General features: G+C 48.5%; 2 non-coding genes across 2 annotated transcripts; both read right to left on the bottom strand.

Annotated features, from left to right (window-relative positions):
- Window positions 1-28,428: 28,428 nt before the first annotated feature.
- TRNAS-ACU (transfer RNA serine (anticodon ACU)) lies at window positions 28,429-28,500 on the bottom strand. Its single transcript has one exon. It is a non-coding gene; the product is annotated as a tRNA-Ser (tRNA).
- A 22,042-nt stretch (window positions 28,501-50,542) lies between these two features.
- Window positions 50,543-50,614, bottom strand: TRNAS-ACU (transfer RNA serine (anticodon ACU)). The gene has a single exon. It is a non-coding gene; the product is annotated as a tRNA-Ser (tRNA).
- Between the last annotated feature and the right edge of the window lie 21,475 nt (window positions 50,615-72,089).

Genomic DNA, 72,089 nt, shown 5'->3' with positions numbered 1-72,089 from the left:
TGGCCCCCCCTGCCTCCGGCGCCTCGGGGGTCTGCCGGACTGCATTTGACTGAGGCGACGCTCCGGATGCTGGATCTGCTGCTGTACTGGGGGGGTCAACCTGACTTTATGTCTGTTTATGCGGGGTGCCCAGGGTGGGGGTTCCTCCTCCCCTGCCTTGGGGGGGAGCTGCCCTCCTGGGGGGAGGCCATCCGTGGTCTCCCCTCCTCCTGGGTGGGGTGGCTGCCCCCCCCCCCCCCGGCTGGTGGGGGACGAGGATACTTAGGTGAAGGTGCTCCCCTGGTCGCATAGTTGTTGGAGATACATGCCTAATGTTATAATGTTTTCTTTTCTGTTTTAATTCTGTTTTACATAAGTTTCTGCTGGGTTCTGGTTCCATATGCTTATACACCTGGAGCTTGCTGGATACTGATCCGTGTACGGTTGAGAGGGGTTGTCATCAAGCGGTATACCCAATTGAATGGGGTGGCGGGTGTAAATACAGGTGCGTTGCGCCTGATACCCACCACGCTCCTACAAGTCGCCTGCCTCCCCTGCCCGCTGGGGGACCGAGAGGGGGCCTCTCGCTTGATGGGACGGGATTTTTAATTGGGGGGGCTGGTGGTAGGGAACCTGCTGTGACCCTCTGTTACCGGGGACATAACCTCGGTTAGCCCCGATGCTGCTCACCCCGCTGCCACGTGCCCCCTTCCTTTGGGGGCGGGATTGGTCGTTTCTGGGGTGTAGGCCTTGGGGCGGCTCCTGACGTTTGCCCTCCCCTCCCCCCCTGCCACCTCCTCTTGGGGTCAGGGGGGCGAGATGGGGGGATCGTGCGGATACTAGCAACCCGTGCCCATACAGCTCCACAGGTTCCGACGGGTCGGGGGGAGTCGGGGGCTTCCACTCCTTGGCTGTTCCAGGTCGCTTCCCCACATAGGCCGGCACGCTTTCGGCCAATTCTGGTAGAGGCGTGCCAAACAAGCATTTTGCTTGTCATTAGTTCCTACCCTCCCCTTATACCCTATTATTCCGACCCTACCTTCCAATAACTCTCCTGGTAGCATTTTTGATTTTGAGCTTCGGGGGACACCCTGCTGTGAGGATAGTTAGGGCCCCCATTGGCGGTTAAGTTTGACTCCACCCCGCTGCCTCTCCCCCCCTACTTTTCCCCACTGTGTCCTAACCCCTCCCTATCCCACTCTTAGCCCCCCCTTTCTTCTCCCTTTCCTCCCCCCCTTTCCCCCCCCCTTTTTTTTTTCTCTCTCTCCTCCCCTTCTGGTTGAAGATGGACAGCCTGACACTATACTCCTTAAATGCGAAAGGTCTTAACACCCCAGAGAAACACCGTATGTTGATGCACGACTTAAAAAGAGCAAAAATTGATATAGCCTATATCCAGGAAACTCACTTTAAAGAGGATAGGTTGCCAGTCTTCAGGAACAGATTCTTTCCTCTGACGTACCACTCCACTAATAAAACCAAATCCCGAGGAGTCTCCATCCTCATCTCTTGTAACGTACCCTGGACTCTTAGGGATTCCAAGATAGACCCGGAAGGACGTTATGTCTTTCTTAAAGGACTAGTGGGAGATGTGCAGTTGACACTAGCGAATGTCTACGCCCCTAACGAAGGTCAGGACGCGTTTGTGCGACGTCTTTTGACCAAATTGACTGACTTTCAGGAGGGCCAACTGATACTGGGAGGGGACTGGAATGTGCCTCTGGCCCCCCACGTGGACACTTCGGTGGGCTCGTCCTCCCTACCTATTAGTGCCCGTAAACGCATCACCACCTATCTCCATGAGTCACAATTGGTCGATATCTGGCGCTTGCAACACCCGGGTGAAAGGGATTATACCTTCTACTCCCCTCCCCACAAAATTTACACAAGAATTGATTACTTTCTAATACCCCATAGCCAACTACATGCGGTCCAGGCCTCCTCTATAGGTCAAAAGACATGGTCAGATCATGCCCCCACTATGCTGACTTACAAGCTATCTGCCAATCCTTCCCGAAGGACACGCTTCTGGCGTCTTAATGACAGCTTGCTGCAGAAACCTGAGATACTGGAAGAGGTGACTAGGGAACTTACTCTTTACTTTCAGACGAACACAATGGCTGACTCCTCCCCGGGGGCGGTGTGGGAAGCACACAAAACGGTTATTAGGGGTGTCCTGATTAAACATGGCTCGCGCATCAAAAAGGAGACTGGGAAACAATTGGACTCGCTTCTGGCCAAACTCCAGGTTTTGGAGTCGAAACACAAAGCCTCCCTGGACCCATCCGTGGAGGCTGAACTTTCCTCTCTTTGGAGTCAAGTCAATGACCTCCTTGGCTACAAAGCCAAGGCAGCGTTACAAAAATGCAGACTCGTAGCCTATGAATCAGATCAGATCAGATCGGAAATAAATGCGGGCGTATTCTGGCGCGGGCGGTCAGAGACATTAAGACACAGACCTATGTCCCTCGAATTAGGTCAGAGACGAACGTGGATGTCGGCCTTCCACATCAGATAGCGGCTGCATTCAAACACTTTTACAATACCCTCTACAATCTACCATCCCCACCGGGAGGGCGACCTCTGATGGAGACGTATGTAACTTCCAGTCAGATCCCTACATTGTCACCTGACAGCGTAGCTGAATTTGAAGCCCCGATAACTCCAGAGGAGTTGGAGTTGGCGCTTAATACGGATAAACCTGGGAGGGCACCTGGACCAGATGGCTTTACTCTCCCGTATTATAAGACACTATTCCCCACCCTTAGCCCTCATATGGTGACCTTTTTTAATGACATAGGGAATACAGCCACCTTCGCCACTGATACCACCCGGGCCCATATTACGGTCACCCCCAAGGAAGGCAAGGACCCCATGGCCTGTAGTAGCTACAGACCGATCTCGTTGTTGAACACTGATCTTAAACTATTCACCAAAATACTAGCAACCCGGTTGGCCGGACACGTACAATCCCTAGTCCATCAAAATCAGGTGGGTTTCATCCCCACAAGAGAGGCCAGAGACAGCACAACCAAGGTATTGAATTTGATCCACATTGCGAACCAGACCCCCACCCCTTCCGTTTTCCTAAATACAGATGCAGAAAAAGCCTTTGACAGGGTTAACTGGATGTATATGTTCACTGTCCTGATTGATTAGGTGGATAGCCCAATTATATGCTGCTCCAACGGCACAGATTAAAGTGAATGGGATCCTGTCGGAGCCCCTGTTGATTAAAAATGGAACCAGGCAGGGCTGCCCATTGTCGCTCCTTCTTTTTGCCCTTTCCTTAGAACCCTTTCTATGTAAAGTTCGGAATAACCCCGATATCCAAGGCATTGTTGCGGGTGATGCCCAATTCAAGGTCTCTGCATACGCGGACGACCTGCTGTTCTTCCTCTCCAATCCAGTGATATCCCTCCCGAATCTCCTACGGGAATTCGAGGAATACGGGCAGGTCTCTAATCTAAAAATTAACTACACTAAATCGGAGGCCATGGGAGTAGCACTGCCGCAAGCGACCATGCGAGGGCTGCGTTCCAGCTTTAATTTTAAATGGACGTCCACGGCTCTGTCGTACCTGGGGACTTTTGTCCCTGCAAATCTAAATCACGTCTTTAAACTTAATTTCCCTCCCCTGCTGGCCAGAACCAGGGCCCTATTGGAATCCTGGAATAAGGGCCTCCACTCCTGGTTTGGCAGGTGCAATCTTCTTAAGATCTGCATCTTGCCAAAATTTTTATATCTGCTGCAAACACTTCCTATTCTGGTCCCTACGATCTATTTTAGATTTTTATCTGGGCATATAGAAAACCGAGATTGGCCCGAACTTTACTCTTCATGCCCAAGTTCTTCGGCGGCCTTGCCGTTCCGGATGTAAAGAAATACTATCAAGCGGTGCACCTCGGTAGAATTATAGACTGGTGCCGACACCAAGATCTGAAGCTGTGGATCCGTCTGGAACAGGCCCAGATGCAGGTGCCGTTACCAGGGGCTGCCTGGTGTTATCAACATCTCCCAGCCCACATGAAGAGGCATCCCCTGATAGGGACGACAGTCCGGGTGGGGTCACAGATTTGCTCCAAGGAGTCATTATCCACGCCTAATTCTCCGCTATTTCCTATTATGGGGAACCCGCAATTCTCCCCTGGACTGGACCCCCAACTTCTGAAGGCCATGTCCAGTAGCAAGTGCACACAAGCACGACATTTCCGGACAAATGGGGACTGGCCGTCCATAGAGGCGCTCTGTGACGCATCGGGACCCTATAAACTAGCTTTTTGGACTGCTGTCCAACTTAGACACTTTCTTCGAGCTCTCCCATCCCCCCTCCGATTTGACGAACCGTTGTCCACCTTTGAGGAATACTGCTCCGGTAACGGGGCGCTTCCGAGAACGCTGTCCACAATGTACAACCTTCTTATCACACCCGGGGATGATGCTCATTTGACCTTCCTGACAAAATGGGAGAGGGAATTGAAGTGTACATTTACTCCGAGCCAGACTCAAAGTATTGTAACATTAGCCCTAAAATCTACCATCTGTACGAACATACAGGAAACAAACTACAAACTTCTGATGAGATGGTACTTAACCCCTCAGTCTCTACATTCCTTCTACCCGACCACCTCTGTGCTTTGCTGGAGATGCGGACTAGTACAGGGCACCTTGTTGCATATATTTTGGTCATGTTTCATAGTTGTCTCACTTTTGGTCCACAGTTAGGACCGTTATTCAAAAATTTACGGAGTACAATGTCCCCAATGACCCGGCCTTCTTCCTGCACGTAAATACCATGTCCACTAAAAAGTACAAAAAATCCATTCTATGTCACCTAGTAAATGCTGCTAGAGCATGTATCCCGCTCCACTGGAAAAGCCAGGCCCCTCCATCAGTGGCGTCCTGGATTCGTAGGGTGGAGGACGTTAGTAAACTGGAGGACCTGGTGCTTACGGGGAGGCAACAGCAGGAAAAATTTACAAAAACATGGGCGCTTTGGCACCAGTTCATATTCTCGCCTGAAGGAATATCTCTGAGGACCTTGTAACATGGTTGGCATTATAGACTACATGTGGGTTAGGGCAGTCCTGAATCAACCAGAATCCCTACCACCCCCCCCCTTCCCCCCCCTCCTTCTCCCCTCATCTTCCCCCTTCAGTGTCCCTCCCCCCCGATGATCTTTGCCCTTGGTGCTGGGTTTTTGCCGGGGTGGTGAGGTTCTGACGAGAGCTGGAGATAGGGGGAACCGAACGGACCTAGGCTCTCGAATACACTTCTGGCTTCTTAACGAAGGTTTTATGCTTAGACAAGAGGTTATCTCCAGATGGCAGATTGACTTAGGTTTTTCATAGAGTTATAAATGGGATGCCATGTACAGTGTCTTCTATGTACCTACCTCTCCCTTGTTCTCGGCAATATGTTCGATATGTGCTCCCCTTTTCCTCCCTCCCCTTTATGTATCCCACTTCTATGTTGTACGATATGTCCATGCCCATGTTGGGCATTGTTTGAAATTAATAAAAATTTATATTTGAAAAAAAAAAAACTTATTTATTTTACAAGGAATATAAACATCCCTCATAATAGAAAAAAATCATGACAGGACCTCTTGAATATGTGATTTGGGGTCAAAAAGACCTCCGATCTCATATTTACACAAAAATGCAATGTTAAAAAAAAAGAAATTGTCATTTAAAAAAAATGATTTAAAAAACACAAAACGTCCCTTTAAGAGCTATGGGTGGAAGTGACGTTTTGACGTCGCTTCCACCTTGCTATGGTATGGAGAGGGATGGGGGCCATCTTGCCCTCACTCGCCTCCATACCCAGCAAAAAGAAGGACCCAATCACCTCCGCTGCTGCCGGCGACTCCGATAAGCGGCATAGGGCACCGGATCCTGGTGGGAGGGGGGGCCCTCTCCCACCGCCGATAAAAGTAATCTCGCAAATCCGCCGCAGAGACCACTTTTATCTTGTAACAGACCACCGGCTGAACTCGGGGATACTGGGGTTATGGCAGCTCGTTGCTGCCATAACAAGGATATCTGTCCCCAAAGTAGGGACGTACATCAGCGTGCGGCAAGTGGTTAATGACCAGGCCATGTTCTGCGATGAAGCACTGCACTACTTTAACTGACAACTGCGCGGCCGTGCGACGCTGTACCCAAATAAAATTGATGTCATTTTTTTCCCACAAATGGAGCTTTCTTTTGATGGTATTTTATCACCTCTGCGTTTTTTCTCTTTTGCACTATAAACAAAAAAGACAACAGTTAAAAAAAAGAAAAAAAAATGTACTTTCTGCTGTAAAACATCCAATAATTTTTTATTTATTTTTTTAAATCGAACTCTGGGGACCCTGATATAAGGCGAGGCTCTCTGGGGACCCTGATATAAGGCGAGGCTCTCTGGGGACCCTGATGCCATGAGGGGGGCTCTGGGGACCCTGATGTAAGGGGGGATCCGCACTAAGGCCGCGTACACACGGGCGGACTGTTCGCCCAACTTTGTTCTTCAAACAATCCGACAAACAGTCCGCTCAAAATTTGCATGAACGGACTTGACCACACACGATGAACGAACAGTCCGCTGAAAGCGTGCGCGATGACGTGAACGGCACGTACGACGGGACTAGAAAAACAACGTCCTATACGCTGCAATGCAACCTTCGGCCGTGTAAACCCTTTCTGAGTATGCGCGATACTTAGTCCGTCCAACTTGCCTACACACGAGCGGACTGTCCGCTGAAACCAAGTTTGGACGGACAAAACCAAGTTTCAGCGGACTGTCTTACGGAAATTCCGAAAAACTTTGTTCGTCAGACTGTCCGCTGAAACTGTCCGCTGAAGCCCACACACGAGCGGACTGTCCGCTGAAACACTGTTCAGCGGACAAAGTTGGGCGAACAGTCCGCCCGTGTGTACGCGGCCTTCGATATGTAACGATTTATATATATATATTGTGGTAGTTCGGAATCTCCAATCCTGGGACCGGGTTTTGGGAACAGCCAGCAGTCTGGCTGGATGATTGCACAGGTGGGTCTTGGGCTTAAAACAAAGCCAACACCATGGTTCTGGGCTCCACCCTCCCGAGGAGTCCGGGCGTGTAAGGGAGAAGAAGTGTGCATGTCTGCACAGGTCGGTCTGTCAGAGCAGACAGAGGGTCCAAGCTTGTGGGCTGAAAGAGAAGCTGTTAAAGAGTGCTGAGGTACTGGGTGTACGGGAACTCTGTTAACGAGCCAAGAAGGCTGCAGCAGAAGTCTGAGCAGCAGTGCTTCTAAAGAGAGCCAGGTGGCTTGGTATTTTTGGTTCTACATACATTACTGCTGTGGAAAGCTGAAACCCCTGTGTGGGCAACTATTTTGTTATCTGACTTTTCTTTCTTTAATAAAAGTGGGCCTACGAGCCCTTAAACGACATCTGGTGTGGATCCAGCTCACTGGTAAGCTCTGCCTTTAAGCTAAAATAACCCCCAAATATTACAAGTGGTGGAGAATGCGGGCACAAGACGGTGGAATCCGGGTCCTTGCTCTACAGTAAGTCGCATCAGGAACTATTGGCTGTGTGTGGAAGTGCAGCCAGGCAAAAGGCATTGCGTGTTGCAGGTGGTGTACCTGTGAATGAAAAGTCAAATTTTTTTTTTTTTTTCTCTTGCTATGAACTGTGTTTGTGTGCATGAGACAGCACAATCAGTGTGTGCAATGTGCAGGTGAGGAAAGCTTGCATGAAGAGAAAAGCAACTTGCTTTAAATGAGAGACAGAGCTCTGTGGTTGGAGGGGTTGTTACCACCCAAACGAGCCCCATACATACCTGATCAGAGTGTATCCAGGAGAAAAAGGGCTGGGGTTGTCCCTAGCAACCCTGGTGCAATGAGTGCACAGGTGACTGCTATTATGGAGAGTCCACCAGCATTTGAATCTGCAGTGGATTGGTGCAAGCGGCATTTAGCAGCACTGGACCAAGCTACAGAGGAAAGGAAGCCAACCCTCAGTGCAAGGGGAAAGCCGCTGGATGTCCATAACTGGAAGAGGGCTGTTGTTGCCCCTGGCAAAGCTGATGCAGTTAAAACAGCTAATGTGAAAGATGTGAATGTGTCACAGCATGAGATGGGATCCAGCAGAGAGAAGCCCATGCGATATGCAAGGAGAGAGGCTGATCAAAGGCTGAGGATGAGAGTGGTTGCCCATAGCAACGCAAAAGAAGCCAGTCGGGCTGTCTCTGTACCATGGGCTATGTCTAATAAGGATCGTGGAAAGTGGCTTAAGGAGGAGCCAGTTTATTATGTTGGAGAGAGCCAGCAAAGTTCTGCTGGGAGAGTGCGGTCTCCCATGGCAACCGGAGTGAAATTTATGCCTGAAAGGAGCTGCAGTAGAGGTTTGGTTCAGCGTCCCCACAAAGAGGCCTGTGCATTCCGGCCAGCTGGGAATCACCAGGAGAGAATCGCTTTGGGAAAAAGTCGTCCAGTAACATGCCTGGAATGTGGCCAGCTGGGGCATGGCATGTTTTCTTGCCCTAGGTTGTGGAATACGGCTGGAGATAATGTTGCTGAGAAAGTTTTGTCTGTAGGCCCAGATTCCGGTGAAAATATGTTTGCAGTCACCCCTAGCAACAAGAAGTTTCCTGTTGTGCCTGCAGGGGGTGCTAAACGGTGGGAGATGCCTGCTGTAGTTTCATCCCATGGCCCCCAGGAGGAGTTGGCCAGTAAAAGTGCAGCAGAGGACTGGTGCATAAGACGACGTACTCAAATGAAGATGGTGACCCCAACTACTGCGGTGGGTAAGACTGTCTTTAATGAAATGATGGCTGGAACTGCTGATTTCATGTATAAAAGGACTGGTTACGAGACTGTCCATGATGATGTGAGAGTGACCCCAGTTAGTGGGGCCACTGAATGTGCACTTGAGAATTTTTCCCTATATAGTGGGAATGCAAGGGTTAAAGTCCAAATAGAACCTGTGTTGATGTCTAAAAGTGTTGTGTCTAATGACTATCAGGCTCAAGTTGACCATGGGCTAGGACAGCCTACAAATGCTAAAAATGCTATAAGTGTTACTGTTAATGAAAAGTTTGCTGCTGTTGGGAAAACTTTTGCTCTGAAAGAACCTGGGGTTATCAAAAATGGGCCGTTGCCTGTAGCAACTGGTGGTAAGCCGGCACAGTTGTCCACAGGAATCTCCAGGGAACTTCATGTATTGGAGTCAGAGGTTGCCCTGGACAACTGCGATGTCACTCTGGTGGGACAGAATGGAACTGTACCGTGTAATAGTAATGTGTTGGTGCAAACTGCTAGTACTAAAAATGTGGAGGTAAATGGTGGATTAACACAACCTGTGAAAAATGCAAACGTGTGTGAGGCTTATGAAATGCAAGCAGAGAAAGGTGGTGAATATGGTGTATTGCAACCTGTGCTACCACAGTCTGACATGATTTACAATGACTGGTGTAATGAGTCTGCAGCTGAGCCAGTCTGTTCTTATGTGTCTCCTTGGGCAGATGGATCGGTGCTGAGGAGTACCGCAGAAGGGAGCGCACATACAACAGATTGGGATAGTTGGAGCAAAAATCTTATCTCCCTGATAGATGAGGCTTTTATGCACAAAGATAAGGTGGACACGGTTTCTGCTGGGCCAGCAGGAGGGGCTGCAGAACAGCTTGTACCTGAGGGCGCGGTGGCTGCTGCAGGGGTTAACCCTGGTGAGCAGGATGAACCAAATAAGGGCACAGCAGAGACATTGTCTGTGACCCACAAAACTGAGGTTGACATGGAGTGTCAACGTGACGTCACTGGTAATGTTCTGGAGCAGTTCACTGATGCTGAGCCTGAGAAGTTGGGTATGAGTCCAGCAATTGGCAGCGCTCTGGTGGAGCACCAGGCTGTGTTTACCTCCAGCCGGGAGGAGGTTCCGTTAACCATTGCAACTTTTCAAGTCTCAGCAAGTGAGTCTCTCTGCATCCCCAGTGTCATGAAAATCCCCAGGAAGGACTTAGGTCTGGAGTCAAGGGCCTGGTTATTTACCAAAGCATTAAAAGAGATGCTTGAACTTTGGGATGTACAGCCAATCTATACTAGTGTGTCTCCTCCACAGTCTGATGGGCTGGTACTGCGCAGTACCACTAGGTGGAGCACTGTATGGCAGGCTGTACAGAGCAAAGTAAAACGGGACAGGAATGGTTTATTCCTAAATTTGCTAATTTTGTTAAAAGTTGCTGCTATGTATGCTGCTGGACTACGTGCAGAAGAAATATTTGAGACAGACCGACCTGTGCAGACATGCACACTTCTTCTCCCTTACACGCCCGGACTCCTCGGGAGGGTGGAGCCCAGAACCATGGTGTTGGCTTTGTTTTAAGCCCAAGACCCACCTGTGCAATCATCCAGCCAGACTGCTGGCTGTTCCCAAAACCCGGTCCCAGGATTGGAGATTCCGAACTACCACAATATATATATATATATATATATATATATATATATATATACGTGTGTGTGTATATATATATATATATATATATATATATATATAAACACACACACACACACACACACTCGCGTATATTATATATATGTGTATGCCCGCCCAAGCGTATGACCTTCTTTACTTCACTGCTATGGGCTCCAGCCCCAGATCTTTTGTAGACTTAGCAATGCCCCTGGTAGGGGCCCTTCATGGTTTCTTGCACCGGGCCCTGATTCTACTTTTGCCTCTGATCCAAAGTGTCAATATTTTGTGTGGCCACCATTATTTTTCAGCACTGCCTTAACCCTCTTGGGCATGGAATTCACCAGAGCTTCTCAGGTTGCCACTGGAGTCCTCTTCCACTCCTCCATGATGACATCATGGAGCTGGTGGATGTTAGAGACCTTGCACTCCTCCGCCTTCTGTTTTGGGGATGCCCCACAGATGCTCAATAGGGTTTAGGTCTGGAGACATGCTTGGCCAGTCCATCACCTTTACCCTCAGCTTCTTTAGCAAGGCAGTGGTCATCTTGGAGGTGTGTTTGGGGTCGTTATCATGTTGGAATACTGCCCTGCGGCCCAGTCTCTGAAAGGGAGGGGATGCTCTGCTTCAGTATGTCACAGTACATGTTGGCATTTATGGTTCCCTCAATGAACTGTAGCTCCCCAGTGCCGGCAGCACTCATGCATCCCCAGACCATGACACTCCCACCACCATGCTTGACTGTATGCAAAACACACTTGTCTTTGTACTCCTCACACCAGGTCGCTAATTCTAGTCACAAATGTGACCTGGCGCCCGGGGTTTGTCGAGCCCTGCTTTAGACATATGGTTGCTTTACTAGATAGAGCCTGAAGGTTAGGCCGAATTCTTCTTGATTTAGCTGCTCTTTGGTTACTACGTTATGGCCTATGATTGCATTGGAAGAAGCACCGGCTTTTATTTGACATTGTTTATGCTTTTGTATACCGTACAAAACTTTGCAATACAAATTATTGGAAAGGAAAGCCTCACTCCAGGCAAAAACTAAACAGCATACACATTTCTATTCAGCTACACATGATGCTGAAGGAAATAATGGGGCCATACACACGGCTGCGTCCACAAACAAAAATGTACGCTGAGTTTAACAATGTACAAATAGTAGGAGACAGCTGCATCTGGGGCTGTACATATCTACAGATGTTATGCATTTACATGTGGTATCACATATAAAACATACATTTGTAAAGTCAGAATTAAATGCATTCATGAAATTTGACCAAGGCACATATGTCTGTAGTGTTTACTTATCTCTCCCCAAAGCTCTAAGTCCCGTGTCTTTCTGCTGCTTCGTTCATTTGTTATCAATATGATAACTCTTGACAAGTTCTCTGACACGGGAGATAAAAGCAGCTGGAAATTTGTGTGGGGGAGGGTGCTATTAATAGGTTAGCAGAGAGCTTGCCTATTCACAGAACAGCTCTGCAAGTTTCTTCGTTCTTCTGCCTAAAGTTCTAACACGACGTGCACTTTCTAAACTATATAAAGCTGAAGACAGCAGATATACATGTAAAACTTATGTAGGTGGATTTGTTTAATCTTTGTGTATCATCTGAGTCTGTTCACTTTACTGGGTATATGTGAGGTTTTACATCCACTATAAGGTAATTAAACACAAGTACTTTAGGTGTGTATTTTACACAGCAAGAACCTGCATTCCACGCAGAAAATATACATCCCCATGTGAATGAAACCCAAGCCTTGCCTATGCTCCTGTTTTAAGCTGGTGCCATGATCAGTGTCTCAGGTTCCCTGCAGGGTGGCTCCTTTCTCTTGCAGCATCCTATGGAGCCAGCCTTGTATGCAGGGACTATAGTTGTGTCTCCCTACACTGTGTGTATCAACTGAAACACACAGCCCCAAAGTTTAGGATTACAAAGAACTCCACTGCTCCTCCTTCCTTCTCTAAGCTAGCAGTCTGACTCCAGACTGCACTGTCCTATGTTAAAATTTTCCTGTGAAGTTTAGGGAAGCAACACAGAGAGCAGGAGCCTGTGGCATCAAAAGTTGTAAACTGCAAGAGCTGGGGTAAGACTCTTATCAAATAGTTAACTGGGGAATGTATATTTTATTGTGCTCAATGTGTTAGACCAAAAAATGCTGAGGGTTTAAGGCCTCATTCACACAAGCATACCGATCCATACACCCATGAAAAGGGCTTTCTTCAGCCACCCAGGATACACAGGTATTCCATGCAGGCAGCCAATTGGAACCAATGACAGGTGGTTGGCTACACTGACCTGCATGGACCTCCGTGTGCATCTTGGAGTATACATCCATATGTGGGTCCAGTGCACAGATCAGAACACAGTCTGTTTGTTGGGTCCAGAAACAATACTGTGCAGGGTTTATTTTTTTAGTTTAACTGCTTGCGGACCAGCCGTTGTCGTTATACGGCGGCAGGTCGGCTCTCCTGCGCAAATTGCCGTAGCTGTATGGCGGCTTGCGCAGGCACAATAGCAAGTGGGAGCGCGTCCACGTTTCGGGCGGACTCGATGTCCGCCAGCGACCTGTGGGCACCTATTACTGAGGCAGAATGGGGAACTACCTTTGTAAACGAGGCGATTCCCCATTCTGACAGGGGACACTACAGGGATCTACTGTTCCCAGTGATCGGGAACAGTGATCTCTGTCATGGCCCTGGCAGCCCATCCGCTCTACAGTTAGAACACACCTAGGGAACACATTTAACCCCTTTGATTGCCCCCCTAGAGTTAACCACTTCCCTACCTGTGACATTTATACAGTAATCAGTGGCTATTTATAGCTCTGCACCCTGTATAAATGTCAGTGGTCATATTTGCAAAGGCGTTTGAAAAATTGGTGCACAAATACCGTGCAGAGAAAGTTGCAACAACCTCCATTGTATTCTCTAGGGTCTTTGCTAAAAAAAACATATATAATGTTTTGGGGTTCTATATAATTTTCTAGCAAATAAATGATGATTTTTACATGTAGGAGAGAAATGTCAAAATTGTCCTGGGTGCTCCAGAACGCCTGATGGCGCTCCCTGCATGTTGGGCCTCTGTATGTGGCCACGCTGTGTAAAAGTCTCACACATGTGGTATCGCCGTACTCAGGAGTAATAGCAGAATGTGTTTTGGGGTATAATTTGTGGTATGCATATGCTGTGTGTGAGAAATAACCTGCTAATATGACAATTTTGTGGGGAAAAAAAACCCGAAAAAAAAAAACTTGATTTTGCAAAGAATTGTGGGATAAAATGACAACTTAAAAAAACTCACCACACCTCTTACTAAATACCTTGGAATGTCTTCTTTCCAAAAAGTGGTCATTTGGGGGGTATTTGTACTTTTCTGGCATGTTAGGGTCTCAAGAATTGAAATAGGCCGTCAGTCCTTCGGGTGTGATCAATTTTCAGATATTGGCACCATAGCTTGTGGACTCTATAACTTTCACAAAGACCAAATAATATCCACCAATTTGTACTTATTTTTACCAAAGATATGTAGCAGTATAAATTTTGGTCAAAATTTATCAAGAAAAATGACTAATTTGCTAAATTTTATAACAGAAACAAAGAAAAATTCACTTTTTTACAGTTTCAGTCTTTTTTTATTTTATAGCGCAAAAAAAAAGTAAGCTCTATTATTGTAAAAAAAAGACAATTTCATATAGGTACAGTGTTGTATGACTGAGTAATTATTATTGGCCTGGTTTATAAGGGGATTTCAGTGGGCAAGTGGTTAAACTGTTGTATTGGTATTCTATAAAGAGACAAAATCATGTCTGGGGTCTGCTGTATAGTGCTGGTTTACTATATAGCACTATACATCAGCATTGCCCTTTGGTCTCCATTGTGGGTGCATTAGCAGTTTATCCGCCTATCGTTGCCTTATGCCGCGTACACACGAGCGGACTTTTCAACATCCAAAGTCCGAAGGACTGAGTCCGTCAGACTATCCGATCGTGTGTGGGCTGCAACGGACTTTTGACTCGCCAAAGTCCGAAGGACTTTAGAATATGGAACACGCTTCAAATTTTTCTGAAGGAACTCCGCCGGACCTGGTCCCCTTCGAAAAATCCGCTCGTGTGTATGCTACTCCGACGGACTAAAACCGACGCTAGGGCAGCTATTGGCTACTGGCTATGAACTTCCTTATTCGAGCCGAGTTGTACGCCATCACGTTCGAATCCGTCGGAGTTTAGTGTGATCGTGTGTGGCCAAGTCCGCTCAGCCGAAAAGTCTGTCAGAACTCCGTCGGAATTCCAGCAGAACTCCGACGGAACTCCTTCGGAAGTCTGTCGGACATAAGTCCTCTCGTGTGTACGGGGCTTTAGAGGCCTCTTTCCCCTTTTTCTGGGTAATAATATCCTCTTAGGCCCTGCACCCTCGTGGACCTCTCTGTAGCAGTCGTGCTTTTTTACATCTCCGGCCACATTACATGTGGCAGTTTTCATTGTAATCTTTTGACTGGTATGTTTCTTTTTACTTGACTTCAGCTATGCTCATTTCTTTGGCCTCAGACATGTACCTGTACAGTACAGGTATCTGCACCCACTTCCGGCGTAGATTCTGCAGAAGGTACGCCCCTTTCCGCAGAATCTACGCCCCTTTCCGAAAGTCCCCCGCTGCCTGCTGGGAAACACACGGATCCCAGAGACAGCGGGGACCATCCTTATTGCACAGCGCGACTCGCGCATGCGCAGTAGGGAACCGGGAAATGAAGCTGAAAGGCTCCACTTCCTGATTCCCATACCCAAGATGGAGGCGGCAGCACCCGAGAGACGTTCGAGAGATCGGCTTCGGGTGCCGACATCGCGGGCGCGCTGGGCGGCTAAGTGTCACTATTTTAAAAGTCAGCAGCTTCAGTATTTGTAGCTGCTGGCTTTAAAAAAAAAACGGCGGACTCCCGCTTTGAAGACCCCCCATCCCAAGATCTAACCCACGTCTCTTGCCTTACACATTTACAGACAGAATTACATAAGTTCAATTCCCTCTCAGAAATCCATGTGTAGCACCCTTTACCTAGTGTAGGTGCTAGAGTGAAATTGTTTTTTAGAGCAGGTAAATGTAGGCAGGCCTAGATAAAAGCTATGCCTGTTTGTTTTGATCTGTGGGGCTGGGAGTGGCTTAGAGTAGGCTGGTGACTCGCAGACAGCATCATCTTTTGGTTACATCTCTTCTGCTTCCAGAGGCTTCGAGAAGGAAGGAGGGGAAGAAGGGTGGAGCTGTCTGGGGTATTCTAAGGAGCTCTGACCAATCCACAACCTGGATTTGCAGTGGGAAGGCCTCCTTAAATACCTAGAGTCAGCCCAGTGGGGGAGAAGTTGCTTGGGTGGAAAAACTGAAGATGGAGTATTAGGATGTTGGGGCCTTGGAGGGAGCCCACCCAGTCTGGGGGGGGGGGGGGTGACCTTGGGTCAGGGGCTCAGAGCTGGACAGAAACCCCACACAACCCAAAGGGTGCACAGGAGCAGGAGAGGACAGCAGCGAATACTGCCGGGCAAGTCTCTAGGAGGGATCCATCAGGTGTCGGTGAGTGGCAGGCATATTCGGGAGAGCTGGGAGAGACATGCCAGAGCCGACTGGGAGTGTGCAGTCTGAGATGGGTGTAGAGCCAGAGGGAGAGACTGTGATGTTACTGACAGGTGAAGTTGGGCCGCTACAGCCAGGAGGGCTGTCAGGGTCTGCAAGAGGCTGACTGGGGATCAGTAATCCACCAAAGAAGGCAGCTAGCATCAGAACTTTCTTTTATTCTACACTATAGGGACCCACGGTCCCTGCCTGTAATAAGGAACTTTGCTAAGGCCTGGCTGAAACCAGAGTTGGGCCTAACCATGTGCTAGCTGCGCCTGAAGAATTGTGCTGGAGGGAGAAGGAGAGATCGTCTGCAGCAAGTGTTGTGCAGGAGGAGGATATCTAACTTGTCTCAAACCATGCAAGAATTTATTTTTCATTTTCTGGGCATCCAATGAATTCCTTAACCCCACCCAAGTTCTAATCCCTCAAAAATAGAAAAACAAAGCTGATGGACTTGTTCATTGTCTTGGCGTGTCTGGAAGTGAATGCCGGGCTGGGCAGGGTAACAGGTGGGCCACAATCACTCAGCAGCCCCTACAGGGGTACCACTACACATGTACTCAGCCACATAGCTTGGTTAAAAATTTACATCATAGCCGACCACACCAAGTTCCAAGATGTCATGAATCTGATCAACAAGCTCTTTTTATGCAAATCATAAAATCTTCTTTACCTCACTAGTTACTCCGGCGCGGCCTCTCCTCACTCGGTGGCTATGGCATTAGATATGTACCTTGTCCACATATTTCCTCACCCATCTTTTTTTAAGTTTTATTTTTAGAGCTTTTAGCTATTATTAGATATTCTTAATAAAGATGGCATTAGAGCAGCGGTAGGCACCCATGGAGGGATGGAGATCTACCTTAACAACATGAAGGAGAGCAAAGATCACCAGGGTGCAGCATGCTTTTTTTTATAGTTCAGAGGTCAAGAGAAAGTAATGCAGAGTGCAGGGGTCAGGTGGATGTAATGCAAAGTTCAGAGGTCTACAGTATGTAACACAGAGCTCAGGGGTAGGTAACGCAGAGTACGGGGGTCAGTAGTATCTAATGCAGAATTCCGAGGTCAGTGATATGTAACGTAGAGGTCAGGGGTCAGGTGAATGTTATATGGAGTGTAGAGATCAGTAGTATGTAATATGGAGTTCTGAGGTCAGAAATAGGTAATGAAGAGTGCAGGGATCAATAGTAATTAATGCAGAGTTCATAATATGTAACATTAAGTGCAGGAGGCAGGAGAATGTAATGCAGAGTTCAGAGGTCAGTAGTATGTAACAGAGTGCAGGGATTAGTGATATGTAGGGCAGAGTGCAGGTGTCAGTAGTATGTAATGTAGAGCCGCCCCCCTCTCTTACAATAGGGGAGCTCAGAGTTGTAGGAAAGGATGGTGAAAGGTGATAACTGCATAAGGACAGACTAGGGTCATTTAGGAATCTGCACTGCTGACGGCAATGATTCTGAATACCTTAGCTGCCTTTTTTTTTTTTTTTTTTTTTACATTTTTGTTCTTAGGGGCTTTTTTGTCTTTCATTTTATGTCGTGGTTGATTTGAGGTCAGCAGTTACTGTAAGTTGCAGTCCAACTCACAGCAAACGTATTTAAAATTTTTGCTGCAATGCTTCCTGTAACAAACAAACAAAAAAAGCTTTTGTTTCAGGGAGTGATATTTTGGCTTTTCAAATATTGAGGGGGTTTTGTTTTTAATTTTTTTGCAAATATGAATTTTATTCAACTCCAAACAGGGGTGAGGACTCCACAGTACAATCATAAATGTGTATATCACCAAGGTTACATAGAGTATACAAAGGATGAAAGCATGCAAAACAATTTACAGTGCATATGATATTAAAAAGTAGTGGATCGAATGTTTATCCCCAACAGAGATCACATTCGTCAAGAGCAATATTCACTTGGGTGTTACAACGTCGGGCCCCCCCCCCCCCCCCCCCTGTTTTTTCAACTTTTCTTAAAAGGGAGGAAACCAGAGTTCCCTTGGGTGAAGGTAGGTAGGGGAAGGAAGAAGAGAAGGGGGGGGGGGGGGGGGGTAAGAAGGAAGAAGAAAAGAGGACATGGCGATAGCCACTTATCGTAGATTCTCTAGAGATATAGGGGCGGGTTATGACCCCAACAGGCGCTGCCCTTCATCCGAATAGATGAAGATATTCCATATATCCCAGGCCTTCTTATGGGCCTCTTGTTTATGTTGTGCAGTGAGGATCAAATCCTCCATTCTCCTTACTTCCTCCACTTTCCTCAGCCATTGTGCAATGGCGGGGGGGTGGGGGAGTTTTACTTCCAATGGAGGGGCATACGTGATGTAAAAGCGACTTCTTATATGTGTTGGTAGGTATCTTTGAATGGTGCAGTAGAAAGAATGCGGCATCGTCTGGGATGGCGTATTCTGTGAACTTCTGCGTTATATGACGGACTTCTCCCCAAAAATTCTTTATTCTTGGATAAGACCAGAAGATATGAATAAAAGTCCCCCCCCCCCCTCCTCAGCACAGCGCCAACATCGAGGGGAATCATCTCTGTAGTCTGGAGGGTGTCAGGTACCAGCGGGGATCTCTTGTATTTTCGTACAAATAGAGGATTTGAGGGCGAGAATGATAATACGTTGCTTTTGTGCTACAGAGAACATGCAGTCTAGGTGTCTTTCCCATCTGGTCAGAGCAATTGTGGTTGTTCTTTTGGAGTGTTTAGCAGAGTGTATGTTTGGGATAATATTTGGGCTAACGGTTCGGTACCTGAGCAGAGCTCTTTAAACGACATCTAGGGGTCTAGGGAGGGAATGGAGGAAATGGTGTCGTTGCACCGCTCTCCAGAAAGGGAGTTGAAAGGTTCCCGTCGGGTCGGTCAGTTCTACAATGGATGGCCATTTCCCATCAATGACAAATTTGGCTGCATGCTCGTAGTTCCGAATCCCTGAGGGTGGGATATTCCATAGGGTGTAAGCCTGGTTCAAAGTTCAGATGACCAAGTATTGGGAACAACGGGGAGTTTTCGGACGTGAGGGAAGTGTGGTTGGCAGCTAAGATGGCTGTGCCTCAGGGTAGTACCCATTAGTGGGTGTGACTTCAGTTCTTGGGGGTTAGTCACCGTAGCACCATAACGCGCCTTTTAATGGTACATGGGTTTGGGACTGTTCAACTTGTACCCAGAGTTTGGATGTATTATTTCGTCTCCAGTCCAGTATACGCCCCAGGTGCGAGGCTAAGTAGTATTGTCGTATGTCAGGTAGAGCTAGACCACTGTAGAGTTTGGGGAGCTTCACTTGTGAATGACGTAGTCAGGGTTTTTTATGCGCCCATACAAATCTAGTGAAAAGGGCCTGTACTTGTCTGAAAAGAGGAGGAATCTGAATCGGGAGGGCTTGGATGAGATAGATGAATTTAGGTAGAATGCTCATTTTAATGAGGTTGCATCTTCCGAACCAGGAATGGTAACCTGACTGCCACTTTTGCAGTAGGATGCGAGTCATGCCCAATAAGGGGGGAGGATATTGTTTTTTTTATGTATGTTGATAGGACCTTTATTTTAGGTTGCACTGCTTTTTTGTTCATTTTTCTTTTTGCTGTAATGCAGGGTGGTATTTGTGGGGTTTCCTTTTTTATCTCTTTGTGGTTATTTTATTTTTCCAAAACAATTCTGCTTGTAGTACCGCTGCGCAAATACAGCGTGACAGAAAGTATTGCAATGACCGCCGTTTTATTCTATAGGGTGTCTGTAAAAAATATATGTATAATGTTTGGGGGTTCTAAGTAATTTTCTAGCAAAAAAAAAAAGATTTTAACTTATGAACAACAGATCTCAAAATGAGGCTTGGTCCAGAAGGTAAAATAGAATGTAAGAATATGAGAAATCTGAGAGTCTTTTTTGTAAAGGTCGAACTAAAGTCTGCAGTACTTCCTTGGTCTCCAGCTATGCGCTCCCTCAATGTCATTGACATCTTTGCCTATTCTTCCTCCAGGTTTGGCATCTTTGGGCTAAGTTGCTAGACCAGCTTGGGGTGACAAAACTCCTGCTCATGCGCACTAGCTAGGGTTGCCACCCTTTCTTCAAGTCAAACCCGAACACTTTAGTGGCACACAGCAATTTTTTTTTTATAGTATAAACTATACATATATTTTCCAATTAAATAACATTTCTAATCATATGACGTTAATCACAAGAGTTCCCCCTTTACATCTGAACTCGCAGAGTTCCCCCTTTACATCTGAACTCGCAGAGTTCCCCCTTTACATCTGAACTCGCAGAGTTCCCCCTTTACATCTGAACTCGCAGAGTTCCCTTACACTCTAAAGCGCGACTCTGCAGACTCTGATGTAAGGGAGAACTCTGGGACCTCTAACATAAGGGATGCTCTGTGAACTCTGATTTAAGGGGGAACACTGAGTGCTCTGATGCACGTTGAGGACTCTGATGTAAGGGGGAACACTGTGGCCTCTGGTGTAAAGGGGAACTGTAATATAAGGGGTGCTCTGAGAACCCTGATTTAATTTGGTGTACTCATTCGATGCAGGAGAGAGAAGGGGGGAGACTTCAGTCACAGACAGGGATGGAGGGTGAGCTCACTCACCCCTTGGCAGTCAGCACCTCTCATCCAGATGTATCTGAGGCTGCTGGACTTCAAATTTCCTGCCCCCACTTTCCTTTTCTAAGGCACAACGCCGGGGATTGGAGTGTGGGCAGACACAGAGGGGTAGGGGCGGGAGGAAGAGGAGCATATCAAACCTCTCTCCTCTCCCATCTGTATGTGGGGGGAGGGGGATTGTTAGTGCTGGCTTTGGGCAGTGTGGAAGAGGGAGTAAGGCCCCTTTCACACTGGGGCGGTACGGCAGTCAGTGGTAAAGCGCCGCTATTTTTAGTGGCGCTTTACCGTCGTTTTAGAGGCGGTCTGCGGGCGCTAGCGGGGTGGTTTTAACCCCCGCTAGCGTCCGAAAAAGGGTTAAAACCGCCCGCAAAGCGACACTGCAGAGGCGCTTTGCCGGTGGTATAGCCGTGCTGTCCCATTGATTTGAATGGGTAGGAGCAGTTTAGGAGCTGTGAATACACCGCTCCCTCACCGCTCCCAGGATGCAGACTTTTTTCATCGTCCTGCTAGCGCACCGCTCCAGTGTGAAAGCCCTCCGGCTTTCACACTGGAGTGAAAGGGGCCGTTTTTTTCAGGCGCTACCCATGCACTATTTTTAGCGCTGTAATGCCTGAAAACCGCCCCAATGTGAAAGGGGCCTTACAGACACTCAGCTTAGACAACTGCAGCCAGCAACCCTACTGGGAGGCCATAGTCCAGTCTGGATAATGTGTCCAGGATTCAGGTAGTTTGAAACCCGGACAGATGATTCCAAAGCCAAACTGGGTGAATCCCAGACAGGTGACAACCCTAGCACCAAGGTTTGATAAAGTTGCACACTGGGCTGCGCATGCGTGGCTTAGTGTATAGTGCTAAGAAGATGGATGGCAGATGAGCATTCTCTCTTGCAGGAAGGCTATAGTGAGCCTTTTCTGTAATAAAAAAAACTTTGTCGCAAGTTTTTATTTTTTCCAAATAAAGTTCAGCTTGAACTAGTCATGAAGTGTTCTTGAATCATCCTGGTGATAACTTTCCGCTCTCACACCTCTGTGTAGTATTGTAAGGCGACAGCATTTTTCTTCTCTCCGGCTGAACTCTTCAAATTCATGTGTAAGGCTGTCAAGCTGCCAGCAAGTTTCCTCGCCTTCTGCTTGTATCTACCCTGCAGACACCCACAGGAGGGAGCAGATTAGGTTTATCTCTATCACACCGGGCTCCCCGTCTTCTCTTCCCACATGCTGCACACAGGAGGGGACCCTGTGACGTTTTTTTTTTTTGCAGCCACACAGATGGATTCCTCTTCTGGCGCTTTGCCGCACGTCCCCGCCAGAATCAGAGCTCCTTTAATGGAGTTGTTGCCGGATTTTTTGCATATCATCAGCGAGCAGCATCGCTTTTTACGCATTTGTGAATGAAGTGGAACAGACCGCGCTACTCCTGTTGTGATCTGTGACAAGGCAGCAGCCTGGAGTATTCATGATGATGTCTCATTCCCTCTGACTGCCATCATTCCATATTTGTCTTCTGAAATGTGAGCGTCATCCTCATAGGAGGCCTGCTGTGGGGTCAATGGAGAGATGACGCAGTGGTAGCATCATGAATGAAATGTGAGCAATGCCTTCCGTGAGCCTCTGCTGTAAATGCCAGTTTTCTGGCTTCAGTACCTTCTGAGTGACAGACCCAGAACAAGCAGGCTGACAGTAAAGTCAGTGAGGTCAGAGAACCTGATTTCATGCCATAAGTCAAAAGGTGCATAGCCAGAAAACTAGCATTTTCAGCAGTGGCCCCTATCCATGCTCCCTATCCTTGCACCCAGCCCCTTTCAAGACACCAGGCACATGAATTCTTATGGTGTAGGTGATGTTTTTTTGAAGCACTGATTTGAGCCAGAGGCTCTAGGCCCCTGTACACACGATCGGAGATTTTGCCAACCAAATCCGTCGGATTTTGCCCGTCGGATTTAGTCCGACGGATTGTGTCCGAAACTGTTGCATACACACGGTTGGGCCTTGCTTTCAGAACATGATGATGTAATTTCAGAACATGATGATGTAATTTCGTTACGATGGGTCTACATTCAGGCTAGTAGCCAATAGCTTTGATGTAGGAATTTGATCTGAGCATGCGTGGCACTTGGTCCGATGAAAATGCTCTACACATGATCGGATTAGGTCCGTCCGGCCCAGTTGGTCAGGAAATATTTCCAACATGTTGGAAAATTGGGTCGGACAGAGATTCGGAGGGAATCAGTCCGATGCATACCACACACAGTCGGATTATCTGATGACACAGTCCGATAAGACTCATTCCGACAGATTCTCCGACCGTGTGTACAAGGGCTCATAGGCTTCAAAATAGGGTGGGATTGGGGCACCGAGTATTGCTTCCGGAGCACACCCAGGTGTGTTGCAACAGCGAATGAATATTCGCTGTTGCAACACTGATCCTCCTCCCGGCCTGATACCTGTCACCCGATTGGGTCTGATACCCATCTCCTATTGGGTATTGAAGCCAGGAGGAGAAGAGCTGCTGGCCGATGCCTGGATGCCCGATCCCCGCCGCTGCCTGGTGCCCTGATCCCCGCCGTTCCTCGTGAGCTTGATCCCTGCCGCTGCTTGGTGTCCTGATTCCCACCGCTGATCGGTGGCCCTATCCCCGCCGCTCCTTGCGAGCCCGATCCCCACCGCTGCTTGGTTTCCCTTGAATCCCCGCCGCTCCTCGTGAGCCCGATCCCCACCGCTGCTTGGTTTCGCTTGAATCCCCGCCGCTCCTCGTGAGCCCGATCCCCACCGCTGCTTGGTTTCCCTTGAATCCCCGCCACTCCTCGTGAGCCCGATCCCCACCGCTGCTTGGTGCCTCGAATCACTGCCGCTCCTCGTGAGCCCCATCCCCGCCACTGCTTGGTGCCCTGATCCCTGCCACTGATGGGTATCCCAATCCCCACCGCTGATGGGTGCCCTGATCCCCGCCACTCCTCAAATGCCCGATTCCCACCATTCACTCTTCAGATACCCGCCGATGTCCGCCGCCTAGATGGGCTAAGTGCCGGTGGTTGCTTGCCGCCCCCTCCTTTTTTTAAAGTGATTACGTAGATTTACTTACACCAAATAGACTGTGCAATTTGCAAACGGCAGTTCCTTGGTCACGCGACTACATCATATCCGGTCCCTGTGGTTGTCTCCCCGTCGTAGTTGGAACGCACACCGCTTGTCAGTGCAAAACTGTGGGATACCATTCAAATAAGTGCTTTTCCGCCTCAGTGCCGGGCCTGGGCACAAGATATGTAAGCAGCCATTTGGCATTTTTTCTTGTTTTTAACCTTTTAAAATTAATGGGATTACACTATTTTTGGTTCCTCTGCATTTTGTTTCATATTCTATCCGTGAGCTCCATATGCTGGGGACTGGGTATCTGATCCATAGATTTCTCCAACACAGCAAGGATTGTCTTGTAAAAGCCTGCTTGACCTTTTTTTCACTAATTAGGTCAACTTCATCTGGTAAGCTGACACACAGTTTTTTTTTTAGCACTTTTCGGGTGATATCCATAATGTGGTGTAGGTGTCCCATTGATGATTCGGAAAAATCGGTCACAAGAATCATATATAATATATATATATATATATATATATATATATATATATATATATATATATATATATATATATATATATATATATATACTTTTTTGGTTCACTCGTAAATGTTATTTAATTTAAGATTTGTACACTGATTTTGAATGATACACCTAGATAGGTATGCACGATGTAAGCACTTTATTGGTATTTATTATATGCGATTTGCCAGTTCACAGGTATAACTATTTTATTTTGTGGTTCTATAGGAGGGCCGGCTGCATTTACATATTCAGTGGTAGGGTTTAACCACTTACAGACCGGACCATTTTTCTGGTCAAAGACCAGACCACTTTATGCGATTCGGCACTGCGTCGCTTTAACTGACAATTGCGCGGTCGTGCGACGTGGCTCCCAAACAATTGACGTCCTTTTTTTCCCACAAATAGAGCTTTCTTTTGGTGGTATTTGATCACCTCTGCGTTTTTTTATTTTTTGCGCTATAAACAAAAATAGAGCGCACAAATTTTGAAAAAAACACATTATTTTGTACTTTTTGTTATAATAAATATCCCCCAAAAATATATAAAAAACATTTTTTCCCTCAGTTTAGGCCGATACGTATTCTTCTACATATTTTTGGTAAAAAAAATCGCAATAAGCGATTATTGATTGGTTTGAGCAAAAGTTATAGCGTTTACAAAATAGGGATAGTTTTATGGCATTTTTATTAATGTTTTTTTTTACTAGTAATGGCGGCGATCAGCAATTTTTTTATTGTGACTGCGACATTATGGCGGACACATCGGACATTTTTAACACATTTTTGGGACCATTGTCATTTATACAGCAATCACTGCTATATAAATGCAGTGATTCCTGTGTAAATGACACTGGCAGTGAAGGGGTTAACCAGTGGGTGGCAGTGTAGGGGTTAAGCGTTCCTGGGGGTGTGTTACTAACTGTGGGGGGCTGGGCTTACATTTAGTGAACACTGATCTCTGCTCCAATCACATGGAGCAGAGATCAGCATCACTAGTTGCTAGGCAGAATGGGGAAATGCTGTTGACAACAGCATTTCTCCATTCAGCCGCCCCGTGAGATGATCGCGGGTATGCCCGCGGCGATCGAGTCCACGGGACCCGCGACCGGACTCACGAGGGTCCCGACCGGCAGGGCGTTAAATTTAAAGGGACGTACAGGTACGCCCATTTGCCTGCCCGTGCCATTCTGCCGATGTACATCGGCGTGCGCTGGTCGGGAACCGGTTAAATGAATGCAGTTTCTGTTTGCTATGAAATTTTGTCTATATTTTATATACCTTTGATTGGTTATCACAATATTTTGCACATACCTTTTGATTGGTAATTGGAATACATGTGGATACTGTTAAGATCTATATTTTTATAAGTCAATTATTTTGCGCATATATAATATATAATATAATGATTAGTTTTAACAATTTATGTGGGTACTAGGGATGCACCGAATGGGTTTTTTGGTGCCAAAACCGATACCGAAAATGAAAAATACACTAGGCCGAACTGGGGACATGGTACAGGAGGTGGTCAGAGACTGGGGACATGGTACAGGAGGTGGTCAGAGACTGGGGACATGGTACAGGAGGTGGTCAGAGACTGGGGACATGGTACAGGAGGTGGTCAGAGACTGGAAACATGGTACAGGAGGTGGTCAGAGACTGGGGACATGGTACAGGAGATGGTCAGAGACTGGGGACATGGTACAGGAGATGGTCAGAGACTGGGGACATGGTACAGGAGGTGGTCAGAGACTGCATGCATGGTACAGGAGGTGGTCAGAGACTGGGGACACGGTACAGGAGATGGTCAGAGACTGGGGACACGGTACGGGAGATGGTCAGAGACTGGGCACACGGTACAGGAGATGGTCAGACTGGGGACACGGTATAGGAGATGGTCAGAGACTGGGCACACGGTACAGGAGATGGTCAGACTGGGGACACGGTATAGGAGATGGTCAGAGACAGAGGACGTGGTACAGGAGATGGTCAGAGACTGGGGACGTGGTACAGAAGATGGTCAGACTGGGGACATGGTACAGGAGATGGTCAGAGACAGAGGACGTGGTACAGGAGATGGTCAGAGACTGGGGACGTGGTACAGAAGATGGTCAGACTGGGGACATGGTACAGGAGATGGTCAGAGACTGGGGACATGGTACAGAAGATGGTCAGACTGGGGACATGGTACAGGAGATGGTCAGAGACAGAGGACGTGGTACAGGAGGCATCCCCCATTGCAGCCAGTGTGCCCCATTGCAGCCAGTGTGCCCCATTGCAGCCAGTGTGCCCCACTGCAGCCAATTGCAGCCAGTGTGCCCCATTACAGCCAATTGCAGCCAGTGTGCCCCATTGCAGCCAATTGCAGCCAGTGTGCCCCATTGCAGCCTGTGTGCCATTTTGCAGCCAGCCTGTGCACTGTGTGCAGGGAAGAGAGCCACCTCCGCCGCCTGTTTGATAACAGCGCCGGGAACATCACAGCTTTCATTTCAATAGCTGTGTGTTCCCGGCCGCGTGCCGTCACAAGCAGCCCCTCCCCCTTGTCCGGGCACTTTGATAGACAGATCATCCGTCCAATCCTGCGGATGATCTGTCTATCTAAGTGCCCGGACAAGGGGGAGGGGCTGTGTGTGACGGCGCGCGGCCGGGAACACACAGCTATTGAAATGAAAGCTGTGATGTTCCCCGCGCTGTGATCAAACAGGCGGCGGAGGTGGCTCTCCTGCGCTATACACCCCCCATGATGGGCGTCACCGGGGGCGGGGGGCGGAGCCCCGCCCCCACACAGGCCACACCCCATTTTCGGCTCCATTATCGGCCGTTTATCTCTTTCGGCAAATTGCCGAAAAGGGCATTTTCGGCCGATATGTTTCGGCGGCCGAAATTTCGGTGCATCACTAGTGGGTACTGTTAAGATTCACATCTATATGCATTTTATAAGTCAATTATAGTTTACCAGATATCCAACTTAGTTGTAAAACCAGGCAGGCTGGTTGCAATAAAAGTGCATATAGCAAAGTACAGTTGCTCCAGAGTGAATGAGGTAAAGCTTCGCATTGCAAAGAATACCGAACCACATGCAAGGAAAATAAAGAAAATCTGCATTTTTGCCTGTACGTGATCGGATGATGGAAGTCAGCAGAGCTTCTGCTCATTTACTGTGGAGCAACTGCACTTGCAAAGTGAACAGTATTTTTGCCTTTAGTAAATCAACCCCATAATCTCTGTTCTCAGCTTCAGAACGAACTTAAAGAGCTAGGGTAGGAGAAACAGTGGCACACTGGTCTTCCCAGTGAAAGGCTGTGCAGGGGAGGGTGTCAGCGAAAGTCTTATCATTGGAGGAGAGCAGGCTGAGTTCACAGCACAGTTTGAGAACTGACCACACTGTGCTCTCCTGCCTACTGTGATTCGATTTTAATAGGAAAGGAGAGGGACTGGAGGAAACACCAGGGATTTCACACAAAGGAAGCAATACAAAGAGAAGAGGATACTTTTTTTTTTTATAATGTCCCATCATTGGTGTCAGTGGGGAAGGAATAGTGCCCTATCATTGGTGTCAGTGGGAGGAATAGTGCCCCATCATTGGTGTCAGTGGGAGGAATAGTGCCCCATCATTGGTGTCAGTGGGGGAGGAATAGTGCCCCATCATTGGTGTCAGTGGGAGGAATAGTGCCCCATCATTGGTGTCAGTGGGAGGAATAGTGCCCCATCATTGGTGTCAGTGGGAGGAATCGTGTTCCATCATTGGGAGGAATCATGTCCCATCATTGGTGTCAGTGGGGAAGGAATCGTGCCCCATCATTGGTGTCAGTGGGAGGAATAGTGCCCCATCATTGGTGTCAGTGGGAGGAATAGTGCCCCATCATTGGTGTCAGTGGGGGAGGAATAGTGCCCCATCATTGGTGTCAGTGGGAGGAATAGTGCCCCATCATTGGTGTCAGTGGGAGGAATAGTGCCCCATCATTGGTTTATAGTACACAGCGGACCTTTCTTTAGCCAGGCTGTGAAGGAGAGCCTAGAAAATACCTGAAAAGGAGCTCCACCTACTGGTTCAAAAGGGGAAAACGAAACCATCACATCCACCTGCAAGAAATATGTTATTCAATTCAGTCTGTTATATCAATCAATATTAGTTTTGGTTTAAATTTTATTCCATTGTTAATATATACTCAACATTAATCTGTATAATACACTTAGAAGGAGAGACAAATATCTTGGAGATCGCGTTGGCCAGGAATCGAACCCAGGTCATCTGCTTAGTAAGCAGCTATGCTCACCACTGCACCACCAACACAAAATAGCATGTCTTTTATAGTGTGGGAGGAAACCGGAGTCCCCGGAGGAAACCCACACAAGCACAGGGAGAACATGCAAACTCCATGCAGATAGTGTCCTGGTCAGAATTTGAACCAAGGACCCCAGTGCTGCAAGGCTAACCACTAAGCCTCTGTGCTGCCCATACATGGCCTCCGTTCTATAAGGCCACCCCCGCTGAGCAGGGTAAGTCATTGATGTCCAATAGAGCTCAGAGATGATGCCTTCAGCTCTTCGTTATGTAGACGGGTTGATTGATGTTCTTCATCTTATTTATTGTCTGTGAACATTACATCCCCCCACCCCCCCCCCCACCCAGCTATGCCCACCACTGTACCACCAATGCAAAGTAGCTTGTCTTTTATAGTGTGGGAGGAAACCGGAGTCCCCGGAGGAAACCCACACAAGCACAGAGAGAACATGCAAACTCCATGCAGATAGTGTCCTGGTCAGGATTTGAACAAAGGAGCCCAGTGCTGTAAGGCTAACCACTAAGTTTCTGTACTACCCATATATGGCCTCCATTCTAAAAGGCCACTGTCAGTGATGTCTGACCTCCCTGGGCACTCGGGTCTCTCCCAAGGGCTCTCCACCCCCCCCAGCTCTCAAGTCTCCCCCATGTGCTTTCCACCCCCCCCCCACCCCCCCAGTGCTCTCTGACCTTCTCTCTGGGCTCTCAGGTACCCCCATGTGCTCTCCACCCCCCCCATGTGCTCTCCACTCCACCCCCCCCCAGTGTTCTGACTCCCCCCCGGTGCTTTTCAGCCCCCCCCCCTGTGCTCTCTAACCCCTCCATGGGCTCTCAGGTCCCCCATTTGCTCTCCACACCCCACCCCCAGTGCTCTCTAACCCCTCCCTGGTCTCTCAGGTCCCCCACATGTGCTCTGCACTCCCCCCAATGCTCTGACCCCTTCCCTGGGCTCTCAGGCCCCCCCATGTGCTCTCCACTCCCCCCCCCAGTGTTCTCTGACCCCCCCCCCCGGGCTCTGGAACACCATAGAGCTGGAGCGCTATGAAAAGTACAGATCTGGCTTCTTCACTAGCTGGAGTAATTCCCGTAGGTGAAGACAAGTCTGATTACTACGAGTTTCGACATTGGGATCAACAGCCAGTGTTGCCCTTTATTGACTAATGCTGGAATCCAATAGCATATTGATATCATTAGTCACCGGTAACATAAGGATCTCGGTAATGAGAGGATGCCACCATTCTGTGGGATGATGTTGCTGTGATCCCTAGGAGGAATGGCGCTGGGAATGGGAACTTCAGTCCATAGCTCTGTTCACATTTTTCCTAAGACGTGCGACGCTGCGATGGACCGTAAATGTACTCCATCGTGGTGTAAGGCCGGAACCCATTGCCGGGGTCATGCATTTGCTTGGAAAGATCTCATCCCTCCAAGGCCTGGTGCTGTTCCCGGTAGGTGTGATGCTGGGAATGGGCAAGGCAGTCCTCTCCGTAGCACTCGCTGCGTCTTTCCTTGTTGGCGGAATGAGTGGGGTGATTTTCCTTTGGCTGTCCGCTTTTTTTGATTTGACCTCCTTCTTCTTCTTCTTCTTCTTCTTCTTCTTCCTCTTCTTCTTTTTAGGCGGATCTACCAGTTGGCTTAGCAAATCCCAAACGGAAGGTTGAGGAGTTGAGAAAACTGGAACGTAGGCTGGCATGGACCTCATCCCTGTCCGGTATAAATTCCGTATGAAATTACGGTAATGATCCCTCGGAAGTGGGACTATGGGAAAGTCTGTCTCCTCCATGGTCTCCTCCATGGTGCTCTCTGCTTTTGAGCTTGTTGGTGGAAAGAAGTCATGCCTCACTGGATATTTCGGAGGAGGTATTTCCTGTGTGGAAAAGGGATTATCAAACGTTTCCATATAGCTGTACGGATTTTCACTCGCTGGAATGATGTCCTCGCTTCTCTCTTCATTCTCTCTTGTTGGTTGGCTTCCTTGGCAGAATGGCCTGACAATTACTAGTTTTATTATTATTGCTATTATTATTACTATTATCATCTGTATTAGGAGCAGCACCAGCACTATGATGAGTACCACCAGCAAGATTTCTGACCAGTGCGCAGTAAAAAAATGTTTAACTATGGGTGGCACTATCTTCTCGAATGCCACACACCCCATGGACCAGACAGGCCATAGCCTAGTGACTACCCATTGGTCAACTCTGCTGCTCCAGATACAGATCAGTAGATAAATGAACCCACTCAGCTGCAGATACTTCAAATAGAGTGCGAATATTGTGGGCAGGAAATCCATGCGCAGAAGGTACTTCAGAATGAAAACACCTATCAGGAATTGCAATGGGAATATCAGTCCAGAAATCAGTGGAAGCAACAGAATAAAAATAACCTCCAGGATTCTGTTGATCATTTTTTTTTTTTTTGTTATTTAAAAAAAAAAAAAAATGCTAATTACTATTAATAGAAGATTGGACAATTAATGCCAATCAAAAAATTGACTCTGAATTCCAATCACTGGAGATAAAGTGCTGAAATACAAATATCTCCCTCAGGAGCTCTTTAGTAGAGAACCTTCCTGTGTGCAGGTCAAAGTCAACTGTCAGAGTCTCCCTGTGCCCAACTGTTATATATGCTGCAGGTCATGTGACCACCACTGAGGAAAAAAAACTGCTTGGTTACTGTTGCTATGGATAGACTGCAGGTCATGTGACCACCACTGAGGAAAAAAACTGCTTGGTTACTGTTGCTATGAATAGACTGCAGGTCATGTGACCACCACTGAGGGGAAAAAAACTGCTTGGTTACTGTTGCTATGGATAGACTGCAGGTCATGTGACCACCACTGAGAAGACAGTGTCTGTGTGTGTAAACAACCGCCAGCCAATCATTGGTCTCCTTTTGCAGCTGCTTCAATCTGATAAATTTGCTTTATTATTATATAATATTTTATGTATTTAAATTCATTATTGTTATTCACAGATAATCCTGTATTTTATATTCGTATAATATTAATACAATTTTAGAATTCTGTATATTTGATTTGTTTGATTTATTTTAATTTAATATTATAATTTAATATGCATGATATTATTATTGTAAATATGAATACACTTAATAATATTAGTAATAATAAGAATAATATTACCAACTAGAAAAGCTACAATTTCTGGGGAAATTGTGTGAAGTGTTTCTGCTTCCACCTACTAGAGTGGGCGGAGTAAGTGTAAGAGTAACTGTAAAAAGTGTTAAAAAGCTCCCATTATAAGCTGAAAGAGCTGAACATTTTTTTTATAAAAAATTATTCAATCAAATTTTTTTTTTAAAAATATATTTTTTTCAAAAATATATTTTTTTCAAACATATATATATTTTTTTAACTTATTTTGTCTTTTAATTTATTTTTATTTTTTTCATGGGGTGGTCAGAATGTTTTGGCTGATCATGGGGGGGGGGGGGGGGGTCATAAGGTTTTGGCTGATCATGGGGTGGAGTACCTGTGAAAAGTGTTAAAAAGCTTAATATTTTAAAAAGTATAAATAGTAGTAAAAAAGTTGAAGAAATCCCATCAATGATCATGAATTGTTTTTTTAAATGATTTTTTTTCAAAAATTATTGTTTTTTCAACTTTTTTTATTTAAATGATTTTTTTTTCTAAAATGTTTTTTTTTTTTTTTTATTTGTTTATTTGATGGGGTGGTCATAAACTATTTGGCTGGTCATGGGGTTGTCAGCTTTTGTCACCTCCCACTATAGTTTTGAACATTTCGCCATTCATTCCTATGGGAAAAAATTTTCTGCAAAAACAACGATATTTCGTGAACCATTTGGCGGAACGTTCCACAAAGTAATAGCACACCGATCGGGAACAATTTCGGTATATTACTGTCTATGTAGTGTAAAAGCTGTGGGAGGAGTAAGGCTGCTTTCACACTGGGGCGGTATTCAGGCGTTATAGCGCTAAAAATAGCGCCTGAAAAAAACCGGCCCCTTTCACTCCAGTGTGAAAGCCGGAGGGCTTTCACACTGGAGCGGTGCGCTGGCAGGACAGTGAAAAAAGTCCTGCTAGCTGCATCTTTGGAGCGGTGAAACTGCTCCTACCCATTGAAATCAATGGGACAGCGCGGCAATACCGCCGGAATAGCGCCGCTGCGGCGGCGCTATGCGGGCGGTTTTAACCCTTTTTCGCCCACTAGCGGGGGTTAAAACCACCCCGCTAGCACCCGCAGACCGCCGCTAAAACGACGGTAAAGCGCCGCTAAAAATAGCGGCGTTTTACCGCCGATGCCCACACCGCCCGAGTGTATAAGGGGCCTTAGGGTAGTAAATTTGGCTATAATAAAAATAATATGTGAGATCACAGTAAGTGGTCTTGCTATGCAGGAACACTTAAGTAATCATAAAGGTATAATAAACAGTTTTTCTGTAATGGATCAGCTGAATTCTGCTCTGTGGAGCTTCTGGTCGCATTTCATTGGCTGTAATACTCCCCGGTGCCACCAGAGGCCAGCACTTCCTATAGAGTGCGATCATCAGCGAGTCCTTCTGGTGATCACTATAGAGCTCCGCCGCCGGCCAGAAGTGATTGGTATAAAGGGCCACACGTGGGGACAGCGGGTTCCGGTAGGTGGGGTGATGATGGGGAAGTCGGGGAAGCTGCGCCCCGGTGTGGCCGGGAAGGTGAAGTGCTGGAAGAAGGGGTACAGTAGCGACTGCGCCCCCGAGGAGTGGAGACACCGGGAGGATCTCCGGGGAGAGGGGAGGGGAGCTCCTGGGGGAGGGGAGTCTCATTATTACCAGCATTATTATTTAATAATTCCAGTGCTCTCGGCTCCCCCCATGCTCTCCACCCCCCCCCAGTGCTCTGAAACCCCCCGGGCTCTCAGGCCCCCCCCCCCTTGTGCTCTCCCCCATGTGCTCGCCACCCCCCAGTGCTCTCTGACCCCATAGAACACCTTTAGGATGAATTAGAGCGGAGACTGCTAGCCAGGCCTTCTCATCCATCATCAGTGCCTGATCTCACCAATGCTCTTCTGGAAGAATGGTCAAACATTCCCATAGACACACTCCTAAACCTTATATAATATATTATATATTTATTGGTCAGCAAGTGATTTCAAAAGTCCTTCCAATCCGGTGAAAACATCTCCAGGGTGGTGAGACCACAACTCCACACCTGTGCTCCACCTTACAGTATGTGATATCTGTGCCCTCACCTGTGTCATTGGTTAATGTTCATATTTCTGTTCTCCAGGGAAGAGCGATCTGACGGGAGACGCTGTAAAGCTGCACAATGACCTGCAGGTGGGTTCCCTGTCCATACAGAAGAGGCCGTGGAGGAGTACGAGGAGGAGGAGCAGGAAATGGCTGTCACAGAAAGATCCGGAGGCATCTTCCTCTGCTTGCACCGACCTCACCTTCAGGAAAGTCCAGAGATTCTGGGAGTCCAACTCAACCGCTCACAAAGAGGTGGGTGACAGTTCTACCCCCGTACCACCCCCCCCCCGTACCTCCTCTAGGGGCAGACAGTAACTGAAGAACAGGAGCTCTCACCAGCGTCCTCACACTTTAAGAACTACAAGCTGACTGCTGCTATGGCAGACGGTACTTGTAGTTCTTTCATTCACAGAATGAATGACGCAGCTGTGTGGGTGGAGCTATTTTTTAATTATGACTGCGGGTAGCGAAACCCCTGACTGCTTTTACAGTGGGGGGCTCCGGGGGAGGGGGGGGGGCGGTGGGGGGTGTTGCATTAGTATCTAGTATCATGATACATGTTACTCTCTAAATATGGGAGTTCCATGTAACATATTACTAGAGATGAATTTATACTTTATCCACTTGCCCCTCCCCCACCCTGGTGCCAATGTAACACAGACAGGTGGCTGCTGTAGGGAAAGCGACCTACTGGCATGTCTCTGCCTTCTTCCGGATTTAGGGCACCGCACCTGGATGACCCCCGGCTGGCTCCCCCTGGGATTGTACACAGCAAGCCTGTCCAATGATTCACAGCTGGTACCTGCTGGTCAGCTGTGTCCAATCACAGCACAGAGCTCTGTACAGAGGGAGGGATCTGTCAGTGTCTCATCCCTGCACAGCAGCACACATTACACATTGTTAGGCACATATTTAACCCTGGGGATACCCTAGATATTAACCCATTCCCAGCCAGTGTCATTACTACAGTGACAGTGTATAGCAGGCCCGGACTGGCCATAGGGCACATCAGGTCGGGCCATATGTGCTGGTGTGGCCAAATCAACTGGGCTGCTTCTTGAGCCCGCGCCGCTCACCTGGCCTCTCTGCAGCCGGCCAGTTCCGTTCCGCCATCATGCCACGGGGGCGGAAACTACAGGTCAGGTGATTTGTGACCATGATGCGGGAGAGGATGTGGAGGACACACAGGCCCAGAAACAAGGTAAGCTCCCTGTGCGTCTGGATAGGAGGAGCCTCTTAAAACTCGCTTCTCCTCCTCTCTCCCGCATGTATTCAGAGGCAGAAGGAGGAAGATGGCAGAGATTGATTCTTCTATATCCTCCCATCTGGCTACTTTCTGCTGGCGCTCCAGTGGTGTCTGACTCCCTCACTGGGCTCTCAGATCCCCCTTGTGCTCTCCACCCCCCCTGTTCTCTCTGACCCCCCCCCAGGCTCTCAGGTCCCCCCCTGAGCTCTTGGGTCCCCCATGTGCTTTCCACCCCCCCATTGCACTCACTTCCCCTGTGTTTTTCCAGCCCCCCCCCCCCAGTGCTCTGACCCCCTTACCTGGGCTCTAAGTTTCCCCCATGTCTTCTCTGACCCCTTCCCTGTGATCTCAGGTCCCCTGCATGTGCTCTCCACCCCCCCGGGCTCTCAGATCCCCCCCATGTGCTTTCCACTCCCCCCCCCCCCCGTGCTCTCTGATCCCCTCCCTGGGCTCTCAGGTCCCTCTCCACCTCCTCAGTAATCTCTGACCCCCTCTGGGCTCTCCATCTCCCCCCCCCCCCCCGGGCTCTTGGGTCCCCACAAGTGCTCTTCACCTCCCCAGTGCTCTCTGACCCCCCCTCGGGCTCTCAGGTAACCCCCATGCGCTCTCCACCCCCCAGTGCTCTGACTTCCCCCCTCCAGTGCTCTCGGCTCCCCCCATGCTCTCCACCTCCCCCCAGTGCTCTGAACCCCTCCCTGGTCTTTCAGGTCCCCCCCCCCATGTGCTCTCCACCCCCCCGGGCTCTCAGGTCCCCCCATGTGCTATCCACCCCCCTGGGTTTTTGGGTCCCCCTATGTGCTCTATGGCCCCCCCGGGCTCTTAGGTCCCACTATGAGCTCTCCACCCCCCAGTGCTCCGACTCCCTCCCCCCCCTGTTCTTCAGCCCCCTCCAGTGCTCTCGGCTCCCCCCATGCTCTCCACCCCCCCTGTGCTCTGAAACCCCCCAGGCTCTCAGGTCCCCCTCTTGTTCTCTCCCCCATGTGCTCGCCACCCCCCTGGGCTCATGTCCCCCTATGTGCTTTACAACCCCCCCAGGATCTCGGGTACCCCCCCATGTGCTCTCACTTCCCCTCTGTTCTCCAGCTCCCCCAGTGCTCTGACCCCCTCCCTTGGCTCTCCACCCCCCGCAGTGTTTTCTGATCCCTCAGGTGCTCTCCACTCCCCCTCTCCCTGGGTTCTCAGGTCCCCTCCCAAGTGCTCTCCACCCCCCCCCCCCCCCCCCAGTGCTCTCTGACCCCTCAGGTGCTCTCCACTCCCCCCTGTGCTCTCTGGGCTATCAGGTCCCCTCCCATGTGCTCTCTGACCCTCCCCGGCTCTCCATCCCCTCAGTGCTCTCCATCTTTCTGGGCTCTTTGGTCCCCCCCATGTGCTCTCTAACCCCTCTCCCTGGGCCCTCAGGCCCCCCAGTGCTCTCTGACCCCCTCAGGTGCTCTTCACTCCCCCCCCCCGTGCGCTCTGATCCCCCTCCCTGGGCTCTCAGGTCCCCTCCCATGGGCTCTCTGACCCCCCCCCCCGGCTCTCCACCCCCTCAGTGCTCTCTGACCCCCGGGTTCTCACCCCATGTGCTCTCCATCTTTCTGGGCTTTCAGGTCCCCCCATGTGCTCTCCATCTTTCTGGGCTCTTGGGTCCCCCCATGTGCTCTCAACCCCCCCAGTGCTCTCTGACCCCTCTCCCTGGTCCCTCGGGTCCCCCCATGCGCTCTCCACCCCCCTCAGTGCTCTCTGACCCCCTCATGTGCTCTCCACTCCCCCCCCCCTCGTGCTCTCTGATCCCCCTCCCATGTGCTGTCTGACCCCCCGGGCTCTGGGGTCCCCCTCCATGTGCTCTCCACCTGTCCAGGCTCTTGGGTCCCCCCATGTGCTCTTCACCCCCCCCCCCAGTGCCCCATCCATGCCGTTCTCTGCCATCTCCTCGTGTTCTACGACTCCCCCCCCCCCCCCCCGTGATTGGGAAAGGGGCCGGTAAATATGCCACGGCTGCCCAGTCTACAATGCCCTGGTTGGCACCCTCGGAAGTATAGTATAGGCAGCTTTGCATTCTTTGGTCCGGGTTTTTATGCAAGGGGTGATGCGTCTCGGTTGCTATATCCTCATCAATGAGAGTTTTCGATTTGGCTGCTCTTTCTTGTAAAGAGCCATATTTAATTATTCACAAGGATAGGGTTATGTTGCGCCCGTCGTCCACGTTTTCTGCCTAAGGTGGTCTTAGGGTTTCACCTGAACCAAGATATTGTGCTACCATTGTTTTTTCCAAAACCATGTTCTAGGGAAGAGAAGTCACTACATTGTCTTGATGTGGTGAGAGTGGTCAAAGTCTATTTAAAGTTGACTGCTCAGATCCGGAAGACTGATGTCTTATTTGTGCTGCCAGAGGGTTCTAGGAAAGGACAGGCAGCATTGAAATCCACTATTTCTCTAGTCGTCTGTCCAGGACAGCACTAGAGAGATAGGCTCCACCTCCAGAGGCAGGAAACACAATCCAGATCTTTAAAGGGCGGTCTCCGTCCCTTCCCCTTCAGTCTTTGTGTTTCCTCCACCGGAGGGTGGAGGCTGGATCAGGAGCTCTCCTTCCCCTGACGGTGGGATTGCCCATAAGAGACGGGGAAGAAGTTCTGGGTACCTGTTGTTGGTAACAGACATCTGAGGTACTCCGGTCGGGTTGACAGCAGCTACGAACCGGCGTTCTCCTTCTGAAGCCCGGGGAGGGCTGTCGTTTCCCCGCCTGACGATAGGTTCAAAATTGGGCATCGAGTTCCGGCCTGTGGAACGCAGGAGGAGGATAGAGGACTTCCGCCAATCCACTTCCGGTTCCGGGTCGCACGGCGAGCGTGGACGTTCGGGACCTTGGCGGCTATTTTAAAAAGCCCCGGCCACATAACGTTCATGCTGCATCTCTAACGAAGGGAAAAGCCTCCAGGCGGTTAGGCAAGATTCCGATCAGATATGGATGCAGTGGAGAGTGGCAGTGGAGCCGAACCAGCTCAGGTAGGCAAACACAGAGGTGTCTTGTACCTACAGGGCTGGGAGAGGGGGGGGGGAGTGATGGACTGATCAATGCAAAGGCATTTTGAAATGGTCCAGGTTTGTTTTTCCTCTCTCCCTCTCTCAAACAGGATCCGGACTAAAGAGTCTTGCGAATCCTGTTAGCGGTTGGTGGGGTGCATATAGGTGTTTGGTGAAGGCGTTCTATTTTTGCTAAGGTTTCACTGATGTAAGCTTGTCTGTTTTTCCCTTCCTTCTTCTCTCCTTCTCTTGCCTTAGGCTCTACCCAAAGAACCAGAGAGGTCAGGGGGGAAGAAGAGATGTCCTTCATGTATGAGTAAATTAAAAGAAGGATGGTCTAAGCCCCTTTACAAACCATGCATAGACAAATTGGTCTATAAGGAAGCTACGGGAGCTTGTAAGGATTTGATTTCTGGAGTACAGAAAGAAATGGAGTCCATCAAAGCGATGTTAGCGAACCTTGAAACCCCAAAACCAGCCGCAGTTCCCCCTGCTTCCACCCCAGTGGAAGGTGACGAATCAGGGGAAGAGGAATTTGATTCTCTGGATGGCCTAAGTGAGGCGGCATCATCCAGAGATGTTCCTGTTCAAGGGTCAAGCTCTCCCAGATACAGGCTCTCACTCGAGGAGGTTGATGCCTTATTGGGGGTGATTTATGAGACGCTCGAAATTAGAGAAGAGCCAGTCTCCCTGTCCTTGCATGACCGCATGTATCAGACCCTAAAGACAGATTCAGTTAGGGTCTTTCCGGTTCATAGCACACTGATAGATTCGATCAAGAAAGAGCCGGAGGAGCCAGAGAAAAAGCTATTTTTTCCTAAAAGTATGAAGCGGAGATTCCTCTTCAGCGAGGACTCCTCTTGTGTTTGGAACAAAGTGCCCAAGGTAGACGCAGCTTTTTCCCAGTGTGCAAAATCAACAGACCTCGCCTTTGAGGACATGGGTGTTCTTAAGGATATAAAAAAAAAAAAAAAAAGGGAAAACACTGCGCTATAGTTTGTGAAAAAATGGCCACAATGGCCACAACAGCAGCCAACACCAAAAACAAACAAAGTTCAATAGGTAAAATAATAAAAATAGTGTAGCGCTTCAATGATAAGTGTAATCAATACAAATTCTGTAAAGATAATAATAGCAAAACAAAAATCACACAGAATGCCCAGAAATCAAAGTCCAACATGAAACAATCATTCAACTGTGTTGGTGGCGTAGAAGTGACCAAACCGTCACATGGAAAGAAAATGATGTACTGGACGAAAGTGTTCATGCAGATAAGCTTGATTGTAAACATCAAAATAAAAAGTGGGTAAATACTTCTTACCGGAACGGTTGGACTCACACAGTCATATGACGGTTGAGTCTAAAAGGCTTGGGGTCACACACTGGGACCAAAGACTGTAAGGAGAGAGGTCAGTTGGGCTGGTGGAGGAGCTCCAGATGGTTGTAGACTCAAAGGTGGATCCTTTCAGATGAAACATCAAAGGTCAAGATGATCAAGCCCAGACTTTGGTGTTCTTAAGGAACCCATGGATAAAAGGATGGAGGTGCTGCTGAAGAGGTCATGGGAAGTAACCATGACTAATTTAAAACCTGCAATGGCCACGACAATAGTGGCTCGCAACTTGGAGGTCTGGCTGGAACAATTGCAAGGCCATTTGGAAGGGGGGACCTCCAGAAAGGAAATCCTGGATTCCCTCCCTATGCTACATAAAGCAGCAGGTTATATTGCAGATGCCTCTGCGGAGTCTGTTAAATTGTCAGCCAGGACCGCTGCCCTCGTAAATTCATCTCGCAGGGCACTTTGGTTGAAGTCTTGGTCAGGAGACTCGACCTCAAAAGTGAGGTTATGTGGCATCCCCTATCCCCTTTAAGGGAGACCTCTTGTTCGGACAGGATCTTGAGAAAGTCCTGGACCGTACTGCGGACAAGAAGAAGGCCTTTCCTGTCAAACCCAAAAAGACTACAGGTAAACGCTTTTTTCGTCCTCAAAGGCAGGGACAGTCACAAGGACAGACCTCTAAGGAGTCAACCCCTAAGAAACAGTGGGTGGGAGGAAAACAGAAAGGCAATCTCTTTTCCTCTTCTAAAAAAAACACTAAATCCCAGTGACTTGGTTTCTGTGGGGGGAAGACTGGGGCAGTTCCTCCCACAATGGGAAAAAAAACTATACCAAATACTTTTATTCTGAGGATTATCAGGGAGGGTTACAAAATACAGTTCAAGCACATCCCACCTACAAGGATGTGTCTGAACAAGCCTCCCAAGGATCCCCAGAAAGCAACAGCTTTGCTGTCGCAAATTGGCGATTTAATAGACCAGAGGGTTCTAGTGCCAGTCCCATCACAAGAAATAGATCACGGTTTCTATTCGCACGTGTTTGTAGTGAAGAAACCGTCAGGCAAAAAGGCTGGGGTGGTTGGTAAACGAAGAAAAGTCGCACTTGATACCAACACAGGCCATACAGTATCTAGGTTTTCTGGTGGATTCAGTGTCACAGAAAGTTTTGTTTACAGGGGAAAAAGTAGAAAAGGTGAAAGAGATGGTAACCTTTTTACAGTCCAATTGGACAATTTCCATCCGATCAGCTATGGCAGGGTTGGGCCTATTAGTGGCAACAATCCCTGCAGTTCCCTGGGCAAGAGCTCATTTCAGGTGCCTTCAGGCCAATATTCTGACCAACTAGGACGGGACACAAGAATCCCTGGACGGGACTATCCATCTATCCTCAAAGACCAGAAGGTCTCTTTGGTGGGGGAAGAGGGAGGAGAACCTAGTACAGGGTCTATGGTGGTCTCCTCCAGTGTCTGTTCGCATTACCACGGATGCCAGTGCTTGGGGCTGGGGGGCCCACTTGGGGTCGAAAGTAGCCCAAGGATGCTGGGGGAAGACGCAGTCCCAGAGGTCGGCCAATTGGAGGGAGTTGCAGGCAATCTGGGAAGCCTTAAGGGCGTTTGCCAGGGATCTGAAGGACCACCATGTACAGGTCCTCTCGGACAGTATAGTGGCAGTTTTCTACCTAAACAAGCAGGGAGGAACAAGATGCCCGTCCTTGATCAAGCTAACAAGTACGATCATGCATTGGGCAGAAGAAAACCTAAAATCGGTTTCAGCGGTCCATCTAAAGGGGGTAGACAACCACCTGGCAGACTTTCTGAGTCGATACCGGGTGTACGAATCAGAATGGTCACTGAACAGGGAGAGTTTCCAGCTGATAGTGCGCAAATGGGGTCTTCCGGAGGTGGACTTGTTCGCCAGGAAAGCGAACACCCAGGTCCCAGTATACTTCTCCCTAGAGAGGGAGGCAGGGGCATAAGGGATAGGCGCTTTGGCACAAAACTGGGCGTTTCGCACTTGCTACGCCTTCCCCCCATTCAAGCTAATTCCTCTAGTCCTGAGGAAATTTTTGCAGGAGCGGACCACATTGATACTGGTGGTTCCGTATTGGCCGAAGAGACCATGGTTCTCAATGCTGCTGGGCCTGACAGACGAGCCTCCCCTCATACTGCCCGAGAGAGAGGATCTGCTGTCCCAGGGTCCAGTTCTGTTGCCAGAAATACAGACCCTAAAGTTATCGGCCTGGCGTCTGAAGAGAGTCTCTTGAAGTCTTAAGGGGCTCTCGGATAGGGTAATTAAAACACTCCTTTCTAGCAGAAAGAAGGTAACCCAAGCAATTTATGTTAAGTATTGGAAGGTTTTTTGTTCATGGTTGGACACTAAAAAGGTGTCTATAAGTATCCCGACAGTCTTGGAGTTTTTACAAGACGGTGTGGATAAGGGACTGGCCATTAGTACCTTAAAGGTACAAATTGCGGCCCTGTCTGTTTTTTTGGATCAACCTCTGGCGCTAGTCAGCAGGTTCTTTAAGGGGTTGACCAGGATTAAACCTGTTCCTTTCAAAATTTTACCCAAATGGGACCTGTCAATTGTGTTACAGGGATGGGTAAAAAAAGTCTCGGGAAGAAGAACTTTCCTTGAAATGGATCACGCTTAACAGTGTTCCTAGTGGCTATTTCCACAGCCAGACGCATTAGCGAGCTTCAGGCACTTTCGGTGAAAGAGCCGTTTTTAGAAATTTTTGAAGATAGGCTGGTGTTGCGCACGGACCCTGGGTTTTTACCCAAAGTAGTGACAAAGTTCCATAGAACATAGGAAATTGTTTTACCTTCGTTCTGTGGGTCCCCCACTAATCCTAAGGAGGTAGAGTTTAACCAACTGGATGTGAGAGCCTGTGTCTTACAGTATCTGGAGATGTCAAAAAGCATTAGAAAATCAGATGCATTATTTGTTTTACATGCGGGTAAAAAATTGGGGTCACAAGCTTCAAAAAATACAATTGCAAGGTGGATCAAACAAGCTATTGTAGAAGCCTACAAAGGAATGAAAATGGAATGTCCTTTTTCCCCCATGGCTCACTCCACACGGGCACTATCGACCTCATGGGCAGAGCGAGCTGGAGCAACACCAGAACAAATTTGTCGAGCAGCAACTTTGTCAAGCTACTCGACGTTTATGAAGCATTACAGATTGGACCTTATCTCAGCGCAAGACCAGGCGTTTGAGAGAAAGGTCCTTCAAGCGGTAGTCCCCCCCTCTAATCTGGTAAGTTCTCGTTGATCCTCTCTAGTGCTGTCCTGGACAGACGACTAGAGAAAACGAGAGTTAGACTTACCGGTAACTCTGTTTCTAGGAGTCATCCAGGACAGCATGGATTCCCTCCCTATATGCTGTTATAATGCTGGACAAGTGTTTTTGTCGTTAGAGAAGCCGTTTCCGGGGAAGTTCTCGTTTACAAGACTGAAGGGGAAGGGACGGAGACCGCCCTTTAAAGATCTGGATTGTGTTTCCTGCCTCTGGAGGTGGAGCCTATCTCTCTAGTGCTGTCCTGGACGACTCCTAGAAACAGAGTTACCGGTAAGTCTAAAGCCGCGTACACACGGGCGGACTGTCTGGCCAACTTAGTCCGTCGAAACACATTTCAGCGGACAGTCCGCCCGTGTGTGGGCTTCAGCGGACTTTTTCAGCGTGCAGTCTGGCGGACTAAGTCTTTCGGAATTTCCGTAATATTGTCTGTCCAACTTTGGTTTCAGCGGACAGTCCGCTCGTGAGTAGGCTAGTTCGACGGACTAAGTATGGCGCATGCTCAGAAAGGATTTACACGGCGAAAGGGTGCATTGCTGTGTATTGGACTTCCTATTTCTAGTCCCGTCGTACGTGCTGTACACGTCATCGCGCAAGCTTTCGACGGACTGTCTGTTCATCCGTGTGTGGTCAAGTCCGTTCATTCGAAAGTAGGACGGACTGTCCGTCGGATTGTCTGACGGACTAAGTTGGCCATACAGTCCGCCCGTGTGTACGCGGCTTAAATCTCGTTTTCTAAGTGGATTCGGCAAGTTATAATTCAGGCTTATGGTTTAAAAGGTAAGGTTCCACCTTTTCAGGTCAAAGCGTACTCTACCAGAGCGGTTAGTGCTTCCTGGGCAGTGCATCACCAGGCCTCAGATCTGTAAGGCCACAACTTGGTCTTCAGTACATACATTCACCAGATTTTATCAGGTGGATGTAAAAAGGCCTGAGGATATCGCCTACGGGCGCAGTGTTCTGCAGGCAAGTCCTCAAGTCTGATGGCAGCCTGTGGGTTGTGTCTCCCTCCCCTCAAATAGCAGTGCTATGGGATGTCCCACATAATGATTACTATGGTGCGCAGTGTCCTATGATTCATGTTAAAGAAAATAGGATTTTTATAACGGCTTACCTGTAAAATCCTTTTCTTGCAGTACATCAGAGGTCCCTCCCCTCTTTCTAGGGTTTAGGTATATTGCTTTACTACAAAAACTGAAGTTATATAGAGTGGCTCCCAAACGTCTCTAACCGATCATGTTACCTCTGCTGCCATAGCGACACTTCAGCTTAGAGAGGAGACCGCATAACGCGAAGGGTTAAATATTACCAGCCAAGCTCTAGTATATAAGGGTACGTTACGTTTTATGGCCACACCCTCAGATGATGTCGTGAATGACAAAATGCGTCAGTGTGGAGTCATACGACGAATAGCAGTGACGTCAACACATCGTTCGGGGACACGGTAGTGACTGCTGCCGGAGAGACAGGCTTAGTGGGGTACGAGACGCCGTAATGATCCCCAATCGTTCTTGCTGACTACATGTGAATATATGTCAATTCTGTTTACGGTACATATCTTGTAAGTGCAAGTCCTAAAGGGGGGAGTGTTTGAGTTTTGAAGCTAAATAAAGAGGTTTTAAATGAGATTGCGCTATGGTGTTTTCTCCTTTTTTCTTTGAATGACTTCCTGATTGAGAGATCCAGATTTTTGGTGTCAACAGGACTCGGAGAGGAAATATCCCTGGAGATATTGCCCATACAATACTCATATTTCTGCACAGTGTTCAAGTGTTTTCTGGTAAGAGTTTTATATGTGGGGGGAATCTGCACCCCCCGCTTCTCTGCACGTGTGGAGACATTGGTGACAGCAGCCTTATTTCACTGAAGCAAAGAATTATTGGACTTTCTCGCTATCTTTAGTGTGATTTACACAGCACCCCTCTGCACCACATTTGTGGTCCATAGTAAAAGTAGCCCAGTTGTCTACAAACTGATATCCCATCTACTTCCGATGTATGCATGGAAGGAGAGACTCTGAATATGTGATAAAAAAATATACAATCACTTGGTTAAGTGGAAACACTGAAGGCACAATCTGGATCTGATCAGAAATTCTCCAATCATTTCACCCAAATCCAGTAATCAGTCTTAGCCCTTGTACACACGGTCGGACATTCCGACAACCAAATCCATCAGATTTTGTCCAACGGATTTTGTCCGAAACTGTTGCATACACACGGTCGGACAAAGTTGTCGGAAAATCCGATCATTCAGAACGTGATGACCTTATTTTGTTAGGACGGGACTACGTTCAGGCTAGTAGCCAATAGCTTTGATGTAGGAATTTGATCTGAGCATGCGTGGCACTTTGTCCGATCGGAATTCTCTACACATGATTGGAGTATGTCCGCTCAGAGCATTTTGTTGGAAAATTTTACCAACAAGAAAAACTTGGAAAACTTGGTCCGTCGTATACTCCTACGGAAACAGGCCGATGGAGACCACACAGGCGGAATATCTGACAAAACGTTCCGATTGGACACATTCCGTCGAAATCTCCGACCATGTGTACAAGGGCTTAGAGGTAACACCAGCAATTTTAAAACTGTTTAACTAATAAGTGTGATCCTGATACCATTATATATGGAACAAAGGTCACCGGCCACAGCTTTTACCACTTTGTTGATGACTTGAAGGCTGTGACCCCCCTTTTGGCCTTTACTACCAAGTGAGTTGCTGACCTGGAACAAGAATGCAGCCAGGGAAGTCAGAAAAGTCTTAAACATCCTATCATGCATGCTTGTTACAGCTCAGTCACCCTCTGTCAGGGGTAGGCAGGGCCACTTATTGGGGGGGGGGCACCAGTCTCTTGTAGGGGGCCCGAGCACACGGGGGCCCACACAGGGTGGGGGGTTAGTGATTGATGACAATTTTAGAACTCTTCACCCAGCAGCTGAAAGCTGGTCTCTCCCCTCTCCCTAATGCTAGCTTTTATCTGCTGAAAAAGACAGTCATCCCTCACTAATCCACTCCCTGTGCAGCCCACAGCCCTGGGGGTAGGCACTGTTGTGGAACTGCTGCTTCCATACATATCATTGTCCTCCCTGTAGAGGCTGAGCTCGGTCATGCTTACTTCCCTCTACCGAGCCTTCTTATTGATCCTATAATATGAAGGTAAGGCTGGCCATACATTGTACAATTCTCTTGTACAACTGTACAAGCAAAACCATAAAATATGGAGGTAACACCTAAACACTTCAATTTGTATGCAGTCTGGGAGGCCTTTACACTACATAGTTGAAGGTAAATCTAAAGAAAAATTGCATAATGTATGGCCAACTTTAACCGCTTGCCGACCAGCTGCGGCGGCAACTGCAGCAGATTGGTGCAGCTGCGCAAATCGCTGTAGCTATGCGTCGGCGGCTCTTTAAGACGCTAAAGCAGGCAAAAATCCCCGGAGCTGCTGCAAGTGCCGACGGGCACCTGTGATCACTCCTGACAGAACGAGAACGGGGATCTGTGTATGTAAACACACAAATCCCAGTTCTGTCAGGGGAGTAGAGAGAGATTGTGTGTTCCCACTAAGACACACACACACACACACACACATATGCACCTAGGGAACACACTGATCGCCCCCTAGTGTTAACCCCTTCCCTGCCATTGACATTTATACAGTAATCCGTGGCTATTTTTAGCAATCATGGCTGTATAAATATCACTGGCCCCCAAAAAAGTGTCAAAAGTGTCCGATCTGCCCGCAGCAATGTCACACTCCGGATAAAAATCGCAGATTGCCGCAATTACTAGTAAAAAAATAAAATAATAAAAATGACTTAAAATGACACTGGTCACCGCACATCACATGAAACTGTCCAGCCTACATATCTGCAGACATAGCTCCAGCCCTATACAACTACCAATCACGATCCAACCCCCCACTCCTTTCCCAACCATGATCCAACCACAACTCCCCCCCCAAACCGCGATCCAACCACCCCTCACCCGTGAACCAGCCAACCACAGCGCCTCCTTTCCCAACCATGATCCAAAACCACCCCCCCCAAACCGTGGTCCAACCAATACCCCCCCAACCATGATCCAGCCGGCCCTCCCAACCATCATCCAACTGCCCCCCCACCAACCGTGATACAACTGCCGCCCCCCCAAACCATGATCCAACCGCCCCCCCAACCATGATCCAACCACACCAGCCCCCTCCTTTCCCACCCAGGATCCAAAACCACCCCCCCAAACCGTGGTCCAACCACCACTCCCCCAACCATGATCCAGCCGGCCCTCCCAACCATGATCCAGCCGGCCCTCCCAACCATGATCCATCCGGCCATCCCAACCATGATCCAGCCGGCCCTCCCAACCATGATCCAGCCAGCCCTCCCAACCATGATCCAGCCGGCCCTCCCAACCATGATCCATCTGGCTCTCCCAACCATGATCCAGCCGGCCCTCCCAACCATGATCCAGCCGGCCCTCCCAACCATGATCCAGCCGGCCCTCCCAACACCATGATCCAGCCGGCTCTCCCAACACCATGATCCAACTGGCCCCCCAAAACCATAATCCAACTGACCCCCCCAAAACCATGATCAAACCAGCCCCCTGCTTTCACAACCATGATCCAAAACCACCCCCCCAAACCGTGGTCCAACCACCACCCCCCCAACCATGATCCAGCCGGCCCTCCCAACCATCATCCAACTGCCCCCCAACCAACCATGATACAACTGCCACCACCCCCCCAAACCATGATCCAGCTGGCCCCCCAAAACCATGATCCAACCGCCCCGCAACCATGATCCAACCACACCAGCCCCCCTCCTTTCCCAACCATGATCCAAAACGACCACCCCCTCAACCTTGATCGATCCACACCACCCTATCCCTCCAGTACCAACCATGATACAAAACCACCCCAACCATGATCTAACCACCAACCCCCTAAACCATGATCCAGCCACCCTCAACTGTGATTCAACCACCACCACAGCCCTCCCCCACCCCAACCATGATCCAGCCAACCACACCACCCCCCCTCGTTTCCCATCCATGATCCAGAACCACCACCCCCTCAACTGTGATCCAACCACGCCGCCACACCCCTCAAGAGCCCCTGTCTTATCATATAAGGTCCTCCATCCGATAGTGTCCGCTGCGTACTGCGCATGCGCATGCGCAGTACACACCAACACAGATTCCGAAAATTGCCGAGGATGAACGGCGCCTGCGCCGTGAGTCCAGGTTCTATCCGCACTATCCAAGTGGACATAGAGTAGGAATATAAAAGAGCCGAGCGCAGCGAGGCCGAGCCCGAAGCATGGCGAGAGAAGCTCGCCCGCGAGGGGCCCTCTAATATTCACAACCCTATGTCTGCTTGGATGGTGGGGCTACCACCTCCACTCACGGCGCAGGTGCCGTTCAGCTTTGGATATTTTCCGAAACTCCGTCTGCTCCGTACTGCGCATGCATATCGTTTTGCATTGTGGGCAAAAAGTTGGATTTTGGTTTCATCCGACCAGAGCACCTTCTTCCACATGTTTGGTGTCTCCCAGGTGGCTTGTGGCAAACTTTAGACAAGACTTTTTATGGATATCTTTGAGAAATGTCTTTCTTCTTGCCACTCTTCCATAAAGGCCTGATTTCGCAGTGTACGACTGATTGTTGTCGTATGGACAGACTCTCCCACCTCAGCTGTAGTTCTCTGCTGTTCATCCAGAGTGATCATGGGCCTCTTGGCTGCATCTCTGATCAGTCTTCTCCTTGTCTGAGCTGAAAGTTTAGAGGGACGGCCAGGTCTTGGTAGATTTGCAGTGGTCTGATACTCCTTCCATTTTAAAATGATCGCTTGCACGGTGCTCCTTGGGATGTTTAAAGCTTGGGAAATCTTTTTGTATCCAAATCCGGCTTTAAACTTCTCCACAACAGTATTATGGACCTGCCTGGTGTGTTCCTTGGTCTTCATGATGCTCTCTGCGCTTTCAACAGAACCCCGAGACTGTCACAGAGCAGGTGCATTTATACAGAGACTTGATTACACACAGGTGGATTCTATTTATCACCATCAGTCATTTAGGACAACATTGGATCATTCAGAGATCCTCGCTGAACTTCTGGAGTGAGTTTGCTGCACTGAAAGTAAAGGGACCAAATAATTTTGTACGCACCACTTTTCAGTTTTTTATTTGCTAAAAAAGTTTCAAAAATCCAATAGATTTCGTTCCACTTCACAATTGTGTCCCACTTGTTGGTGATTCTTCACAAAAAATTAAAATTTTATATCTTTATGTTTGAAGCCTGAAATGTGGCAAAAGGTTGAAAAGTTCAAGGGGGCCGAATACTTTCGCAAGGCACTGTAGCACATACCTTTGATTGGTTATCACAATATTTTGCAAATACCTTTTGATTGGTAATTGGAATACATGTGGATACTGTTAAGATCTATATTTTTATAAGTCAATTATTTTGCGCATATATATAATATAATATAATGATTAGTTTTAACAATTTATGTGGGTAATGTTAAGATTCACATCTATATGCATTTTATAAGTCAATTATAGTTTACCAGATATCCAACTTAGTTGTAAAACCAGGCAGGCTGGTTGCAATAAAAGTGCATATAGCAAAGTACAGTTGCTCCAGAGTGAATGAGGTAAAGCTTCGCATTGCAAAGAATACCGAACCACATGCAAGGAAAATAAAGAAAATCTGCATTTTTGCCTGTACGTGATCGGATGATGGAAGTCAGCAGAGCTTCTGCTCATTTACTGTGGAGCAACTGCACTTGCAAAGTGAACAGTATTTTTGCCTTTAGTAAATCAACCCCATAATCTCTGTTCTCAGCTTCAGAACGAGCTTAAAGAGCTAGGGTAGGAGAAACAGTGGCACACTGGTCTTCCCAGTGAAAGGCTGTGCGGGGGAGGGTGTCAGCGCAAGTCTTATCATTGGAGGAGAGCAGGCTGAGTTCACAGCACAGTTAGAGAACTGACCACACTGTGCTCTCCTGCCTACTGTGATTCGATTTTAATAGGAAAGGAGAGGGACTGGAGGAAACACCAGGGATTTCACACAAAGGAAGCAATGCAAAGAGAAGAGGATACTTTTTTTTATAGTGCCCCATCATTGGTGTCAGTGGGGGAGGAATAGTGCCCCATCATTGGTGTCAGTGGGGGAGGAATAGTGCCCCATCATTGGTGTCAGTGGGGGAGGAATAGTGCCCCATCATTGGTGTCAGTGGGAGGAATCGTGTCCCATCATTGGGAGGAATCATGTCCCATCATTGGTGTCAGTGGGGGAGGAATAGTGCCCCATCATTGGTGTCAGTGGGAGGAATAGTGCCCCATCATTGGTGTCAGTGGGGAAGGAATAGTGCCCCATCATTGGTGTCAGTGGGGAAGGAATAGTGCCCCATCATTGGTGTCAGTGGGAGGAATAGTGCCCCATCATTGGTGTCAGTGGGAGGAATCGTGTCCCATCATTGGGAGGAATCATGTCCCATCATTGGTGTCAGTGGGGGAGGAATAGTGCCCCATCATTGGTGTCAGTGGGAGGAATAGTGCCCCATCATTGGTGTCAGTGGGAGGAATAGTGCCCCATCATTGGTGTCAGTGGGAGGAATAGTGCCCCATCATTGGTGTCAGTGGGAGGAATAGTGCCCCATCATTGGTGTCAGTGGGAGGAATAGTGCCCCATCATTGGTTTATAGTACACAGCGGACCTTTCTTTAGCCAAGCTGTGAAGGAGAGCCTAGAAAATACCTGAAAAGGAGCTCCACCTACTGGTTCAAAAGGGGAAAACAAAACCATCACATCCACCTGCAAGAAATATGTTATTCAATTCAGTCTGTTATATCAATCAATATTAGTTTTGGTTTAAATTTTATTCCATCGTTAATATATACTCAACATTAATCTGTATAATACACTTAGAAGGAGAGACAAATATCTTGGAGATCGCGTTGGCCAGGAATCGAACCCAGGTCATCTGCTTAGTAAGCAGCTATGCTCACCACTGCACCACCAACACAAAATAGCATGTCTTTTATAGTGTGGGAGGAAACCGGAGTCCCCGGAGGAAACCCACACAAGCACAGGGAGAACATGCAAACTCCATGCAGATAGTGTCCTGGTCAGAATTTGAACCAAGGACCCCAGTGCTGCAAGGCTAACCACTAAGCCTCTGTGCTGCCCATATATGGCCTCCGTTCTATAAGGCCACCCCCCGCTGAGCAGGGTAAGTCATTGATGTCCAATAGAGCTCAGAGATGATGCCTTCAGCTCTTCGTTATGTAGACGGGTTGATTGATGTTCTTCATCTTATTTATTGTCTGTGAACATTACATCCCCCCCCCCACCCCCCCACCCAGCTATGCCCACCACTGTACCACCAATGCAAAGTAGCTTGTCTTTTATAGTGTGGGAGGAAACCGGAGTCCCCGGAGGAAACCCACACAAGCACAGAGAGAACATGCAAACTCCATGCAGATAGTGTCCTGGTCAGGATTTGAACAAAGGAGCCCAGTGCTGTAAGGCTAACCACTAAGTTTCTGTACTACCCATATATGGCCTCCATTCTAAAAGGCCACTGTCAGTGATGTCTGACCTCCCTGGGCACTCGGGTCTCTCCCAAGGGCTCTCCACCCCCCCCAGCTCTCAAGTCTCCCCCATGTGCTTTCCACCCCCCCCCACCCCCCCCCAGTGCTCTCTGACCTTCTCTCTGGGCTCTCAGGTACCCCCATGTGCTCTCCACCCCCCCCATGTGCTCTCCACTCCACCCCCCCCAGTGTTCTGACTCCCCCCCGGTGCTTTTCAGCCCCCCCCCCGTGCTCTCTAACCCCTCCATGGGCTCTCAGGTCCCCCATTTGCTCTCCACACCCCACCCCCAGTGCTCTCTAACCCCTCCCTGGTCTCTCAGGTCCCCCACATGTGCTCTGCACTCCCCCCAATGCTCTGACCCCTTCCCTGGGCTCTCAGGCCCCCCCATGTGCTCTCCACTCCCCCCCCCCAGTGTTCTCTGACCCCCCCCCGGGCTCTGGAACACCATAGAGCTGGAGCGCTATGAAAAGTACAGATCTGGCTTCTTCACTAGCTGGAGTAATTCCCGTAGGTGAAGACAAGTCTGATTACTACGAGTTTCGACATTGGGATCAACAGCCAGTGTTGCCCTTTATTGACTAATGCTGGAATCCAATAGCATATTGATATCATTAGTCACCGGTAACATAAGGATCTCGGTAATGAGAGGATGCCACCATTCTGTGGGATGATGTTGCTGTGATCCCTAGGAGGAATGGCGCTGGGAATGGGAACTTCAGTCCATAGCTCTGTTCACATTTTTCCTAAGACGTGCGACGCTGCGATGGACCGTAAATGTACTCCATCGTGGTGTAAGGCCGGAACCCATTGCCGGGGTCATGCATTTGCTTGGAAAGATCTCATCCCTCCAAGGCCTGGTGCTGTTCCCGGTAGGTGTGATGCTGGGAATGGGCAAGGCAGTCCTCTCCGTAGCACTCGCTGCGTCTTTCCTTGTTGGCGGAATGAGTGGGGTGATTTTCCTTTGGCTGTCCGCTTTTTTTGATTTGACCTCCTTCTTCTTCTTCTTCTTCTTCTTCTTCTTCCTCTTCTTCTTTTTAGGCGGATCTACCAGTTGGCTTAGCAAATCCCAAACGGAAGGTTGAGGAGTTGAGAAAACTGGAACGTAGGCTGGCATGGACCTCATCCCTGTCCGGTATAAATTCCGTATGAAATTACGGTAATGATCCCTCGGAAGTGGGACTATGGGAAAGTCTGTCTCCTCCATGGTCTCCTCCATGGTCTCCTCCATGGTGCTCTCTGCTTTTGAGCTTGTTGGTGGAAAGAAGTCATGCCTCACTGGATATTTCGGAGGAGGTATTTCCTGTGTGGAAAAGGGATTATCAAACGTTTCCATATAGCTGTACGGATTTTCACTCGCTGGAATGATGTCCTCGCTTCTCTCTTCATTCTCTCTTGTTGGTTGGCTTCCTTGGCAGAATGGCCTGACAATTACTAGTTTTATTATTATTGCTATTATTATTACTATTATCATCTGTATTAGGAGCAGCACCAGCACTATGATGAGTACCACCAGCAAGATTTCTGACCAGTGCGCAGTAAAAAAATGTTTAACTATGGGTGGCACTATCTTCTCGAATGCCACACACCCCATGGACCAGACAGGCCATAGCCTAGTGACTACCCATTGGTCAACTCTGCTGCTCCAGATACAGATCAGTAGATAAATGAACCCACTCAGCTGCAGATACTTCAAATAGAGTGCGAATATTGTGGGCAGGAAATCCATGCGCAGAAGGTACTTCAGAATGAAAACACCTATCAGGAATTGCAATGGGAATATCAGTCCAGAAATCAGTGGAAGCAACAGAATAAAAATAACCTCCAGGATTCTGTTGATCATTTTTTTTTTTTTTGTTATTTAAAAAAATAAAAAAAAATAAATGCTAATTACTATTAATAGATTAGGCAATTAATGCCAATCAATAAATTGACTCTGAATTCCAATCACTGGAGATAAAGTGCTGAAATACAAATATCTCCCTCAGGAGCTCTTTAGTAGAGAACCTTCCTGTGTGCAGGTCAAAGTCAACTGTCAGAAGTCTCCCTGTGCCCAACTGTTTTATATGCTGCAGGTCATGTGACCACCACTGAGGAAAGAAAACTGCTTGGTTACTGTTGCTATGAATAGACTGCAGGTCATGTGACCACCACTGAGGAAAAAAAACTGCTTGGTTACTGTTGCTATGGATAGACTGCAGGTCATGTGACCACCACTGAGAAGACAGTGTCTGTGTGTGTAAACAACCGCCAGCCAATCATTGGTCTCCTTTTGCAGCTGCTTCAATCTGATAAATTTGCTTTATTATTATATAATATTTTATGTATTTAAATTCATTATTGTTATTCACAGATAATCCTGTATTTTATATTTGTATAATATTAATTCAATTTTAGATTTCTGTATATTTGATTTGTTTGCTTTATTTTAATTTAATATTATAATTTAATATGCATGATATTATTATTGTAAATATGAATACACTTAATAATATTAGTAATAATAAGAATAATATTACCAACTAGAAAAGCTACAATTTCTGGGGAAATTGTGTGAAGTGTTTCTGCTTCCACCTACTAGAGTGGGCGGAGTAAGTGGGTGGAGTGGCTTGAGTAACTGCAAAAAGTGTTAAAAAGCTCCCATTATAAGCTGAAAGAGCTGAACATTTTTTTTATTAAAAATTATTAAATCAAATTTTTTTTTCAAAAATATTTTTTTTTCAAACATATTTTTTTCTTTTAAAACTTATTTTTTCTTTTAATTTTTCTTTTTTTTTCATGGGGTGGTCAGAATGTTTTGGCTGATCATGGGGGGGGGGGGGGGTCATAAGGTTTTGGCTGATCATGGCGTGGAGTTCCTGTGAAAAGTGTTAAAAAACTTAATATTTTAAAAAGTATAAATAGTAGTAAAAAAGTTGAAGAAATCCTATCAGCTGAAAAACCTGAACATTTTTTTCAAAAAATTTTTTTTTTTTTGATGAATTTTTTTATTTAAAACATTTGTTTTTATTTATTTTTTTGATGGGGTGGTCATAAATTATTTGGCTGATCATGGGGTTGTCAGCTTTTGTCACCTCCCACTCTAGTTTTGAATATTTCGCCATTCATTCCTATGGGAAAACTTTTTCCGCAAAAACGATATTTCGTGAACCATTTGGCGGAACGTTCCACAAAGTAATAGCACACCGATCGGGAACAATTTCGGTATATTACTGTCTATGTAGTGTAAAAGCTGTGGGAGGAGTTAGGGTAGTAAATTTGGCTATAATAAAAATAATATGTGAGATCACAGTAAGTGGTCTTGCTATGCAGGAACACTTAAGTAATAATAAAAGTATAATAAACAGTTTTTCTGTAATGGATCAGCTGAATTCTGCTCTGTGGAGCTTCTGGTCACATTTCATTGGCTGTAATACTCCCCGGTGCCACCAGAGGCCAGCACTTCCTATAGAGTGCGATCACCAGCGAGTCCTACTGGTGATCACTATAGAGCTCCGCCGCCGGCCAGAAGTGATTGGTATTTAGGGCCACACGTGGGGACAGCGGGTTCCGGTAGGCGGGGTGATGATGGGGAAGCTGCGCCCCGGTGTGGCCGGGAAGGTGAAGTGCTGGAAGAAGGGGTACAGTAGCGACTGCGCCCCCGAGGAGCGGAGACATCGGGAGGAACTCCGGGGAGAGGGGGGAGGAGCTCCTGGGGGAGGGGAGTCTCATTATTATCACCAGCATTATTATTTAATAATTACAGTGATAATATTGTTTCTTTTTTTTTTTCTCATTAATATATGTATATTTTTTCTGCTACAATTGTTTTAAATCCTTAATTATTAATGTTTTTTTTTTAAATGAGGACTATTAATTTAATATTATTTTTATACATTTTTTATATTCTATTTTGTTATTTTTATAAGGCAATCATAAAGGGTAAAATAAAAAAAATTCTGATGACCTCCTCAGAGTAGTATGGTGTTACTATGGTAACACTGTATTACGCCAAGTCCCCTTTCACACTGGGGTCCTGAAAGAGCCACTGCGGTCTCTGCAATGTAAAACCCCCGAGGGCTCCCACACTGGAGCGGTGCGCTGGCAGGACGCTAAAAAAAGTCCTAGCAGCATCTTTGGAGCGGTGTATACACCGCTCCTTCACCACTCCTGCCCACTGAAATCAATGGGGCAGCGTGGCTATACCGCCGGCATACTGCTGCTGCATCAGCGCTTTGCGGTGGCTTTAACCCTTTCTCAGCCGCTAGCGGGGGGGGAAGCGCCTCGCTAGCGGCCGAATAGCGCAGCAAAATTGACGGTAAAGTGCTGCTAAAAATGACGGCGCTTAACCTCCGACACAGAGTGAAAAGGGGTTATATACAGTGTGAAAAAAAAAAGTAATAAAGAAAAACAAATATTTAAAAAAAAACAGACTTTTTATTATTATGCTTAATATTGTCATTAATGCATTTTTTTCCTTCTATCATTAATAATTTATTAATTTTATACATTTATTTTGTTTATTTTTATTAGGTAATCATAAGGGGTAAAATAAAGATTAAAAAAAATCCTGATCATCTCCTCAGAGTAGTACGGAGTTACTATGCTAACACTGTATTACTTCAGTTACAGTATGCAACAAAGTCATAATAAAGAAAGGAAAAAATGATGTTGGATGAGAAGGCCTTGCTCGCAGTCTCCTCTGTAAGTCATCCCAAAGATGTTCTATCGGGTTGAGGTCAGGACTCTGTGCAGGCCATCCACCCCAAACTCGCTCATCCATATCTTTATGGACCTTGCTTTGTGCACTGCTGCGCAGTTCATGTTGGAACAGGAAGGGGACATCCCCAAACTGTTCCCACAAAGTTGGGAACATGAAATTGTCCAAAATGTCTTGGTATGCTGACGCTTTAAGAGTTCCCTTCACTGGAAGTAGGTGGCCAAGCCCAACCCCTTAAAAGCAGCCCCACACCATAATCCCAGATTCAACCAAATGATTTGGACCAGTGCACAAAGCAAGGCCCATAAAGACATGGATTAGTGAGTTTTGAGTGGAGGAACTTGACTGGCATGCACAGAGTCCTGACCTCAACCCCCATAGAACACCTTTAGGATGAATTAGAGAGGAGACTGCTAGCCAGGCCTTCTCATCCAACATTAGTGCCTGATCTCAAATGCTCTTCTGGAAGAATGGTCAAACATTCCCATAGACACACAACTAAACCTTGTGGCCAGCCTTCCCGGAAGAGTTGAAGCTGTTATAGCTGCAAATGGTGGACCAACTCAATATTGATCCCCATGGACTAAGACTGGGATGCCATTAAAGTTCATATCTGTGTAACGGCAGGGGTCTCAATATTTTTGCTAATATAGAGTGTATGTGTGATTTTATATATATATATTTTAATTGGTCAGCAAGTGATTTCAAAAGTCCTTCCAATCCGGTGAAAACATCTCCAGGGTGGTGATACCACAACTCCACACCTGTGCTCCACCTTACAGTATGTGATAGCTGTGCCCTCACTTGTGTCATTGGTTAATGTTCATATTTCTGTTCTCCAGGGAAGAGCGATCTGACGGGAGACGCTGTAAAGCTGCACAATGACCTGCAGGTGGGTTCCCTGTCCATACAGAAGAGGCCGTGGAGGAGTACGAGGAGGAGGAGCAGGAAATGGCTGTCACAGAAAGATCCGGAGGCATCTTCCTCTGCTTGCACCGACCTCACCTTCAGGAAAGTCCAGAGATTCTGGGAGTCCAACTCAACCGCTCACAAAGAGGTGGGTGACAGTTCTACCCCTGTGCTCTCCACCCCCCCGGGCTCTCAGGTCCCCCCCATGTGCTTTCCACTCCCCCCGTGCTCTCTGATCCCCTCCCTGGGCTCTCAGGTCCCTCTCCACCCCCTCTTGGCTCTCCACCCCCCCGGGCTCTTGAGTCCCCCCATGTGCTCTCTGACCCCCCCCCCTGGGCTCTCAGGTAACCCCCATGCGCTCTCCACCCCCCCAGTGCTCTCACTTCCCCTCTGTTCTCCAGCTCCCCCAGTGCTCTGACCCCCTCCCTTGGCTCTCCACCCCCCACAGTGCTCTCTGACCCCTTCCCTGGGACCCCCGGACCCCCCCAGTGCTCTCTGACCCCTCTCCCTTGGCCCTCAGGCCCACCCCGTGCTCTCAAGTCCCCCCCCTCGTGCTCTCAGGTCCCCCCATGTGCTCTCTGACCCCCCTCCAGGCTTTCAGGTAACCCCCATGCACCCTCCACCCCCCCCAGTGCTCTGACTTCCCCCCTGTTCTCCAGCCCCCTCCAGTGCTCTCGGCTCCCCCCATGCTCTCCACCTCCCTCCAGTGCTCTGAACCCCTCCCTGGTCTCTCAGGTCCCCCCCCATATGCTCTCCACCCCCCCGGGCTCTCAGGTCCCCCCATGTGCTCTCCACTCCCCTGGGTTTTTGGGTCCCCCTATGTTCTCTCCACCCCCCCTCCCCCAGTGCTCTCTGCCCCCCCGGGCTCTCAGGTCCCACTATGCGCTCTCCACTCCCCAGTGCTCAGACTTCCCCCCTGTTCTCCAGCCCCCTCCAGTGCTCTCGGCTCCCCACATGCTCTCCACCCCCCCCCCCCCCCCAGTGCTCTGAACCCCTCCCTGGTCTCTCAGGTCCCCACCCCCTGGGTTTTTGGGTCTCCCTATGTACTCTCCGCCCCCCCTGGCTCTCAGATACCCCCCCATGTGCTCTCCAACCCCCAGTGCTCTCACTTCCCCCCTATTCTCCAGCCCCCCCATGCTCTCTGCCCCCACCCAGTGCTCTGAAACCCCTCTGTTCTCCAGCTCCCCCAGTGCTCTGACCCCCTCCCTTGGCTCTCCACCCCCCACAGTGCTCTCTGACCCCTTCCCTGGGACCTCCGGACCCCCCCAGTGCTCTCTGACCCCTCTCCCTGGGCCCTCAGGCCCCCCATGCGCTCCCACCCCGTGCTCTCAGGTCCCCCCTCCCATGTGCTCTCAGGTCCCCCCTCCCATGTGCTCTCAGGTCCCCCCTCCCATGTGCTCTCTGACCCCCCCCCGGGCTCTCTGACCCCCCTCTCTGGGCCCTCAGGCCCCCCATGCGCTCTCCGGTCCCCTCAGGTGCTCTCCCTGACCCCCTCAGTTGCTCTCCGGTCCCCTCCCATGTGCTCTCTGACCTACCGGGCTCTCCACCCCCTCAGTGCTCTCTGACCCCCCCCCCCCTGGGCTCTCCATCTTTCCGGGCCCTCGGGTCCCCCTCATGTGCTCTCCACTCCCCCCCTCCCATGTGCTCTCTGACCCCCCTGGGCTCTCGGGTACCCCCATGTGCTCTCCACCTGTCCTGACTCTTGGGTCCCCCCATGTGCTCTTCAACCCCCGATGCTCTTGGCCCCCCTGTCCCTTGATTGGCAAAGGGGCCTGTAAATATGCCACGGCTGCCCAGTCTAAAATGCCCTGGTTGGCACCCTCGGAAGTATAGTATAGGCAGCTTTGCATTCTTTGGTCCGGGTTTTTATGCAAGGGGTGATGCGTCTCGGTTGTTATATCCTCATCAATGAGAGTTTTGGAATTGGCTGCTCTTTCTTGTAAAGAGCCATATTTAATTATTCACAAGGATAGGGTCATGTTGCGCCCGTCGTCCAAGTTTTCTGCTTAAGGTGGTCTTAGGGTTTCACCTGAACTAAGATATTGTACTACCATTGTTTTTTCCAAAACCATGTTCTAGGGAAGAGAAGTCACTACATTGTCTTGATGTGGTGAGAGTGGTCAAAGTCTATTTAAAGTTGACTGCTCAGATCCGGAAGACTGATGTCTTATTTGTGCTGCCAGAGGGTTCTAGGAAAGGACAGGCAGCATCGAAATCCACTATTTCTAAGTGGATTCGGCAAGTTATAATTCAGGCTTATGGTTTAAAAGGTAAGGTTCCACCTTTTCAGGTCAAAGCGTACTCTACCAGAGCGGTTAGTGCTTCCTGGGCAGTGCATCACCAGGCCTCAGATCTGTAAGGCCACAACTTGGTCTTCAGTACATACATTCACCAGATTTTATCAGGTGGATGTAAAAAGGCCTGAGGATATCGCCTACGGGCGCAGTGCCCTATATACCCACATAGTAATTAATATGGCCCTGTGTCCCGTGATGTACTCCAAGAAAATGATTTTACAGGTAAGCTGTTATAGAAATCCTATTTTTAGTTTTAGTTTAAAATCAGTATGAATTTATTCTATTGTGATAGTCATTGATTTCGGTCTGATCGTTGCCCAATTGGTCACGTGTATTTGGTGTAGGATATATGTATATGTATGATTGTACTATGTAATCATGTGTAATTACCGTTATAGGTAAAACAGAATGCATTTTTTATATATTTTTATATTTAGGTATTATATTTTCATGAGTTAATACTGTTGGAACGATTTCTATGGTTAAGTTATACAGGTGATCGATCTGCGTTCATTAGTACGTGTATGGAGCTGCCTTCCCACTATTCGGAGATCTGTGGCTCCCAAACGTCTCTGCTAACCGATCATGTTACCTCTGCTGCCATAGCGACACTTCAGCTTAGAGGAGACCGCATAATGCGAGGGGTTAAATATTACCAGCCAAGCTCTAGTATATAAGGGTACGTTACGTTTTATGGCCACACCCTCAGATGATGTCGTGAATGACAAAATGCGTCAGTGTGGAGTCATACGACGAATAGCAGTGACGTCAACACATTGTTCGGGGACACGGTAGTGACTGCTGCCGGAGAGACAGGCTTAGTGGGGTACGAGACGCCGTAATGATCCCCAATCGTTCTTGCTGACTACATGTGAATATATGTCAATTCTGTTTACATATCTTGTAAGTGCAAGTCCTAAAGGGGGGAGTGTTTGAGTTTTGAAGCTAAATAAAGGGGTTTTAAATGAGATTGCGCTATGGTGTTTTCTCCTTTTTTCTTTGAATGACTTCCTGATTGAGAGATCCAGATTTTTGGTGTCAACAGGACTCGGAGAGGAAATATCCCTGGAGATATTGCCCATACAATACTCATATTTCTGCACAGTGTTCAAGTGTTTTCTGGTAAGAGTTTTATATGTGGGGGGAATCTGCACCCCCCGCTTCTCTGCACGTGTGGAGACATTGGTGACAGCAGCCTTATTTCACTGAAGCAAAGAATTATTGGACTTTCTCGCTATCTTTTTTTTTTTTTAAGAAAAGGAACGTTTATTGAGCATACAAAATACATAGGATGACAGTAACACATATGGGGTGCAACATGCACCAAATATACGGAGAAAACAGCTGTTAACAATAGCACAGGCTGAAAAAAAAAGGGGTTCTTTGTTTACAGGTTAAACAGTACATAAAAAACAAGGGGCAATGCGGTGTGTTCAGAAATGGGGGGGAGAGAGGACCTCAGAGGCTGGGAGTCATAGGCCAAGCCACAGTACAGCTTGCGCAAGGTAGTTCGTAGGGGGGGAGCATGAAGCCAGTATCTTGGGGGCGAGGGCCCCACCATCAACCACGGAGACAACAAGACTCGCCGGGCCGAACCTGAGTAGGTTTAAGGTGGTGTACTGACTACAGGCTACACTAGGCGGTACATGTATCAGAATCCCCCATCCATTTATCCCATATCTTGGCAAACTTGCCCGGGCAGCCTCTATGCATATACAGCAATTTTTTATAGGGGAGATTGGCATTGACAGCCTCCTTCCATTGCCAGGCTGTGGGGGGTACTGAGCTCAACCAGGTGCGGGCTATCTGCAGTCTGGCGAGATATAGGGTCTCCTGTAGGAAAACAGTCGGAATCCTTGCCTCCTCGGATATGAGGAGAATCCCCAGCAAACATTGGCGGGGGCATAGCGTCAGTGGGGAGCCCATTTGGTCGTGGAGGAAGTCAACAACCTGCTTCCAGTAAACCTGCAGCTCAGGACAGGACCAAAGGAGATGGTAGAACGTGGCCTGGGGATCACCACATTTAGGACACGTCGGATCGTAGCCGGGTCTAAATTTGGACAGTCGCCCAGGGGTTAGGTATGACCTATGCAGCATGTAAAGGTGTGTAAGCCTGTCAGAGAGTTTAGGGGAAACCAACTTAGGGGTGTCAAGTGCAGTTTCCCAGTCCGTGTCTTTGATAACCCCCACGTCAGCCTCCCATCTAGCCTTAAGTCGGTAGGCACGGGCGGTCACCCCAGGCGTGAGTAGGTTGTTGTAGAAAAAAGAAATCAGTTTCTTAGGGTCGTCACCTAACACGGTTGTTGCTATCGGAAGTGTCTCAAGCCTGGGGATAGGGGAGCCGAATTGGGAGCTAAGGGCATGGCGGAGTTGAAGGTATCTAAAAAACATTCTATTAGGGAGGTTGAAGTCATCTTTGAGGGCCTGGAAGGGTCTGACAGTTCCATCGGTAATAACCTGGGACAGAAAGATAACGCCCCCGGCCAGCCACACAGAGCGGTCGGGGATCATAGATAGCTCGGGTAGTAGGGGATTATCCCAAAGGAGGGTGTGGGAGTGAAACCTGGGGGCCCCAGTAATGGACGTAGCCTGCTGCCAAAGCAAACAATGATGGGACAGCATGTCCCTCCCCGGGACGGAAGGTCCCCTGGAGCCACGCAAAAAGAGACGGAGTGGGTGTACGACCAGAGTGGAGTGAGAGGAGCATACCAAGATGGCGTAGCGATCTCTGTCAATCTGATTGAAATAGTAGAAATGGGACAGTTGGGAGGCCAGGTAATAATAGTACAGGTCTGGTAGGGCAGTGCCGCCCAGATGGGTAGGACACTTCAGAACACTCCATGAGAGCTTGTGTCGAGACGAACCCCAAATAAACGTGTTTAAGAGGGCCTCCAGGGATTTGAAGGTTCTGAGAGGGATTCGCAGGGGAGCGTGCCAAAACACATAGAGCAGCTTGGGGAGGAGGATCATTTTAACCAAGTTTACACGGCCCATCACCCCAAGGGGGAGACGGGGCCAAGTCTGGGTTTTTTGTTTAAGCAGGGTGAATAAGGGTTCCACATTTAAAAGGGTGTAGTCAGTCAGTGATCGTGAACACTGCACTCCCAAATATTTCAACTGACTCTCCCTGACCAAGGGCATTGCCGCCTGATCAATGGACGGGGCACCCAAGTCTAGGGGGAGGATCTGGGACTTGGACCAGTTAATACGTAGTCCAGAGTATTCCCCAAACTGCTCTATCAGTCGCAGGGCAGCTTGCAAAGAGGAACCCGAGTCTTCAAGATATAATAACATATCGTCGGCGTATAGGCTGAGGGTTTCCGTCAAAGGGCCCGAACGCAGGCCCTCAATCTGCGGGTGAGCACGAATGGCAATGGCCAACGGCTCAACCGCCAGGGCATACAGGAGGGGGGATAATGGGCAACCCTGGCGAGTACCCCGAGACAGAGGAAAAGAATCCGAGATCCTGCCATTAACCTGGATCCGGGCAGTGGGAGCGCTATATAAAAGCTGAATCCACTTGATGAAGTTAGGGCCAAAGCCAAAATTAGTCAGGCATTCCCATAACTAACTCCATTCAACGGAGTCAAACGCCTTCGCGGCATCCAGACTCACCACTACCCGGGAGCCGGTGTTATCATGAGTAGCCTGCAGATTCATGAAGAGTCTGCGGAGATTAAAGGCGGTGTTTTTGTTAGGCATGAACCCCGTTTGATCTGGGTGTATTAGGCTAAGGACAACTTTATTGAGCCGCAGGGCCAAAATTTTAGCCAGGATTTTTACGTCAAGCTGCAGGAGAGAAATTGGGCGGTACGACTCTGGGTAGCAGGGATCCTTACCGGGCTTGGGTATAAGGACAATAAGGGCCTCACCCATGGAGGCAGGAAGGGACATTGTATCAAACATATGGGTGTATAATGCGTGCAGTTCTGGGACTAGCGTGTCTTGAAAATGAGTATAAAATTCCAGGGGCAGCCCGTCCGAGCCAGGCGCCTTGGAGGATGGGAGGGAGGCAAGTGCCTCGGCAATGCAGTCAGGGGAGATGGGGGCTTCCAAGAGGGATCGCTGCTCTGGGCTGATAGAGGGGAAATCAATGGTGTGGAGAAATTGGGTGAGGTCAGTGTGCGAGTGACGCGTTGTGGAGGTGTATAGGGTGGAGTAGAACATTCTAAACTCTTGTAAAACCAGGTCAGGGTCAGAGATCATGTCGTCGGTGGCGCTACGGAGCTGAACCACCACCGGGGGGCTGTGGTCCAGCCGGGCCATATAGGCTAACAGTTTGCCCGCCCGCTCGCCGTGTTCGAACACACGCTGTCTACTAAAGAAAAGTCCTTGCTTCGCTTTCTCATAATGAAGGTGATCGGTCAGTCGGGACTGGAGGTGGAGCTGGGTGGCATGTTCCAGGGAAGGATCCGTCATAAATAGTTGCTCAAGGGACTGCAGGCGCTCCTCAGCCTGTGTCAATGCCTGTCTAGAATTAGCCTTGTACCTGTTAATACGGGTGACCAGGAGCAGCCTAGCATGAAGCTTAAATGTCTCCCAGATTGACCCAGGGGACGCTGATCCCGAGTTTGAGCGGAGAAAAAAGACCAGTTCCCTCTGTAAGTCCTCCAATCCCGGGATAACCGTAAGCCAGAAGGGGTTCAGTCTCCACATACGGGGGGGACAGTCACAGGCAGCCTCAGTGTCAACCAGTATGGGGAGTGGTCCGACAGCACCCTGGCGTCGAAGCCGACCTCCAATAATTTGGGAAGCAGGGAGGGAGAGAGCAGGGCCATGTCTATGCAGGACATAGCACGGTGAGAGGGGGTGAAGCATGAGAAGGCCTTCGTTGTTGGATACTTATGTCTCCAGGAGTCAGTCATGGCCAGTTCAGCTGCAAACCTACCAAACCTGGTGGTATGAGGAGGGGGGAGATGTGCGGTCAGATGCGCCAAGTCGGTCAAGGCCGGGGTTAAGGGTCATGTTGAAATCTCCTATCCAGATTACCGGTACTGTAGGGAATTTGGTCATAAAAGTGAGACCCTCATGCAGGGCCTGAAACTGGAAGGGCGGTGGTATGTAAAACGCCATAATAAGCATTGTCAGACCGCTCACAGTGGCATGTAAAAACAGAAATCTACCGTGCGGGTCTGAGCACAGGTCATGTAACCTGAACTGCACAGTTTTAGCAATTAAAATGGCTACACCTCGGGAATGGGAGGTGTGAGGGGCGCTGTACATCCAGCCGACCCAGGGATTTCTAAGCGCCCTTTGGGATTGTCCTGTAAGGTGAGTCTCGACGAGGATCAAGATGTCCACTTTCAGGCGTTTAAGGTGAGTAAGGATGGCTAATCTCTTGGGTTTAGCGCCAAGGCCCCTGACATTCCAGGTTGCAAATTTAAGAGCAGCCATGAAACATGTAGGTACAGATTAAGCCACTGTAGGCCCCCGAACCAGAAAGTACGGGCATGCAGGGCATCTGGGCAACCACTGGATCCTCCCGGGCTGGCATCAACAAATACAAGAACACATTTGCAGTAAAATTACAGCTGTAAATAACACAATATAAAACATATATAACCATTAAAACAGTCATAACAATGCCTACACTGGACCAGCGGGGCAAAACAAAAAAACGGTCACTCGCCGCAGTCGCGGTCGTGACTGCTGGCCAGGGAAACAAAACAAACATGGGCGCAATTATAACAAACTGCAGAGCAGACAGTGCAGCGGGTTGCAGGGGGTGTAACTTCCAGAGCAAGAGTCAGCAGGTCGTCTGAGAGACCAAGTGGAAGCATAGCATGTGGGGCAGTCAGGGGGAAAAAAAAGGGGGAACCATGGCATGCGGAAGAGTGGGCCAAAGGGGGTGACGGGTGGGCGCTAAAATAAAAAAATGAAAAAATAAAAATAAAAAGCAAAAACCCACCCAAAGATAAGGGGTCTAAGCAGTACAGGGGTATCTCCGTTAGCACCAGCAGAAATAAGGAGGGAAGGGGGAGAGGGGAGGGTAAAAAGTGGAGTGAAACAAGGGCAAAGACATCACGTCCCAGTGCATGTCCCCCCTCAAGATCTGCGCCACCATCACACCGGTGTTCACCATAAACAAGGCGATGGAGGGTGCGCCCGCCGGCCGCCACCCAATCAGCAATACAAAGGATACTGGCAGAGGAGGGGAAGCAGGATCTGTATGTCCAGGGCACAGAGGGAGTTCAGCGGCGGGCACCGCAGAGGTCAATCAGCACAGCGTTCTCCAAGACAGGGGGTGGCAGCAGCAAAAATGAAGGCAGGCCATAAGGTCAGAGGAAGGAGAAGAGGGGGGTACAGCAGAAGAAGCAGGTGAGAGCAGGGGTCACTCACGGTTATCAATGTGGATAGGTAAGCACTCTTCAGGGGCTGCAGTGGTCATCTCCTAAGCAGGGCCCTGTGCTACACCCTGTTCCAGCCACGAAGAGGCCGCAGCAGGGTCTTCAAAAAAATAGGTCTTGCCCTCGCGGGTCACCCGGAGCCGAGCAGGAAACAACATTGCGTATGGCAAATGGCGAACTCGCAGCTGGCGCTTGACCTCGGTAAATTGCGCTCGTTTCCGCTGGACCTCCGCCGAGAAATCCGGGAACACTGCCACCGTAACATTGTCGACCGGGATATTTCCACGTTCGCGGGTGAGACGAAGCACCGTATCCCGATCTCTGTAGTTAAGTAGCTTGGCGATAAAAGTCCGTGGGGGTGCGCCGGCTGGAGGTGGACGAGCCGCCAGGCGGTGCGCTCGTTCGATCACGAACGTGGAGGAAAAGGATTCCCTGCCGAAGGTTTTAATGAGGAGGTTTTCCAGGTAAGTGGGAGGGTCGGAGCCCTCTGAACGTTCCGGGAGACCCACGAAACGAAGATTACACCTGCGAAGTCTATTTTCCATGTCGTCCTGCTTATGAAGGACGACACTGAGCTGGTGCTGTAGACGCTCTACCGAATGTTGCAAAGGAGGAATGTCCGTCTCCACGTGTTCCACTCTTCGTTCGGCCTCGGACACCCTGTCCCTCAGCTTCTGCAGGTCATGCCGAATATGGGAGATATCCACCTTAACCTCCTCTAACTTGGTAGTGAGGACGGTTTGGCAGGAGGAGACGGCCTCGAGGATCTTGGCGGTATCATTCGCAGGAGACTCCTCCGCGGTACAAGCGGGGCCGGCGCCATCTTGCTCCGTCGCGCCCTGGCCCTCGTGGCGGAACTTAGCCAGCTTGGCGGCCGCCTCGGAGGGTCTCTTAGTCGGCGACATGAGGCGTAGATTAAGCACAAGGTTCCCGGGCTTCTTTGTAGTGAATAGCGAAGAAAAATCCCCAAAGGATAAGGTAAAAGGATATAGTCTCAGACGGAGCTCTCACTCAACACGTCCTACACCATGAAGCTCCAGGCCACGCCCTCTCCTTTCTCGCTATCTTTAGTGTGATTTACACAGCACCCCTCTGCACCACATTTGTGGTCCATAGTAAAAGTAGCCCAGTTGTCTACAAACTGATATCCCATCTACTTCCGATGTATGCATGGAAGGAGAGACTCTGAATATGTGATAAAAAAATATACAATCACTTGGTTAAGTGGAAACACTGAAGGCACAATCTGGATCTGATCAGAAATTCTCCAATCATTTCACCCAAATCCAGTAATCAGTGTTAGCCCTTGTACACACGGTCGGACATTCCGACAACCAAATCTGTCAGATTTTGTCCGATGGATTTTGTCCGAAACTGTTGCATACACACGGTTAAAATTAGAAAAAAAGAGGTTTAACCTTAAACTACGTAGAGGGTTCTTTACTGTAAGCCCATGTACACACAGTCAGACATTCCGACAACCAAATCCGTCGGATTTTGTCCAGATTTGGTCCGAAACTGTTGCATACACACGGTCAGACAAAGTTGTCAGAAAATCTGATAGTTCAGAACGTGATGACGTTATTTTGTTACGACAAGGCTACGTTCAGGCTAGTAGCCAATAGCTTTGATGTAGGAATTTGATCTGAGCATGCGTGGCACTTTTTCCGATCGGAATTCTCTACACATGATTGGAGTATGTCCGCTCAGAGCATTTTGTTGGAAAATTTTACCAACAAGAAAAACTTGGAAAACTTGGTCCGTCTGATACTCCGACGGAAACAGTCCGATGGAGCCCACACACAGGCGGAATATCTGACAAAACGGTCCGATCGGACACATTCCGTCGAAATCTCCGACCATGTGTACAAGGGCTTAGAGGTAACACCAGCAATTTTAAAACAGTTTAACTAATAAGTGTGATCCTGATACCATTATATATGGAACAAAGGCCACCAGCCATAGCTTTTACCACTTTGTTGATGACTTGATGGACATAATAGTTCTCGTTTTTTCAGCAAGTTGGCAAAAAAAAAGTTTAAAGTTCGCAAATAACTGAATGTTAACTGGAGATGAAATTGCAGACTTGCTTTGCAACGATGCAGGTTTGAAGGCTGTGACCCCCTTTTGGCCTTTACTACCAAGTGAGTTGCTGACCTGCAACAAGAATGCAGCCAGGGAAGTCAGAAAAGTCTTAAACATCCTATCCTGCATGCTTGTTACAGCTCAGTCACCCTCTGTCAGGGGTAGGCAGGGCCACTTATTGGGGGGGGGGGCACCAGTCTCTTGTAGGGGGCCCGAGCACACGGGGGCCCACACAGGGTGGGGGGTTAGTGATTGATGACAATTTTAGAACTCTTCACCCAGCAGCTGAAAGCTGGTCTCTCCCCTCTCCCTAATGCTAGCTTTTATCTGCTGAAAAAGACAGTCATCCCTCACTAATCCACTCCCTGTGCAGCCCACAGCCCTGGGGGTAGGCACTGTTGTGGAACTGCTGCTTCCATACATATCATTGTCCTCCCTGTAGAGGCTGAGCTCGGTCATGCTTACTTCCCTCTACCGAGCCTTCTTATTGATCCTGTAATATGAAGGTAAGGCTGGCCATACATTGTACAATTCTCTTGTACAACTGTACAAGCAAAACCATAAAATATGGAGGTAACACCTAAACACTTCAATTTGTATGCAGTCAGGCAGGCCTTTGCACTACATAGTGGAAGGTAAATCTAAAGAAAAATTGCATAATGTATGGCCAGCTTTAACCGCTTGCCGACCAGCTGCGGCGGCAACTGCAGCAGATTGGTGCAGCTGCGCAAATCGCTGTAGCTATGCGTCGGCGGCTCTTTAAGACGCTAAAGCAGGCAAAAATCCCCGGAGCTGCTGCAAGTGCCGGCGGGCACCTGTGATCACTCCTGACAGAACGAGAACGGGGATCTGTGTATGTAAACACACAAATCCCAGTTCTGGGAGTAAAGAGAGATTGTGTGTTCCCACTAAGACACACATACAGACACACACACACACACACACACACACACTTAGGGCCGGTTCACACTGCGACGCGAGGCGAGGCGACACGGCTCGCCTCGCCTCGCTCCCGCAAGTCGCCCCCATTCAGTACTATGGAACCGTTCTGAGAGGAGCGACTCGAGTCGCTCCGACTCAGAAAAAAGGTTCCTGTACTACTTCGGGGCGACTTCGGGGGCGACTTGCATTGACTTCTATGCAGAAGTCCTCTGCAAGTCGCCGCTGAGCTCCCCGCGCGTCTCCGACTTACCTCGCCGCGGCTCGCTGTGTGAACCGGCCCTTAGAAATGCACCTAGGGAACACACTGATCGCCTCCTAGTGTTAACCCCTTCCCTGCCATTGACATTTATACAGTAATCCGTGGCTATTTTTAGCAATCATGGCTGTATAAATATCACTGGCCCCAAAAAAGTGTCCGATCCGCCGCAATGTCACACTCCGGATAAAAATCGCAGATTGCTGCTATTACTAGTAAAAAAATGAAATAATAAAAATTACTTAAATACATCCCCTAATTTGTAGGCGCTATAACTTTTGCGCAAACCAATCCATATACGCTTATTATATTTATTTATTTTTTTGACACAGGTCAACGCACATCACATGAAACTGTCCAGCCTACATGTCTGCAGACATAGCTCCAGCCCTATACAACTACCAATCATGATCCAACCCCCCACTCCTTTCCCAACCATGATCCAACCACAACTCCCCCCAAACCGCGATCCAACCACCCCCCAACTGTGAACCAGCCAACCACAGCGCCTCCTTTCCCAACCATGATCCAAAACCACCCCCCCAAACTGTGGTCCAACCACCACCCCCCCAACCATGATCCAGGCGGCCCTCCCAACCATCATCCAACTGCCCCCCCCCAACCAACCATCATCCAACCGCGGCTTCCCCCCAACCAACCATGATACAATTGCCGCTGCCCCCCCCCCTCAAACCATGATCCAGCTGGCCCCCCAAAACCATGATCCAACCGCCCCCGCAACCATGTTCCAACCGCCCCCCCAACCGTGATCCAAAACGACCACCCCCTCAACCTTGATCGCTCCACACCACCCTATCCCTCCAGTACCAACCATGATCCAAAACCACACCAACCCCCTAAACCATGATCCAGCCACCCTCAACTGTGATTCAACCACCACCACAGCCCTCTCCCACCCCAACCGTGATCCAGCCAACCACACCACCCCCCCCCCCTCGTTTCCCATCCATGATCCAGAACCACCACCCCCTCAACTGTGATCCCGCCACGCCCCTCAACTGTGATCCAAAACCACCCCCCCCCCTCAAACTTGATCGAACCACAGCACCCTCCCCCTCCAGATCCAAGAACTCCTGAGAACGGCTCCTCTCACTGTAATCTCGCGTGATGTAGCGGGATTACAGTATGAGGAAGTGCAAAATACAAACGTTGAACACGAATCAGTACAACATATTAATACAATAATAAAGTTAAATTCCCCCTACACAATATATATCAACCTAATTATTAAAAAACATTGTTTTTATGAATATTTAAAGATCATACATGTGCCTATTTAAATGTGAATGGTGTATAGTAAATGAATGTAATCCACATATGTAATGCAGCTATACACCATTCATATAAATGTAAAATACATTTATAATTATTAAAAAATAATTTTGATAAAGTATACAAGTATAAATAATAATGAATTAAAATATATTTCACAATTGATAAACACCCTTATAACTAATAGAACATGCCATGGGTAAAACCATATTTCAGGGTTTACAAAATTTTATTTACTAATTTAAAATGATATAAAAATTACATTAAGGCTGGGTTCACACTGCTGCGGGGGGAGATCCGGATGTGATTCGCACCGCAAATCACATCCGATCTCCGTAGCGATGCGAGTTCAGCCATACAGATAGTATGGCTGAATTCGCAGCGCTCCCGCAGCAAACTCGCACGGGACCCTTTTTTGGTCCGCAACAGAATCGGATCGCATGGGGGTTCACACCATGCGATCCGATTCCTGTGCGAGTCGGCAGATCGCACTGCGATATGCGGACGGATCTGGGGGTGTCATTAACATAACATTGACACTCCCAGCCGTCCGCATAGGGCAGTGTGAACTGCCGGCGGGAGGTGTGCGATGCGGGAAAACGCCGCGGATTCGCGGCGTTCCCGCATCGCAGCGGTGTGAACCCGGCCTAATAGCATTTAAATGCAGGTAGAATAATAACTGTCTGTCTATCTCTATTGTGACAGTACAGTTCCCTGTCCTAGTAATTGTCGCCCAGGTTTCTCAAATAGGCAGGTTGAGGGGCTCCAGGGGTATTTAATATGGAGGACTCTGTTTTACCAGTTTTCCCCGAAGTTTGTAAAATCCAGTTGGAGACCTGGAGCCCGGAGATTCCATAGCGTTATGGGTGGGACGGAATCTCCAATCCTGGGGCCGGGTTTTGGGAACAGCCAGGAGTCTGGCTGGTTGATTGAGCAGGTGGGTCCTGGGCTTATAACAGAGTCAGGATTAGGATTAGGGTTCTGGGCTCCAACCAGAGAGACAGGAGGTCTCCAGAGAGTCCAGTAGTGAAAGCCAGAGACCCAAGTCTGAGGATCAGAGCAGTAAGGGTCTGCTTTCTAGCTATACGCTGTGTGCATCTAAGGAGACAGATGAGAGCCTGAAGTGGAAGGCCCGAGCAGCAAGGAAGCTGAAAAGAGGTACAGTATTTGTATGGGAACCCCGTTATATGGCCAAGAGAGCTGAAGCGTAAAGCCTAAGTGGCAGTACTGCCAAAGAGAGGCAGGTGGCTCAGCATTTTTAATTTTTTTTTTTTTTTTGGGAGAAGAACCCATGTAAGGGCAACCAAGTGCATGTATTAACTTTATTTTGTTCCTCTTAATAAAAGTGGGCTACCATGCCCTTAAACCAGAGGTCTCAAACTGGCGGCCCTCCAGCTTTTGCAAAACTACAAGTCCCATCATGCCTCTGCCTGTGGGAGTCATAATTGTAACTGTCAGCCCTGCAATGCCTCATGGGACTTGTAGTTTTGCAACAGCTGGAGGGCTGCCAGTTTGAGACCCCTGCCTTAAACTAAAGTTCCTGTTCACTGTGAACTTACTGAAAAGGCATCTACCACTGAGTTAAACATCCCACTATGTGTGTGTGTATGTATGTATATATATATTATAAATATACACACACTATAGATTGCTAACCTGCTTGTTTTGGGGTGTGTAATGGTAGGAAAGATGTGCCCTGACTCTATGGCTGCTCGTGGGTGAAAGAAGGAAGTCGAAAGACACTGCTTCCTCCAGAATACTCAGCCAGCTTTGCAGTTCTCTCTCTGACTGTCCACCTCTGAGATGGTGAATCAGAAAATGAGAATTCTGTCACAGATCGCCAGTGAGGTGCTGAGATCGCACCTTCGTACACTGACCTTTCTGTGACCGTCAGTTATAGATTCTCACTGACCTGCGATAATCAGTGGAGAACATGTTCTCCGTTGATTACCTCATTTTCATACGCTGGTAATGAGCTGCTGATCTCAGTTTCATAAAAGGATACCTTAACACTGTCCGGACCGGGGCTGATCAGTGCACGTGCGCAGGGGGTGACACGATCATGTGTGAAAAAACCGAGC

This window comes from Lithobates pipiens, unplaced genomic scaffold, assembly GCF_037356315.1.
Source record: "Lithobates pipiens isolate NorthernLeopardFrog02 unplaced genomic scaffold, aLitPip1_a1.2 Scaffold_25, whole genome shotgun sequence".
Lineage (NCBI taxonomy): Eukaryota > Metazoa > Chordata > Amphibia > Anura > Ranidae > Lithobates > Lithobates pipiens.
The sequence above is the reverse complement of the archived record's forward strand: the minus strand, read 5'-3'. Positions and strand labels throughout refer to the sequence as shown.